Source organism: Parus major, chromosome 2 (assembly GCF_001522545.3).
Source record: "Parus major isolate Abel chromosome 2, Parus_major1.1, whole genome shotgun sequence".
Classification (NCBI taxonomy): Eukaryota; Metazoa; Chordata; class Aves; order Passeriformes; family Paridae; genus Parus; species Parus major.
The window spans coordinates 133,570,334-133,633,449 of record NC_031769.1 but is presented as its reverse complement, the minus strand read 5'-3'; the positions used below and the strand labels follow the sequence as shown (position 1 = coordinate 133,633,449).

General features: G+C 40.7%; 1 protein-coding gene and 1 long non-coding RNA gene across 3 annotated transcripts in view; both read left to right on the top strand.

Annotated features, from left to right (window-relative positions):
* Positions 1-26,547: 26,547 nt before the first annotated feature.
* On the top strand, positions 26,548-33,012 carry TMEM74 (transmembrane protein 74). 2 transcript variants are annotated; one of them, XM_015619335.2, is made up of 2 exons: positions 26,548-26,882; positions 27,641-33,012. In XM_015619335.2, exon 2 carries the CDS (start codon positions 27,784-27,786, stop codon positions 28,747-28,749), a length of 966 nt encoding a protein of 321 aa, XP_015474821.1. In that variant the 5' UTR covers positions 26,548-26,882; positions 27,641-27,783; the 3' UTR covers positions 28,750-33,012. The 2 variants fall into 2 exon arrangements, with proteins under 2 accessions (XP_015474821.1, XP_015474819.1); XM_015619333.2 differs by having other exon boundaries at positions 26,548-27,024.
* Positions 33,013-39,219: 6,207 nt separating this feature from the next.
* Positions 39,220-63,116, top strand: part of LOC117243976 — a 37,215-nt gene continuing 13,318 nt past the window's right edge. Inside the window, exon 1 of the long non-coding RNA XR_004496220.1 lies at positions 39,220-39,283. This is a non-coding gene — a long non-coding RNA (uncharacterized LOC117243976). The remainder of the gene's footprint in view (positions 39,284-63,116) is intronic.

The window sequence follows — 63,116 nt, the reverse complement described above, 5'->3', positions numbered from 1 at the left end:
ATAAATATAAATATAAATATAAAATATAAATGGGCTCAGAGTGTGAGCACTACACTCCTCTGCAGAAAAGGCGTTTATAGGAAGAAGAGATAAAAGATTATTTTAATTTTTTTTTAACATATCAACATATCAATAGATGAGTAAAAATCTGTGAGCAAATAAATTTTCAAAATCATATTGCAAGGTAACTGGGGGAAAAAAATCCAGAAATGGAGATTTTTGGGGAAAAAAATTATGATTCAGCACCAAGAGAAAAGAGCTTAGTGGCTTCCCACTAAAAAGATTATAAACTCCACATTAAAGTGATTTATTTTTTTTACATTTAACTGGTGAAAACATTTTTGTTTCTACTTTGGTAGCCATACTAATTCATAGGAAGTTATTCTTATATAGGAGGTTTTAGTGTTTAAGAAAGAATATTGGGTGCCTCAGTATTTATGTCTAGAAAACAGTAGGTTTACAGAAAAGACTGCACACAACCCCCTCTCATCCATCAGCTCCCTCCACCCCTGAACCCTCCACCACTCCCCCTTCCCTCCCCTTTTCCCCCCATGCCTTATTTCCAGCTGTGGCAGCTGTTGTCAAACCTGCATTGGCAGTCTGACCCCTGGTGGTAGCTCAGTTATTTTCTGTGAGGTTTTTGATTTAATAAGCTTTATTTTGTTTTTGAGGCATGCTTGGAACCAACATTGATATAAGGAACAGTATTTTTAGAATTAGAAGTTCGAAAGTAGGAAGCCTTAACAGTTTAGGGAGATTAAGTACACAGCTGAATGTCACTCTGGGAAAAAAATTCCAGGTAACTGCTCCCATGCTTACAGATGCTGACAAAATATCTTTAAATGCACTGCAAAATACTTTAATCTTAACAAATTTAAAAATACCACGTATGAAGTTTTAATATTTCCTAAATCCACAGCTTTTGACCATAAAATCTACGGTCTGTGAGCAGGAGTCTGTATGTTCAGACTCCTGTTCTTCCTGTGTTGAGAGCATGGTATTCTAATCCTGTAGACCTCTTGACTGGAAACACCATGTTGTATTTTGGGAATTTTCACACCTTTTCCTATCCTTGTCTGCAGCACCTGCCTGCAGCAGTTGTGATTACCAAACACTTGGGGCAGACCTGCCCAGTGCCAGCCACACAGCACAGTGTGCTTGCCCACTGGGTTCCCATATGGTCCAGTATCGAAACCACACATCATGCTTATTCATATCAGACCTGGCATTTCTTTATCTATGGATATATGTTACTCTGCATGGATACCATGCCATTCTGCCTGCTAACACCCAAATTTAATCTGCTGCTCTGCTTAAAATTTGTTTTTAAATACTGTAGAGAATTAGGACTTTATATTTCTTGCTTTTAAAAATGCAAAGAGGACATAAGTAATTATTGGTCTCAGTACAGCATAAGCATATTTTTTCACAATTCCTTTAATTTCTAAGAGATTTTCAGTTTTCATTATTATTCATTGTCTCACCAGTTTTGTCTTTATTAGGCATTCATAAAAAAATACCTCATTATCATCTGTAAAACACAGTTCATTAGCATGGCTGCTCTGTGAAGACAATTGTTTCTTCATTAGCACCAGATCCTCAGAAATTCAGGCTTTTGATGCTTATTTGAATTACTTGTGTCTTTTCATTTCCTCAGTTGTTTCTGAAAGATTTAATTCTTTTTCTAGAGTTATTTACATTTATGAATATCCTTGTAAGCCCTACACTTCTAATTTGTGATGTATTTTGCTTGCAACTACATTAGTTGTTCAGACAAATGCATTGGCATAGAGTTTATTCATAGGCTTCATCCTGCATTTATGAGTGCTAATCTATGAACTCTCTCTATTCCTTTAGGAAGGAATGAAAACATTTGTCCCTGAACATTCTTCAGAGAAGCAGGCATACTTTTGAAAGCCCCACACATTCACTACCTTTCTCTTGGGTGCTTGGCAAAACCTATATCAACAACTACATGTATATAGGTGTTGCAAGACATAGATATTGTATTTTATAAATATAACAAAATTAATCAAATTAAAAGACTGCAGAATGATTAAAAGCTTATTTTTCTTTGCTTGAGAGTTGCCCTTCACATTGCTAGATGGTGACCCCACACACTTTCCTCCCAGGCCACTGTCCTTCCTGCTGGGTTCTGGTGTCCAGGGGCTCCTCCTTCCGCACAGTCAGTGGGAGCTGATGACCTCTGTGCCAAAGAGGATCCCCAGCATGATCTGCTGCACCACCAAACTGCCTTGGCCCCAGCTCTGACTGGCCTCAGCCCTGGTCTCCAACTTGCCAGCCACCTTTCTATCTTAATAAACCATTCGGTTGTGAATAGAACAAATATTTTTCTGGTTGGAAATCCTTGAGCCGACACTGACTGGAAACAGGTTCCTTTCAAGAGCTGCCAAACTCAGGAAAATAGCCTAAGAAATGTTTCTGAGTGTATTTTTTGTTTGCAAGTGTATTTTTCTTTTTATTCCACCACTCTTTTGGTATTTTTAAAGATTTGTTTCTGAAATGGAGAACATTTCTTATGGGACAGATGGTTCAAAAATTTTAGAATTACATAAACCAGGGAGAACAGATTTGTTGAGCCTTCTCTCTATATGCATCTCATTTTTTATGAGGAACCTAGGCATAGTTACAACTCCCCACACACACTCTTGAGTGTGAGATTGCTCCTCTTCTCTCTACTACAGTGGTATGCAAAATACATGCTTGAAGCCAAGGACAGACAAGGCTGAAAGATGCTGCCTTTGTCCTTGGCTTATTACAAATATTTAATACAAGATAATATGCCCACATTCGTTACAATGCAGCCAACCTCCACACAAACAGTTAAAAAGGAATACAAACCTTCTACTTTCACCACAAACTCAGGCCAAGGTAAAAAACCCAAAGCCAGCTGGCCAGATTTCAAGAAGAGCTCACTTGCTGGATGGAAAGAGAGAAACCTTGTTGACATGGAAACCTATAATTTCAATATATATCTATAATTAAGAGATAAAATAGCAAGATGAGAGAGAGCTCAAAAAGCCATGACCAAATACTGTTGTGAGTGAATTTTCAAAACTCAAATATTAGAGGTGAAAATATTACAACAGCAACAAGGAAGGTGTTAAAATAAATTGTTGTTCCAAGCAATTGTTAGAGAGCTCAATGGGAATGTGAGAAATAAAACAACAGTAATCACATGCTGGAGTGCATTTCTGTATTTGTGTTCTATTGCTGCTATAATAAAAGGACCTTTCTGTGGATTTCATCTATGCACATTCAAATGAGAGCTGCTGTCCCAAAAATTTCAATCAGAATAGATGGCAGAGAAGGAAACAGGGTGAAACATTCAGAGAGGTGCAGAGAGGCAAAAGATGTAGCCTTGGTACAAACACAGAGGGTGCACATTAACAGTCATATCTGATGACCCACAAAATTCCAAATTGGGAACTATCCTTGGGACAACATAATGGTAACAACTCTTTAGTCATCAGACAAATGCGTACCAGAGATGACCTGGTCTAGGTGGAGAAAATGAAACTTTCTGGACATTACTCTTCATGGTAGGAAGATTTCTCCCACTCAGTATTTATATTTCTCTTTTTGGGGCATTTTGAGGCTACCAAATTCCAAATAGTTGTACAGGATGGTTAGACACATTGTGTGTCTTATTAGCTCAGGTTTTGATATCAGGTTAGCAGTAGATCTTATTTCCTTGCAGAGAAACCTCTGAGTAAGTATGTGGCCCACGCATCAGTCCAAGAAAGAAGGGCACAAGTCACTAGAGCAAGTTAACATTTTCACACTCAGAAGTGACAGGCTCAGTCCCTCTAAAAACAAAGTATTTGTTACACTATTATCTTTGCTTAATATTTGCTCTTAAAAGAATTTCTGTTCTTGATTTCAGGTGTTACATTAAAATGTCTGGGCATGCATCACCCTTCACAGATAGACAAGGACTGTTACAGGGAAGGTGGAAGAGATCTAATTAACTTTTTCGTGTCCCTTCTGAAATAAGGAGTTCACAGCAGGCTTCAGTTATGGTGGCAATATCTGTAGTGCAACATCATTTGTATTTTTCCACTTGCCAAATCTGAGAAGAGATGGTGACAAAAAAATAACACAGAAGAAAAGACACCATTAATTTGTATGCAAATAAAGCAAGCATAACAAAGACTAGCTGAACTTACCACCTGCTGCACAGCTTCTTCACAAAGAAGAAACAGTAGACAAATGGGGGTAATGCAACTCATCTCTTGGTGTTTGATGGTTATTAGTCTCCTCATTTTTGCAAAAGTCATTGAAAATTGGAGGCACATTAAAAGTTGCAGGAATCATTTATTTTTTTTCTCTCCATTATGTGGATACTAGCAGAGCCAAGGGAGAAGAAAAGATACATGTTCAAGATCACACTAAGTATAATAAACCCCAGGAGTTAAATGACAAGCTCTATCTTATTTTGCATCTTTTCATTTTTAACTGTGCCTTTTTAATATTCTTGCTCTTCTATTTTATAAAATACAAAGGGCCAGAGGCTTCCTCATTGGAAAAAGAACTAAGTCCATTGTAACTGGATTGCTGACCTCTTAACCATTATTTTTATGGGCCTTGGGAAATGGCAAGGAAATAAAACTGTGGGGAAAAAAACCAACCAAACCTGCCTTCTTTGCTCTGTGCAAGTGCTGATCATCAGGAAAGAAAGGCATGATTTGCTGCATATCTTCTCCTATTCCCCAGCTCATTACAGACCCCCAAGCTGAATCCCTGGGCCAAAATGCTGGCAACTGCCAGGTTTCTAAATGTGGAGGGTGTTTTTAATACAAGTCTTACATCAAGAGAAGTAAAACCTTGGGGCATAAATACATCTTTCTCTTTCATATCATTTAAGCTAGCTGAATGCTTCTTAGTGCTCAGTAAATATAAATGTATTTTGCCTCAGAGCCAGAACATGCTGCAAAGAAGCATTGTTCTGCTCAGGATGAAAACCTAGCATGGATTTCAAAGTCTTCCTTAGACAGATAGTCTGTGCAATTGGCAGAATTTATGAGAAGCCTGGGCACCATGCAAGTTTTGTCATGTGCACATTTTCTAATTGTCCAGCTTCGGAGGCTGTTGTCACTTCAACCACAAGTTCCACATACTACATAAAGACTGTACTCCTTGAGCTGAGTTGTGGAGGTGGTGATGGGATCAGAAGGAGCAGAGCACTGGCCTCATGGTCCATGCTGGGTTTATTAACCTCTCGTTGTGGGCCTTCATCTCCCTGCTTAGGCATGCCAACCAGCCTGAGCATCAAAAATGGCTCATCCGAGCTGAAGAGGTCAGAATCTGATGGGGCACATCCCAGGCTAAAACCTGAGACAGTAACAGCTTCTTCTAGTCATTAGCTACATCTTCAGCTAATGAACCTTCGCTAATCATTGTGCCTCAGGAAGAGCAGGTGTTTCAAAGTGAATGTGGCAGCCATGGGCGAGCACAAACAGGATTGCATGACTTCTGCAAAAAACAAACTGTATTCACACATCACAAGCACAAAGGTGATCAAATGCTCTATTCTGTGTCAACTTCATCTCTTTTTTAGCTAACACGACAGTAATTGGTTTGTTGTGCCATTGGGACTCCAACAACTGGAACAGGCATGGACAGTGAGTAATGTCAGGGCCTGAACCACAGTGCATGGCTCAGACCATCTCTCTTAGAGAAAAATGAAGTGAAATACCATGTCTCTTTTCTTTTTTCATGTAGACAAATGAATCCTAATGAAAATATTGAACTTCACTGGTGCATCTGAAGCCACCCTGCTGCTGATTATATTGGTCTGAAAGGGTATTTTTGGAAGTCTGGTGAATTTAGTCAGATGGTGAAAGATGCTGAAATGATTTTTAGAAAATCCTCCATTTCTTCAGGGCTAGTTTTTCTCTGTGCATATTTCAGTATAATAAATATCTCAGAAAAACATACTTTATATTTTCCCCTCTTATCAGAATAATTCCCTCTGGCCCTCACAGAAAATGTATTTGGAGCCTGATCACATTTTCTACCCAGTTTATACTGTTTTAATTAGCAAAAGTGGGATTGTAGATGCCTTAGGAGTTGGATTCTCCTTATTCTCAGTAATTTCTGAACCATATTACAGTATCATCTATTGATCCTGGGGACACCCCATACCATGTGCTGCACAGCCCTTACCACTGTCCCTGGGTGGGGTGGCAACCCTTTCCTCTTGGAAGCTACTCATTGCAGCAAGCCACAGATCATCCCCATGAGAAGCAAGACAAACTGAGGATATAAAACAGGACTATATCACCCGAGCATGGCTTTTGCTTGGGCAGAAATACACTAACTTCTTTCCCTGAACCATCCACTGCCATCCTTTCTGTCACAAGGTTTTTCACACACATTTTCAACTGGGTGCACATTGACAGGTCCTGATGCCAATCTTTTCTTTAGAATCAGAGAGAAAGTAGTTTGCCTTGAAGGGGTTATCTGAAGAGCCTTTTTACTTAAATGTCCATCTTAGGAACTGCTTCAGAATGGGTTTTCAGATACAGATTTGGAGTTTGATGAAATAATCTCTGAACTAGTTGGCAGATAGACATTTCTCCTTGCCATTTGAATTATATTCCCATCTCCTTATTTTTTCAGGATTTTTTCATGAAGCATTTCGAGACAATCAGTTTTATTTCATTTGTCCTTATGCTAGTCTATTCAGAATTCTCTAAGTTCTGTTTTTTTGTTGGTGAAATATTGATCAGGTGAAGATGTGGTCCATCTGTAAAATGGTCATTTATAGTGGGTAGATGGAGAGGAAGAAAGGAAAAATAGTACTTTTTGCCTTCTTTCTGGGACGATAGGAGAGAGAGAATAAAGAAGGAAGTTTCTGCTGTAGCTGGGACTGGAAGTCATGGATTTGGGCATGAGTCATCCTAAACATGTGACAGTCATGTTTTGGCATTTTCTGATTTTGACAAAAAATGTCAAAACTTTGCTATTCTAAGTGATCCTGCAGATTGACAAAGAAAGACTCTATTGAAAACTGCATTGAAAATTCAGTTATTTCTAGTTGTCACACAGAGTGGCTGTGCAGAGGGCTGAGCTCCCAAATAACTGTGTGCATTCAGAGAACTGCTGCTTTCCCGTGAAAACCCCAAACCAGAAATGTGCAGCAAAGGCAGATAAGGATATAAGTATTTGCTAATGTTATGAGGCCAAATGTTCCTGCTGTGGCCCTTTTCAGGAACCCCATAGACAAAATTTGCAGCTCATTGCTCCTAACAGGATTTTATATGCATGTTTTGCACATTTATCCCAGAACATATATTGAAGTGGGCTTGGTGCTTTGCTCATCTGCAACTGCTGCATCAGTTTATGATGTGAAGAATCACAATGGCACTCTAGCAGATGGGTCTACACATGTCCATGCCAGAAAATCAGCATGTGAAATAAGTTTGAATAAGACAAGTAGATAATTTGAAGGCCCATACAATCCTCTTGGTGTCCCCTGCTCAATTAGCTTTGAAAGTAGAAGCTGCTGCTGAGATGTGCTCTGTGTAAGGTCCCTCATGCAATTCAATCAATTCCAGCATTTCCAAGTTTTTCTGTAGCACAGAATGATCTTTTCAATAAACTCGTCAGCTAAACTATGTTTTTAACTTCAGTAGTGTTCAGTAAATTCAGTCATGCAACATCTGTGTAACTTAAGCAATTTAGTAAACTTTTAGCAATTGCTGGATGTTGTTTTGGTTTTTTACGTGGCTTTTTAGGTCTATCTCTGGTTGCCAGAATGTATGAACCTTGATGAAAAAAAGCGTTAAAAATTTACCTTAAGAGAGAGTTTAACTATCATGTGGGTTCTCTGAAGAATCTAAAACCATCTGAAGGCTGCCACTTTGAAATGAATAAACAACTTACCCAGCTACAGAAAATAACCTTTAGCTGTGACAATTTTGTCTTCCATTTTTTTTTACAAAAAGACAAGTGTTATTTCACAATTTCCTATGATAAAAATGTTTCTTATACTAAAAAACCTTTAACTAAGCTGTAGATTATGCCTGAAGAAACATTTGCATATATATGTATAATTTCAGCTGATTATACTAAGATCTTGATTTCATTGCAGGGGGGTTGAAATTAGATGACCTTTAAAAGTCTCTTCCAAATAAAACTATTCTATGATTCTGTATAGTCTTCTTCTTTTCTTTTAATAAAAAAAACCCAAAAACCAAAGATTTTTGTCTTGAAATATCAAAAAGGATGGTCCTACCATCGATTCCCTTTTGCAATGACTCTAAAGTTTGCATTTGGACACCATGTCACAAATCTGAAGGTTTTCAGGAGCAAGGAAAAGAATATTCTTTTGGCATCGGTGCAAATACATATAAATCATGTCTCATATCTGATTTTAATAAAAGAATTTCATTACCAATTTATTATTTTACAGCACCATTCATTTTTTTTTTCAGTGAATTACCTATTATTCACTTGAAGTCATTACATTTTTCAGGGAAAATCTACTTATAAGCCCTCATGAAGCAAACTAATTGAAAATATAATTAAAAAGAGGCCAGAATCTTAAATAAATCACAGATATTTTCTTCACAGATTAAACATATGAAGCAGGCAATGCTTCTTAGATAACTTTTCCAAATAGTCCTGTGTTATCATTTTACCCTGGGCACTGACTACTGAAGCCATGCCATCCTCTGAGAAAAAGCAATATTTTAGTTCTGCTTGGAGGTGAGAGGCGAGCCCATCTCTGCTGCAGCTGGTGCTGGTCCCTGGCCACTGTGGAGGTCTCTGCAGCCCTGGCCAGTCCCAGGCAGTGCCAGTGGGGACACCGGCCTGCTACTGCCTCACACAGGTCACCACACAACCTCAGCATGCCACCCTTGGTTGTCATCTGCTCCAAGTAATTTCAAATGGCAGAGCTCCTTGAGATGGACTGGGGATAAGGAACTCCTGCAGCCCTGGGAGTGGGCTCACCATGGTGGCACAGGCGGCACGCTGGGGTTGGCAGGGCCACAGGAGGAGCAGTGATTTAAGGAGATGACGGCTGGGAGTGGCTGATTTCAGTTTACAAAGGCTGGGAAGGTCCTTCCCTGCAGATACAGTCCTGGGATGGTACTGTGCAAGATCCTGCTCTCCTCACAGAGGCTTCCTGGACTGTGCAGCCCCACCTCCCCACTGCCACTCCAAGCTGGTCAGCCACAGCTCTGCCCAGGTCTGCCTGCCCACTGCTTTGGCAGTGTTACGGCTGCTAGTTAGTATTTTCTAGAATAAACACTAAAAATATATAGCATTTAGCAATAAATATAAAATTGTAACTAATTATCATGCTGATTATTATTTTAATTGATATATTAACTAATAAATGTAGTATTTTCAGCATTTATCTTTATTTGCTGCATTTCCCAATATTTTCATTGCCTGTACATATTGCCTGAACACTCAAGTAAGTAACAAAAGCTATTTCAAACAGGGTTAGCTTTTTTCAAACCAGATAGTACCGAAGCCCATCATCAGCCTCCTCAAGCTGCTGCTTTTCTGGGGTGCTGAGCCATGACAGCACCCATTAACTGCAGGCCTAAAAGTGGTGGCACTGTCCAACATGTTGTACATACCTCTCAAATGTCTGTTGGGAGAAACCTTTCCATAAATGACACGGTGATGCTGCCTCACCAGCTGCTTACTCCAGAGCTGGGCACTGAGTCCCTGGACACCGCATCTGCTGCTGCTGCAGTGGCACCAGCCCCCATTTGTGTGAAGATTACATGGGGCACCGTGAAGGAGCTGAAGAGTGACACGGTCATAACATCACCTCACTCCAGCAAAAGTACATTCCTAAACAGTGTCCCTCCTGAGGATTGCATGAGTATACTCAAAAAAGCAGAAATAATTGTAGCATGTGCTCAAAATGGCACTGTCATCTGGAATGCCCTATATCTCCAGCTGTTCTATTATTTTGTGCTCCTTATAAACTTAGGCTAAACAATTCTCTTCCTCTCCAGTTAATCTAACATGAGCTGTCTCAGGCCAGTGTTGAATATTGTGGCTTTTCTTTGTACTTCAGATTGTCCCTGCTCAGCTCCTCTGTACAGCTGCATGTGCTGCAGCCCTTCCCCAGCACAGAGCACGGGGTGCTCCTGGGGGAAGCTAAGGCACACAGCACAATCAGAGTGGTGTCCACCAGGCACAACAGGGACAGTGGAGACCAGATGAAGCCACCTGAAACCCTAACAAAACACCAACACTTACTGATTGACTCTAAAAATTAGGGGTACTTGCAGGAAGGGGGAAAAAAGGCTTAGAGACAGAACCTGTGCCTGTGTGAGCTCAGGATCCTCAAACCATTAGAAGAAAGTCTGTCTATGATGTCATTGTACAGAGGTCTTAGGAACAGAGCACACTTTCAAAACCTGTATGGAAAAAAAAAGCTGCAAGCTTTTAAGCAGTCTATTAATTCTCAAATGTGTTTGAGAAATTGAAAAAATGAGCAGGTAGACCAAATAATCTCTTTACTTTGCCAAAGCAACCTCTTATTTTCCTGTGATGCCTTGGGATTGCTTCAGAGCACAGACAACATCCTTAAAAAACTTCAAATGCAAGTCACTCTGTGACAGAGAGGAAGATCATGCTCTGCACTTTGCATCAGCAAGCTTATCAGTGGAGCAATGTTCAGGCAGTGGGGTGGATTTGGGGATTAGAAGCGTAGAAGTACCACTATTTCAACATTTCCACTGCTCAGAATGGAAGTCAACAATGCATGTTCATCTTTTCATTCTGAGCTCATTCAGAGCACCCAGTAACTGAAAAATAAAATCTTCCACTGTGAAAAACATAAACTTATCAATGCTGAATTAGAAACTGGCAATAACAACATTAGCAGATGTTTGGTTTTGGGTTTTTTAAATTCCATTCTATCTTCTGTCTGATTAATTTGCTACCTGAAAAAATGTCGACATGAAATTTTTTGGACTGGAAAAATTCCACCCATTGCAATCCTAAATGGTAGTAATGACATGTCTTCTTCAGTGGAATAACATTCTCTTGCATGTTATAAGCATAAATGGCAATATAAATGTTGAATGAGGATGAGGACAAGCACATGAAAATCAAGATATGGTTGAATTATTGGTTATTTAACAAACAGTAAATATATAGATTTAGGCATATGAGTCAATGGCTACAGTGAAATTGAATTTATATTAATACAGACGTTAGAATTGGAATCTAAATATTCTGTTAGTCATTTGTTTGGGATTTTCTATCTTGATTTGCCTTCATTATACTAAGTAAGTTACAACTAGAAATCCACACATTAATAGCATCACATAAAAATTACAAAAGCCAATGTACTGCATCTGAATTGTTAGTGGCATTGGAACGACCAAATAAGATTAAAATACACATTCACATTTAATTCTTCCTTTTTAGAGGAATAGAAAAGAAAAGCAGGATGATGTGAAACGTGCTACTGATATCAGACACAGGCCTAAAGTCAAATGCAGACAGAAATGAGGAACACATGAGGGTCTCAGGAAGGGTGGAAAGACCATTCCTGTCTACATCATCTACATCCCTTCAGCAATCACATTAATTTCTTCCTTCTCCCTGCTGGAGTCTCAGACACAGAGTGTGTGCCCTTGTTTCTGATACTTAACTCTAAGATCCAGAAAAACACTGAATTTCATATAACATGAAATTCATAAGCATGTTTTCATGGTGATACATGAAAACAAATGTTAAAGTTAGAAAGAAAAGCTAAAAGTGTGAGTGTAGATTAGAGAGTTTTCTTAAGTCACTGGGTGAAAAAGTTAGTTTAGAGTTTAAAATAGTTTACAAAGCAAAAGACAACATGGAGGATTTAGGATGTTGTCTCTTTTCCTTCTTCCTTCTTCTTCATGTTCTTCTTCTAGAGGTTTTTGGGTAATAGTAGGTGATTGGACAGAAAAATCCGCAGTGCAGCACACAGGTGAGGGGTCATTGGGTCGTTAAGAAAGATAACATACGTGTCTATTGTTAATTGGATAAGAAGGAGTATAAAGATAAAAGAACTGCATGGTTCAGGGGCATTTTGTGCTTTCAGAGCCAAAGTGAGCCACAAAGTGAGCCACAAGGCCATTCTGTACCATCAGAGGAAAATAAACCAGACTGCAGTGAACTGAACTTGTGCAGATAGTCTGGAGAGACCTGCCATGTTTTGTGATAACATCATAATAAAGACAAGAAACAAGATCCTAACAGGCTTTGGAGTTTTTGTCCTGACCCAGAGGACTGTGATAAGCGGGATTCCCTGTGAGGGAATATCCCCAGGGAGCTCAGCTCAGAGGAGACTGAGAAATCCAGGAGGAAAGAAAAGTACAAAAGAAGTGCAGCAGAATCAGAGAGAGAAACAAGATTTTTTTTAGAAAAAGTTACACTCCCCTTTTTCCTATTCTCCCCTTCTCTCATCATCTCATATCTGCCCAGATAAGGTGTCTCCTGTCAAAAAAAATCTAACTTTGCCATGGGTGAACTTCTGTGCCATCAGTTAAGCCCCAGTGAGTTTTTCAAAGCCACAGATTTTGGATCACCACTGCCAAAGATCCACTGGCTTCTCTCTTTTCCTGGAAGCACACAGGGCTTCTCTTAGCCATGCAGATCCAGGGAAGCACATTTCTCTCCACCAAGTAAAGGTGCTCTTGGCTGTCTAGAAGATGTAAAGTATCTTCTCCAACAGGAATTTTTTTTTCCCAGTCCTTTGCAACACTGATAATGTAAGGAGACCTTCACATCTGGCTTCTGGATGACCTTAACATCATGTGCTGTCCTAGAGGGGTGTACCTAGTTTTGGATAAAAATGTGTTGTTTTTTCACTTGGGATTTATCATCTATTAGAATATGGTAACCATTAAGATAGATATTCTGCAGGAATTTTTGTGCCTTAGCATAAGAGGCCAGCATGACATTTTGTGAGATGACTTCCATTGCTTTTTCACATTTATTGAAAAATCACCTTGCTCCATCAAATAAGGTAGTGTTTACTTATTCCCATTGAAAAATTCCATGCTGTAGTTTCTTAAGTCACTGGGTATGCTGTAGTATCCCCAGTGAGTGCTCTAAATGCCATTGACAAGAATTTAAAAGCACAATTTAAGAAATTCATCCAAAAAAACCAGCAGCAGAACTTTTCATGTTTGTTCAAACCTTCAGCTAGATTCATTCCTCTCTCTTAGGCATGTTTGATCTTTCATTACATCAATCCACCAAGCTACCCAATAATTTTTGAGCATGCTTTGCTTTTTCCCTGTCTTATAAGATAATAATTTAGAATTCTTCAAGGAAAAAGAGATCTTTGCTCTGTGAGTAGAATATGAGCCTGTTTAGGCACACAGTCACAACGAAAAGGGATGCTATTAAGGCCCCAGGCATGTCTTGCATCACTGGTTGAATTCATCTTTTGGTTTTGCAGCCTCCAAACTTCCTCCAGATCTTCAGATAATGATAATCATTTTGACACATGCTTTCAAGAACTTGTTTTTACCTTGACCAAAAGAGATCTCCAGGTTAAATGTAACTTTTTATCTACTTAAGTCTGTTTTCTGAACTGGCATTGGAATTGTTTATCAAATCAAGGTAGGCTCTCTGGGTGGGATTCAGTTGCTAGATGGATGTCTAATGCCACTTTAAATGCTTTAGGGTGTCACACCTAGCTGTTCCAGATACTGTGGGTTTTGCTGTCATGACTGCTATTTGGTAGCTAAACCAACACCAGAAGTCTGTATTTAGATACCTGAATGATTCATTCTGTCCTTTAACATCATCTTCAGAGATACTTGAACATCATTCTGAAGCTATTTTAACCCTGTATTTCTGTATGGCTGTTCTCTTTCTTCACTGTTCAGTATTGATCCACGTTTTTTTACACATGCCTCTCTGAAGGGTAAAAACCTGGCTAGAGTTCTCAGTGGAACTCTAACTCGAGAATGGTTATGATTTCCTCCCTTGTAAAATATGTTCTTCTTAACAATAACAAAACACTGAAGGCCCTTCATTAAATAAATTATTAATTATTAAACGTCATAAAATTTATTTAAAATAACTTTTTATCTAAGAGGTTTGAATGAATCCTGGCTTACTATCTACCTAAATATATGATGAATATTTCTGTGTCTACAAAGTTATTTTCTGAAACCTCAATTATTCCTGAAAATTACATATCCTGCTTCTAGAGAAGCATCTCCTAAAATGAAGAAATCAAAGATAGTGGCTCAATTTTATATTGCAGTTTTTTTTCTAGGTTGCATTTTTAGAAAAAAAATCCTACGATTTATAAAGATTGAGAACAACAGCAACATCACCAAACAATATTCAGATAACCTCATGGCCTCAAGATCAGCTTTATTTAACAGCATTTTTCCACAACAGCAGATGAATTTATTCTTACATGAAGAATGGATAGGCATTACACAGAGTAGAGTGGCAGATGAGAACAATGTAACTACTTGTATATCTCTGCTTTCCAGTTAGGAAGAATTATTTGCAAAATTAAATTCAATGTCTGAAAGTAAGGCTATTTTCTTCAGTAACTGGTGTTAGAATGGATACTGCAGACAGAAGTCAAAGCAAGCTGCTGTTTTGCTGCAGCCAAAGATACAAACAGAATGTATTGGAATAAGCAGACATTTGGCATTACCTCCAGACTTGAAGAAATTGGAGTGTTTGCATTTCCAGAAATGCATAAATCATCCTTGCAACACCTGTACAAAAGTGAATGCATGTTTAAATGTACACCAGTATTTATAATGTAACATGATCTATAACAAACTACTTTCCTAATTCATAGTTTCCAAGAATAATTTTAAACATTTTCTTACATATTCATGCCCAATATAATCTGCAAGATGCCTGCACATTGTCAATATATCTAGATTAAATCACCATTTGTCTATTCATATAGAAAATTTCGGATCAAGCTTCAGTATGGCCTGGGTAGTAAGTAAGTTTTATGTGGTGCTGGCCCATCAATATATATTCATAAGTCAAAGTGGTAATTTTATATTTTTGTTATGGGAAAAAAAAACAAAACCTAAAGTTGTAAGCAGAAAAAATATTGTTAAACAGAAATGCAATTTAGTATAAGAATATACGTTTACTTTGAAATGTAATTTCTAGGCTCATATCCAAAAGGCACTATAAACACATAAGTAGAGTGAGACTATACATATGCTGGCAACTCTACTTATGTTTTAACACCTTGTCTAATTGGCAACCTCCATTGTTTAATGCTCACATCTTCAAAATCTCTTCACCTGCATACCACATCCATTCACTCATTTTTGTTGCAATAGCAAATAATGCAAATGTATAGTCACATGTGACTTTGTGAGAGTATTGATCACATCTTTATTAGCTGCATCTATGCTTGGCAGAATAAGGATCAAATATGAATGATGAATAAATATATAGAGAGAAAGAGCAAAGTAGTCCTGTAATTTCTCTCTTTCACCCACCCACCCACCCACATCTTTTAGAGGGGGATGTGAATGATGAGGTGACGATGAACCCAAACCCTACACTTGCCCTGAGGAATTTACAAACTCAACCATGGAACAACAGTAGGACACAAGTCTTTGGTCAATAAAATATTCACTACTGCAAAACAGTGAAACTGCTATTTCTTAGGCTTAATTCTAGATTCTAGAGGAACTGCCACATATCCATTTCACCATTGAATCATAGGGTCATAGAATGAATCATAGAATGTTCAAGGGTTGGAAAGGGCCTTGAAGATCATCTAGCCCCAACACTCCCTGCCATAGACAGGGATACCTCCCACTAGTCCAGGCTGCTCAACACCTTATCCAGCCTGGCTTTGAACAGTGACAGGACTGGGGCACCCACAACATCTCCAGACAACCTGATCCCAGGGGGTATCTGACCATCCTCAAAGTAAAACATTTCTTTCTAACACCTAACCTCTATTTCCCCTTTTTCAATTTGTACCCAATACTCCTTGTCCTATAACTACAGTTCCAAACAAAGAGTTCCTCTCCAGCAAAGCCCTAAGGGCCTCCTTCAGGTACTGAAAGGTGCTGTGAGGTCCACACACAACCTTTTCTTCTCCAGGCTGAACAGACCCAACTTTCTCAGCCTGTCTAAATAGGGGAGCTGCACCAGTGTTCTAATCAGCTTCATGGCCCTCCTCTGGGCTTGCTCCAAGAGTTCCATGTTTTTCTTATGCTGGGGACACCAGAACTGTATGCAGTAGTCCAAGTGGGGTTTCACAAGAAGACTCAGTCTCTTACTCAAAGCAATGCTTCATACATTGGCTCAAAATAGATCAAGTTCAGCAAAACATCTGTCATGTAGTGGTGGCTGATAGAGGTGAAAACATTCCCTTTTTTCTGTTGTAAAGTCATGTTCAACCTATGAGGGAAGCATTGAAGAAGCAGAAAGGAGAGCAATAGGGAAAGCCTGGTGAGCCATGAGGAAGAGAAGACAATGAGAGAAACTGAAGCCACCTCACTCCGGATCAGGCATGGGGTCTGGGCAGCCTTACTGACAATAAGGCAGGCAGCATTTTTAAAATGAGATTTTTACCATAATCCCGTGAAAATTAATTATAACTACCCAATTATGATGGGATTGGACTAAACACATCTGTCTAGAGTGAGAATGACAGTGTGTGACAGAGCAACACAAGCAGCAATCACAGTCAGTTAGCTGCACTATTCATCCAATTCTGAAGTGCCTACACTTGGTCAGATGAATCTCATCTTTAACTCTGTTGACAGTTTTGACCTTCCCAGTTACAGCTGTTGAAGAGACAGCTGGTTCAAAGTAGAAGTCTGTGTCCCTGCCCCACATTTAGTCAGATGAATGCCAAACCTGACTCCACTGGATCCACATCATTTTTGAGGTTGAGTAGTAGAGCAAGTCAGGGAAAAATCCACAGTTAAAAACACAGTCAGAAAATTTCAGCAGGAAACAGAAGACAGTCTTAGCTGTCTGCACAGAATGAAAATGCCTAAGGACGTAGGAACTTTTGGAGGCCACAGAACATCTTGCACTAATCCATAGAGTACATTTCATGGGTTTTAACACACTAAATAAACACAATGTCATTTTCAAACTTGCATAATATTGGAAATAATTTTAGACTTTTCTCCTGAACAGTTATTGTCTTGGTGTTTTAAGTACATTTCCTAAATTTAGACTTTACCATAGTTGCTTGTGTTTATTAAGTAATTTAAAGAATTATGTTAGTGCAGAGTAAAGAAGTATCTTCATGATTATCAGAGTCATAATCTTTTCTCCTTCTGCTCCAGCTTCTGGTCAATTTGCAAAGAGATTCACTTTAAGTCGAGATGTTGCCTCATGCTGAAATCTTACCATCCTTTACTCACATTGAATCAGTTAACTCCTGCTCCCAACAGGAGACATATGTTCCCTCCGCCTTTGGGTTCACACTTGCAGAATTACTCGGTTGCTTGTTTCTCCTCTAACATAAAAAAAAAAGCATCATTTCAGCTTAACTGTGAGTTGCAATGTTATTCCAAGGTCTCAAAATCATTTAAAAATTAATAAAATTGTTACAGAAAATTGTGAGGAAGGAAAAGGACAAGACGGGTTTGTAGCAAGGCACAAACCCACTGAATTTTAATCCAGGATATAAAAACACCCTCTTATATTGGAACTCATTAAACAAGTTTCAGCAGACAAGAAGAATATGTGGATATATATGGACATAGAAGGATATATCTGTTCTGAGACAAATTGAATAAAATCCTTCATGGTCACAAGTACCCTTTGATTTCTCCTATCATCCAAAAATAGGGATTTAAATGCTAGTGGTTTAAAAATATCACCAGAAAATCAGATGAAGAAGCAGATCAGTTGTTAAAAAGTGACAATATTTCTCAAAGATTGAAAAGCAATGCAATTTAAATAGTCTTCATACACTTTGTATTTCAAAACTACAGAAGAGAGGCAGAAAACTCAGTCTCCAGTTTTACCATGTTTTATTGCTGTCTGATGCTCAGGTAGCAAAAAGGGTGATTGCAATGTAAATGGACAGATAGGTAAACTCCTATTATGTGCCCCAAAACAGAGTAATACTCCTCTCCCTCTTTCCTCCTCTAATGTTTTCATTATTATTTTATTAGAGGGAAAGAATCCCTGATTCAGAATACACACAATTGTATCTTCATCTACTTGTCATTATCCTTTCTTGCTATCTTTTCTTAAAGAGAATAGAGTTGTTCTAAATTAATAAAATGAATCAATTAATAAAAGTAATCACAAATGTTTAAAATATTTTTTTCTTAGTCTGATTTCATTTTTATATACCCATGTTAGAAGCTCTTTATTAATCCTTTGGAAGTATAACCATGGGTATTTTTTTTTCCCTGCAGGATTATGTCTTTGAACATGAAGAAACTGTTAGTCCCTCTGTTAATTTTTCATTTTCTACATTAATTAAAAACTTGTCCAGATGGCACAGCACAAATATCTTCCATGCAGATTTCTGGCTTTGAAATGCAGCTACCCACCTCAAAAAACATCATTTCCGTCTTCTTGGGAAAATAGCTCTCCATGGTTCATTTTATGTATAATATTGTGCGGGGGAGAGTGTGTCACTTGGAGTAAAAGGAGTGGAAATTCATTTCCAAACCTCCCACTTGCCATGAAAAACTCCACATAGCTATTTGTGAGTATCTATGTGTGTATACATGCATGGATGCCTCAGATGTAAGATTAACCAAAGAACTCCTATTACCTCAATATAATGGGTACATATAATCTTCAGCCAGGTTGTTAATAAGAACAGAAACCAGTAGCATCAATGTATTTGACACCTCTTTAGGCAAATGATTAAACCAAACTTAATCCCCACCCAAGAAGTGCCGGAAAACTACATGCCCTCGTTAGGTCTGACCCACTCATGAGAACTCAGAAGATGCACAAACAAATAAATCTTTTTTGAAGGCAAGACAAAAGAGTAATACTTTTAGCACGCAGTAAGAACAAACCCTCCTCTCTTTCTCATCCACCGGCAGATGCCCCTTGTCCAGGAGAAGGTATCTGTCCGCAGGGATCTCCCTGCACCCAGAAGCTGCCTGCTCAGCCTGATCAGGCACTGCCCTGATCAACCTTAGCGACACCCCCAAGGCTTCCTGGATCACTACAGTCCTTTTCTAGGCTCCTCCACACCAACACTCCCGTTCTGATTCCAGTCAAGGAGGTTTCAACCAAGGCATTTCTCACCAGACACTCAGCTACGTGTCCCTGTCTCACACTGAACTAAATCCCATTGCAATGGAGAGAGAATTCAGGGCTCTGTAATAGAGACCTGTTTGCTCAGGATCCAAGCCTTTGCCACAAATCAAAAATGATCTTTTTCTTTTCAAGAGACAACCTTCCTGCTAAACCCAAGCTGTCTGTGCTGGCTCCCCAAGCACTGCCAGAGGAAGACTTGGTAAATAGCCAATGTGAACTATGGTCTTGCTTTCTGCCTTTCACCAACAGTGGGATAGGGGTATCTTTGTTTTCCTGAATGGATAGATAGATGTGTATATGTATTTATTACAAAAAATATTGATTTCCCATAAATAATGTATTAGGAACTCTTCAACTGCTCAGTAAGTGACTGCCTTTTTTCATACTGTGCCCGCAGTCCTGCCTGCATGTCGCAGATTTTACTATCACTGCAGTTCTGTTGCATGCATAACATAGTAACCGGATAAAAATGACTCTGATGTGTCAAGAACAGAAAAGTGTAAAACATTTTCTTTAGCAGCATGTGCCTCTGTAAGACTTCTGTTTGTGAGGGAGCCAACACAGTGTGCTGTCACCATTTGAATATACGGCTTCAAAACACACTGCAATTAAAAGCTTTCAAAGAGCTGCTTTAATATAGAGCATGACATCATATTTCCTTCCATGCCTCCTAACTAAAAAAAAAAAAACCTAAAACCATCAAGTCAGGTTTTATTTTCCACTATTGATTCCAGATACCTCTGTTAAGCGCAGCCTTAAGAAGAGATGTTCCTCCTTCTTCCAAGGCTGTCTAAGGAGGACAGCAAGTAGAACCTCCTCAGGAATATGAACAGTGGCTGTGTGACAAGAAAAAGAATGTTATAAGCCTTAATCATATCTGATTAATTAAATGTTTATTGCTCTGTGGGTGTTTGGTCTGCAATGCCTGCCACTGACATCAATAGAGGTCTTGTTAAAAAACCTCTAGTTGCAGTCTCAAAATTCAGGGGACAGGCTGGACTTTAAAGGTTTGACTGTTTAAAAAGATCAAATATTTTTCCTTCCAGTTTCAGTCGGATCACACTCCCTTGGAAAGTAAACAGGATCAAATCACTGGATGTCAGAGAGGAAAATGCATAGATAGATGGTCTAGCTCATTCATGTGGTCCTGTAGAAGGATTGCTTCTTGCAGTTTACTTCATAGCACTTTGTTCACTGTTTTCCAGTATTGTAGAAGAAATGTTGCCCTCTGGAAGAGTCTGGAAGATCTGTCAGGGCTTGTATTACTGTCATTAGTCTTACCTTTCCCATTTTGTTTATCTACCTCAGGTTTTAATGTGCTGTATTCCACTAGGATTTTTTATAACTCCTTGCAGATACTGTTCTAGAAGGAACCTCATTTTTAGGAGATGAGGAAGGACAGTAATTAATCCTGGCCTGTTTAAAGCTGATTGCAAAAATGCTACAGTGATTGTGATGGGGCCAGGACTGGACACATAGGCAAGGCTTTCCTCCATACATAAATTCAGCATGATAGTCAGCTTAAGGGACTGTGGAAGAGAGGAAGAGAAGAGGCAGGAGAGCTCTGCCTTGAACTCTTTCAAATATGGGCTACAATGGCTGCTAAGTTAGATACAAATGCCACCACCAGCAATCTGCATGTACCCTAGCTCTGCTTCAAAACCCCACTGATACACCTTCCTGGCATATCACTGATGTTATCATTTATGAGCTTAAAATACTTCTACGTCTCTCTTCCCTCATGCCACTGGTTCTCCCCTTAAGTATGAAGAAAAGAACTGAGTTTCCTCGTAAGTCACTGCTTGCCCTTTGCTGCTGGCAAAAACAGCTGAAATGGGGAACAAGGCTCAAGGCACAATTTTTTCATCTTAATTTTGGTGCCTTGATTTTGGGTCTGTGTTGCCTGGATTGTAACAAATTACATAAGTTTCCCATGTTTCAGCTTCTTTGCTTTAAAATGGGAATAGTTATTTCAGCTTTCAATGTACCTTATAGTATGTGGACATAAAGCACTACCAAGAGAAGAAGGTTTTACTATTTTTTATGTTAATTTTTTTAATACATGTAAATTCCATAAATTGTCATCATTACCTCTCTAATGTGAACAGATCTTTGATATTTCTGTTGAAGAAACTCTTTCACACATGCTGATAACATAGAATCCCTGTGTACTATTCCTGATAATTTCTATAAAACCTCATTCTGTCACCAGCAATATATATATTACTGAAGACTGTGTGTCCTTGCCTTGTCAGAAACTGCAGCCTTCACTTTCTTCTTTCACCCATAGTTTTATGTGTACTGCAACAGCTAAAAGTAATTTTTGTTTCCAGATTCAGTATAACATCCCCCCCCCCACTTTATGGGTCAAGCTATTATTTCCTCATATTATGCTGCAGTCCCCTTTTATTTCTGTACTGTTCTCTGTCCTTTAAATCCCTTGCTTCAAATCTCCTTGGTGATTTCTTTATTTCTCTCCTAAGCAGCCTCTGATTTTCATCTGGGGTTCCCTCCAGGGTAGTCTATTATCTCGCTTTCCCTTTAAATTCCTTCATTCTATAATTAGTACTTTTAGGTCTGTCTGTGCTGAATAACTGGTGGACTACATCTCCTAGATCTAATGTGTGATTACTGGAGGTGATTCTGTCTTTCCTTGCAAGTGTGCAGGAAAGTGAAGACAATGACTATCCGGGAAAACACCTGAAAAAGGCAACGGCAGGAGTCAGTCTCGTGCACAATGCCTGGCACTCAGCAGCTACAGAGGGTTCAGGGCTGTAGGCTTCAATTCGTGGGGTGACCCAGGGAGAAACACATCCTTTATACCTCAGGTATGACCACGGTGGAAAATAAATGGCAACTTTGGCTCTCACAGCATGGTGACAGCAGAGTGCTGGTAGTTTGCCATCAGTGGGCAGACACCTGTGGGGACATGTGGCAATCCCAGGCAAGGAGGAGCTATTTGGGCTCTGTCAAGGCTCCTTCAGATCAGCCAGCTCAGTGCTCTGCACACAGGGAGGCAGAAGGAGTCTCCTCCACCCCAGTGTCCAAAGCTCTGGCAGTGGTGTCCAGGTACCTGGCACTCAGCAGTCTGCTCTAGGCACAGCAGGGCCGGCTCAGCCATGTCCCACTGTGCAACCTGAGCCCAGATTGCTGAGAAAGAGCTGTGAGAGTCAGCAGGACACTCCAACAATCAAGGTACAGTCAAGGATAGGCCTGTTGACACTGGGTGCCCAGTTGCTCGGGGATTCAGAAGGGAAAATGGCTGAGTATGAGCTCCTGAAGGGGGAAAGCAGGGAGGCTGGTCAGGATCAAGAGTAAGACCTGTAGTAGTGGGGCTGGTCAGGTCACCAGCTTGAGTCACTGGTGTGGGCATAGCAGGGGGAAAAAGCAGCGCTGGGACATCCAGAGCTGGCCCTTTCCCTCCTGGTGAGCAAAGGGCAGTAAAGGCTCTGCAGGTGCTGCACCAGGGAGCAGACCTGAGCCTGACAGCTCATTAATTCCTACCTGTGCTTCACTAGCTCCTGAGTCAGGCTACAATTACTGTGTCTTCCAAGTGGTCAGCAGGCCCTCTGCTCCTTCAGATGATCCTCTGCTCTAAGACCAAGACTGACTATTTTGTTCATCCTCAGGAGCTCTATTTACCCAAACCATGTTTTCACATGTTCAGACATGAGAAGCAGAGAGCTTTATCAAGGATTTAATCTACCTGTGGCAATTCTGGTACATCGTATCACACATCTATGGTTTCTTGGATCTGTAAAATTATTTACTTATTGTGTCTTTTATTAATGAACAATGGATGTGCATTAGTGAATCATCCAAAGCAGAATTAAACTGCTTTCCTGTCTACTTTTGCTTTATAAATCAATAGATCTGTGACAGTAATGTGTTTTAAACACACAGAAAAGCTGGATTTTGATTTTTATAGTGAGTTGTTCAACTATTTGCTTGCTAGCCTCAGAACACTTATATTCTCTAAGCCAAAAAAGAACTGTATCACTTTTTTCTTTTGCACTTTATATACAAGCTTAGCTTTGCCTCTTCATTCCCCTCTATTACCTTTGTTATTTTTCACAGACCAGTACACAGGTCCATGTATTTCTCTGATAGGTTTTAATTTTTTCTGCAGTCCCATGTTATTGGCTCCCGAGCCAATTTACTTTACTCAACAGCATGATCTATTCAAGTGGAAATGGGAAGTTTATGCAATATTCTCTCTAGACTTCTCTGAATGTATTATTCTCTGAGCCACACTGGCTGGAGTGTACCTTTATTTTAGAAGGTCTGCAGTCTTGCAGCACTTGCACAAGAGCCACTGAAAACCTGAAGTCCTGTGACTGCGAGGCAAGAATTGTGAAGATTCTGTGAAAGGAGAACTCTTAACCAAGATTCTGTGAAAACAAGATTGCTGAAGAGCTCTGTATACATGTTATAAGGCAGAGAGGGAAAAAAAAATAATAAAGATGTTTAGGGGAATGCTTCAGTGAGGATCCCATATAACACTGGAACATTCCCTGAATTATTGATGGCAAATAGAATATCTCAAAACCCATCCCCTACCAGACCATGATGGGATGCATCATTCGGAAAACTTCTTCCAGTTTTTCCTGGTTCCTCTGAACCTTTAGGTTGGGTCAGGCCCTCAGTGAAGCTTCAAACAGAAAGTGTGAAACAACTTTTAGCTCCTCACAAGCCTCCTTCCACATTTATGGTGACCATAGGTTACTGAAAACAGAAAAAAACCCATATACATCTAGATCACATACTGATTTATAGTTGGACCAAATTAAAGAGAGCTTACAAGATGTTCCAGAGCATGGTTTAAATTTAATTGCACGTATCTCAAATGAGACACCTTTATCAGCCTACTGTCAGATTCCATATTGTCACTGTGTTGCTACCATAGCCCTGCTCAGTGTCTGAAAGGGCTGCATGATGTCGTAGGCTGCAGCAGAGAGAAGTCTACTGACAGTCTACTCCAGTCTTTTATTACTGTCCCACTCTGTGTCCATCACTCTGGCTTTTAGCTCTACATAGCCACTTTTTTTCCTGTGACAAACATTCTTACTCCCGCCCTTACTTGATGAATCTTTTCACCAGCTGTACTTGTGTTTGCAGAGTATGCGTTGCTATGCATTCATTCCACCACCTCCACACCTCAGAGCATTGGCAACAATCACATTCCTTACAAGAAAATGCTGTTAACTCGTTGCATCCAAAGTTAAGGAAATGAAATGTCAGTAATATGAATTGTGACTAGACGGTGATTTTGCTCTAAGAGTGAGTGATCTGTGTTAGGCAAAGGCGACACAGTACCACATGGGAAGGCACATAAGAATAGACAACACTTGGCTTGACAGAGTTGTTCCCTCTGCTTGCTCCATAGTTTGTGGGACTGCAATTACCAGCAACAAATTAATATACTTGCCCAACACATGCTGGCACAAAAGGGGGAGGAGAGTGGGTGGCAGAGCAGCAAGATGTTTGTGTGGTTAAATAGCAAGTAACTAAGGCTCTAGTAAGTGCTCAAGAGCACATGCTGTAACTCCTGGGTTTTGAAGGAATGACAACATGGGCATTTGTTGTGTGCACAAAATTTCCTGCATTTGTATCAGCTGTCAGAAGGATAATGCCCACCCAAGGACTGGGTACGCTGTGCCATGGCCCAGGAAAGGTGTTTGCATTCTTCCAGGCTGCATTGCCAGGGTTGAGCACCATATTTTTTCCTATCAGTCATTTAATTAAGATTAATCTATCAGATGCAGCAGGTGCAGCCTGCAGTATCAGTGCACAACCTCTGTATGCTCCTATCCTGCTAATTCCCAAATGGAAATGTAAAATAGACTTAAAGAGAGTTCATTTCTGTCTTTACTTTTACGTGAAACTATTTGAACAATTTGCAGATAGGCTTTTTTGTTTCTTTGAATAGGTTTTATTTGCTCCTTTATATTTATCTCAAAGACAGCACTATTATTAAAAAGCTCCAAGGTCAGCCTACACCATTTTCCCCAACTCCATAATTTTCTCCTTACAATTTTTCTTCAAAGAATGAACAGTACACTATCCAATGCATTGAAACTGCACTTTTCTAATGGAAACACTACCTGGAGCTGCTTTGAAATGATATCCAAGGCAGCCCAGAGCACTGAGCAATCTGTGTGTGATGGGCACTGTGAGTGCCCTACTGTTGCCATGTCCTGGTATGACATTCATGGGAGTTATTCCCACAAAGATTTGAATCTTCTGTGCTGGGTGTTTTGGGTCTTAGCAATGGGATATATCTTCAAAACTGATTTGATTTCCTAATTCATTGCTTCAGAACTGGCATAGAGTTCTTACAGAGAACCACCTTGTTCTCTGATGTTAGGACAACTTCAGACAGTCTGTGCTTGTCTCTTCTGGTTCCTTCCCAGTTCACTTTCCATCTTGAGCCTCTGCTTCCTGCCCAACAGCCACGCAGGCAGGTGCTGCTCACTACTAATTCCTGCGTGCATCCTAATTTCAGCTCCATGACGAAGGTCCCTCTGCCCATGCTTGCTTTCTATCTCCCCAGAGCCTGGTCTTTCCACTGCAGCACAGTATTCAGCTCTGATAAACCTTTAGTTCAGACTACTCCATACTTTATTTGCATATTCTAGTTTATCACTAACACTGGCAAAGGAAAAGCACTGGCAAGAGAACTCAGTGAAGGTTCATACTGAAAATGAAATGGTCATTCATTTATTATGTATTTTTTGGCAACAGTCTTTTTTTTTAATAGTCATTTATGCCGGCCAGAGGAAGTGTGCGGACAATCTGCCAACATGGGTGAGCTCCTGAGATTTTTCAGTAAGTCTTGCACAGAGAGTACGTCTCTTGACGTCTCATCTCCAGCAGTTCTGGGACTATTTGAGAATCTGATTTTATCTTTCCCCGGAGTAAATCGTGAGCTCCCATGACTACGGAAAGCAACTCCGGGAGATGTCTGAGCCAGACCCACGCCTAAGGCTGCAGGGCAGCTCCTCTCCGGAGCCGTGTCAGGCCGCGGTGCCCGGCGGGGCTGTCCGGAGTCCTGGCAGCGCTCCCCGGGGCCGGCGGGGCGGGCGCGGCTCCGGGCGCTGCCGCAGCAGCGCAGCCGCCGCCGCCCGCGGACTACAGCTCCCGGCGTGCCGAGCGGAGCCCGCCCGCCCCGGCACTGCCCGGCTGGGCTGGGCTGGGCCGGGCCGGGCCGGGCCGGGCTGGGCTGTCCGGAGTGGCTGCGAGCAGCGCGGCCGGGGGCGCGGCCGGTGGCGGAGGCGGGCGGGCGGTAGGTGAGCGCGTCCGTGTGTCCGTGTCCGTGTGTCCGTGTGTCCGTGTGTGCGGGCGGGGCCGGCGCCGTGGCGGGCAGGTGAGAGCCCCGCGGGCAGGAGGAGGAGCAGCGGGAGGAGCAGCAGCGGCAGGAGGAGGCGGCGTGCTCCTGCCTGCCGGGGATGCGTGTGTGCCTGTGCGTGTCTGCGCGCCGCTCACCTCGGCATCGCTCGGGTCACTCCTGGCGGGTGCGTCCAGCCACTCCCGGCGCCGGCGGGAATCGCTTTTCCCAGCGCGGCCGCTTCTCGCTGAGGTCCCGGGAAGAGCGTGAGTGAGCAGCGGCTGGGAGCGATCACGTATGTGCTGTAGACGCACATGTGTTTCCTACGCATGCAACACATTTGTCGGGCTGCAGGCTTCGCCCCGTGACACCGGGCGGCCTCGAGGGGGAAGGGGCCCAGGCGAAAGGGGTAATAACGAAATAATTGCAGATGAGAGGTAATATCCGTCTTTGAGTCATCGGTCTTTGAGGCATAATTTCATTCCAAAAGCTCTTAGATGGATGGTAGATCTTACATAGGAAAGCACTGCTTTTCCCATAGGATTATCAGATTTCCACCGGAGAATACAGATCCTGGATTATTGAGCTACATGGGATTTGCGTGTTTCTTTCTAATTAGTCTGTGAATCTGAGTGTAAAATTCTTTATTTGGAAGGGGGGGATGGGAGTTACATGCTTCTAAAAGAACAGACATATCTTTTCTCTGACATTTTACACAGTTTTTTTGGTTATCCCGTGCTCTGTGTATACTTACTGCCTTAATTGGATAGTGGTGTCAAAGGTTGATTAGATTCCCTAATAGATTTTGGATCTGCAAGAAGATTGCAGTTTTAAATGTGTGGTTAAAGCAATCGTGTTTGCCGTCTCCCCTCAAACAGTTCAGAGGAGGGCTGATGTATTACATTTGCGTTATCTTCCCTTTGGTTTATTAATGTATCATTGTGAGGTTGTCGGGTTCGGTTTTGTTGTTGTTGTTTTTTCCCCCCTCTGCTATTTCATTTGCAGACTGAAAAGAAATGAATGTCAGAGAGGATTTGTTTAATCATTTAACAGCTGACACAAGCCATGTCCCTAACAAAGCGTTGGTGAAAAAGTAGAAGATTTCTGGGATACAGCAGCACCAGTACTGTGAAGCCGCTTCTGCAGGTCAGGAGCAGCATTTGCTGGAGGATGCCGTAGCCCAGGAGGTGAGGCTCATGGGGACGAGGTCGATGGCTTGCATGGAGCTTCTCTACCTGGCCGAGGAGAGCAGACAGGTGCCCCTGGGCACCGCTACTGGCTGGAGCCTGCCCTCCCATCCTTACGAGCAGCAGCAGTGTGAGGGGGGTGAGCTGGACCCCAGAGCAGCCGCTGCCGTGGCAGCCCTGCACTGTGAACAGCACTGCAAGCCCTTGCAGAGGGGCCCTGTGGCTGAGCCCCCCCTGGCACCCCAGCCCCCCTCCCTGGGCACCTCACCCCAGGAGCACCCTGCACCCTCCAGCACCTCCCAGCCCTGCCACCCAGCCGAGCGCTTGCCCAGGGAAGAGGATGGAGGGAAGAAGAAAGCCTGCTGCTGTGCCCAGGAACTTGAGACGTCTTTCACCTGTGTGGATGAAAATGTAAATCTGGAGCATGCAAGAAGTCCCCCCACTCCTACAGGTGGCCAGGATGCCCCTCTGCAGCAGCATTCCTGCAGGGAGCTGCCACCTGAATGGGTGCACGATTCACCTTCCTTGGTCTCCGAGGAGGACGATGCTGCCTCAGAGGCAGCAGCTGGGAAATCCGTTGACTATGGATTCATTAGTGCCATTTTGTTCCTGGTTAGTGGCATTTTGCTGGTGATAATTTCCTACGTGGTACCCAGAGATGTGACTGTGGATCCCAACACGGTGGCTGCCCGGGAGATGGAGAGGCTGGAGAATGAGAGCGCAAGGATCGGTGCTCACTTGGACCGCTGTGTTATCGCTGGGCTGTGTCTCTTAACCCTGGGGGGCGTGGTGCTCTCCAGCCTGCTGATGATGTCCATGTGGAAAGGGGAGCTGTACCGGAGGAGCAGGTTTGCATCCTCCAAGGAGTCTGCAAAGCTGTATGGATCTTTCAATTTTAGAATGAAGTCTGGTGCAAATGATAATATGCTCGAGCTGTCGTTAGTTGAGGAAGATGTGCTTGCCATAGATAATTAGTGTGGTCATGATTTTTAAGACAGCATTTCTACAGGAAAATATGTTTCATTAAAGAAAGCAGATGCAGCTAAAGATAGCTGGTGATGCAGTTTATTTGTCTGACAAGAATGGTGTTATCTTAAGCTCTATAATCAAATGTTTTCAATATATGAGTACTTGTTGTAAAGGGGAACTGTGCCAGATGAAATGCAAATGATATAAAATAATGAAAACCACTGAATAAAAAGAGATTTGTGATAAGTAGGTTCCTCAGATACTCGTTTATCCTAATATAAAACATTCCGCTGGTGTCTTGCCTATATAATTTTCTTATTACTCCCATATAGAACAAGAATGACCTTGACACTTTGGAAGCTGTTTATTTTTGAAGCCTGCAGAATTATTAACAGGCCACTTGACAGAATGTTAAGAAGCAGGACCAATAATCAAACAGTAGGGCTAATATTTCATTAAGAGATACTTTTTTATTCTTTAATTTTAAGCAGATCCCTTCTCTTCAATTAAGTGAGAGCTATGGGAAGAAAGAACACCACTTGGTCATGACTGGCCACAAACCTCCCATATTTTTAAACAATTGTACAATTAGTGATAATTATTTAAAATATAAAATAAGAGGCGAAGGGCAGGAAACCATATGGCTCATGGTACTGGTAGGAGACAAAAGACTCTTTCAGCTTGAGGTCAGTGGCTCCATTTCAGTTCAGATTAGCAATGATTGATAGTCATTAACTTCTGATAGCTATAGTGACCCATATAAAAGAAGTTTAGTTCCTGGTGGACAGATGTCTTTGTATGAAAACTGCCATAACAAGAATTAACAGACCTCTTGTTTGGAGTCTCAAAAGACCTAAAGACTGAAAAAGCATGGGGATGCTGAGACTGGACACTTGTCCTTCATTACACACTCCAGAAGAAATTCAAGCTCAGCTGCAGGGCTTTGCTTATACTGGGGCTGTCTGCATCTTATTAGTCCTTTTGGAAACTTCAGTTTTATTTCAGTAGTCTGTCAACCTTCTCATAACCAGCAAGGAAAGGTCAGGAAGGAGCTCTCTAAACTCGTTCAATAAAACCCAATTTATTTGTAAAGAATAAATCATCAGGAAATACAGAGGTTAAGTACCAGGCAGTTTACTGGCTGACATGAGACTCACTTAACATAGGGAATGATCAAGGGTACATGTTACTATTAATCTCAGTTCTGTGGCACTGTAGCCAAAAACCTGTACCACTGATGCTATTTGGTTTATTACCAGCCAATTTCTGGGGAATATTGATGTGTTCTTGCAGTGCTGGGAAAACTGACAAAAATTGTTCAGTGTACCACTGTCAGTTCTTACTGAGCAATGGTTAATACATACATACATATATATATATATATATATATACATACATATATATATATATATATGTCTTGTTAATATGTATATGTATGTTATATACGTATGTGTCCCTGGCAAAGCCAAACATGGGTGAAGTGCTCTGTCTGCACAGTTTCTGCAGTCTTGGAAATGTGCTTCACTGTGACAGCCTTCTCAGTTGTGAGTTAAGTCTAAAATATTATTTTTAAAATTTAATATTTAAAAATAAACTTTTTTTCCCACTGTGACACACAAGAGAAGAGTTCTCTTGGGAAGGGGTGAGGACATTTCGTTTATACTCCCTTTAACCAATAATATTTGGCAGTACAAAGTTCAGAATAACAAGTGGATGGTGGAAACGTGGGTTCCTCACAGAGAGACTGAATGATATTTTGTCACTTGGTTCTTCATTCCCATTCTCTGGCTATTTTTGTCAGGAGACAAGAGCAGCACCCAAGTCTGAGTCAACTAGTTCAGTCTCTTGTGCTTGCTGGCTGCAGGTGCTGGCACGGGCGCCTGTGACCAAGGGCCCAAGGAGCTGCCCAGCTCCAGATTCACACCTTCAGTCAGTAAATTCTGTAGTGTGGTACCCGGGCTTTAACACTGGCCTCGCAGAACAGATGCTGCTTCACGTGTTCTCTGCTCCAACCACAGCTTTAGGTCAGTGTTCTGCAGAATTAAGTGAGCTGCGTTATTAGAGGGTGCTGCTGCCCAGTAAATGATTCTCCCAGTTTAAGTTATGATACACAGCGTGTTCACAGGCAGTAACTCAGCAGTGACCAGCATCTCCACAGTTGTCTTTGAGGAGCTTACATCCTTCTGGCTGTGTCATCAGGGACTCCTGATTGAATCTCTAGGATAAATACATGAAATGTGTTCTTAGATCTGGAAGCTGCCTCGGCCTGTTGTGATCAGGACAAATGAGGAAAGAGCTAGCCTGAGAATCTGGATGCAGAGCAGGAAGGTCCCTCTTTTGCTGGCCTTGGCCAGCTGCTGGAGTATGGGGACACTGCCTGCAGAGCTTTGCTCGAGGTGGGGGAGGTGGGAGCAGCCCTTCCTCTCATCCTGCCTTGAGGATGGGAAGAGGCTGGCCATGGCCTCCACAGGTTCAGGGAAAGCCATGCCGACCAAGAGGGCAAATGTTTCTGAGCTTGGGTCAGCAAGATGGTGTGGGGGGGGGCACAGATAACTCAGGGGATGGAAACCCTTTCACCTGCCTGAGCCCTGTGTTCTCACCTACATGACAGAAGCTCTGAGGCTGGTGGTTTTGAGAGCTATTATTTTTATTTTTTAATTATACATATGCATGAAATTGGAGTACATTCCATTACTGCAGAAAGATGACAGCTTAAGCTGTATGGATCACAGATTTCTTGTAGGAACCATGACATGCCTTAATGCTGATTATTAGCACTAGAAAAAGGAACGCTTCCCTGACTGTCAGTATGTTATTGTCAAGCCAGAAGTTTTCTGACACTTTGTAAAATGCCTGTCACAGATCATGAACCTGCAATATTTTAATGAACCCTCAAATTTTCCCTAAGCATTTTAAGGAAACATTAGTCAGCCTAATAAACTAAATGTACACTGCAGAAGAGTGAGGAGTAATAAAATTCAAACAACAGGACTAACAGAGTTTCTTTATTTTGGTGTGTGTGGTGTGAAAGAGGTGAAGGAAGGCCTTGAGAGCACAGGAATTTAGGAGATAAAAATGCTCAGGACATTTCTCTGATCACCTTTAGAAATTGCAGCATGATGTGAGTTGGTGGCACAATATAAAACCTCTGGACTCTCAGGTTCTCATGCTGTGAAACCAAACAAAGACAGAAACCAAAGCACTTGCTGTCTGGTGGCTGATGGTGGAAATGAATGTCTGAGTCCACTGGCCAGTGGACAGGCCTTCACACCATTCACCTCACGTAAGGTGGTACCAAAGGGAGCGAGGCCAAGAGATGTTTATTGCTCTCTCATGCCCCTTCGCAATTTGACTTCCCCTGCTTGAAATTTAAATGCTTTAAAGGTACAAATGGGAGAAGAGTTGGTGGTGTTTTTTTCATTGCCTGGGCTAAAGTTGTCACTTGATTCATCGGAGAGCTTTCTCCTTTTTTGTGGGAACTAAATTTTGGCATATACTGAGTGGGTTTTAGGTGCCCTCTAAACATATCTCAATTCTGAGTGTGGATTTCCGAGAACCCTGGAAACAGAACAGGATTTTTACCCTTAGTCAGTCAATTTCTGACCAGTCCCAGTTGCCAAATATGACACTTCCCCAGTTTCTACCTCATGACACATTTGCCAGCTGGGCCCAGCCCTGGTCTCTCCCTTCCCACTGCAGGTGTCCATGCTTCCCTGAACTGTGGGAAGGGAGGCTTCCCTGCAGCGAGGCGACAGCTGCCAGTGTCCAGCTCCCTGCTGCTCCAACAGCTCCCTGCTGACCCATGTTCTCAGTTCCTTTTTCTCAGTCAGACGCTGTGGCTGAGGCTGGACATTGGGAGCTGCATGGCATCTGCTGGGGATCTCATCAGAACAGAGGCTGTCACTGCACGGTCGCAGCCCCCACGCTGCGGGTGCCCAGCGTGTGTGCCACCAGCCTCGCCTGCTCCTGACAGCCTGAAGCCAGCCAGGCAGAAATGCCCAAGACTCTCCTAGGGAGCTACGCTGGGTTGTTGCTGGGTTTTTATGTGTTTACAATTTTTTAATCTTTGTAATTCTTTTAAAAATCTGTTTGCAGTGACTCTAGAGTTTACTGACTAAGAAAGCAACTGGTTTAATCTTGTAAAACTCTGACCCACAACGGAGTGAAACATCACAGTACATCATGAGCTGTTCAATAGTGCGTTTGATGCCTTATTACAATCGCAGCCGCGTTCTGTACAGAGTTGAAAATAAAAGTCTATGAAGCTGAGCACTGTCATTGTCCTCTTTGCTCTTTGCTGATTCCAGTGGCTGGCTCTTCTCTCCGTGCCATGGGTGCAGTCCTCAGTGTTCAGCAGCATGGAGCCCATGTAGGCAGCAGGGCCACCTGGCAGAGGCGGTGCTGGATTGAGCTGTGCTGGCACACCAAGCTCATCCCCAGCTCACCCCTCCATCGTGTCCCTGCTGCTGGCCCTTCCCAGACAGAAGTGTCAAGCAATACAGTTTCAACTCCATGCAACCAGAGCAAAAAAGAGAAAAAGTGTGTGGGAGCAGCAATGGCTGTGTGAGCAGGCAGCTGAGGAGGTGCTGTGTCAGATGGTGGGTGTTGAGCCCCTGCTCACCATCACCTCATGCATGACCACTTCAGTATCACATCCTCCCCTCAGCCCGGCTTGGCTGTGGCCAGGGCAGGAGCGCTGGGCCCAGCAGCAGCCATGGGCATGGTGGGTGGGCACACAGCTCCCAGAAAGCACGGGAGGTGATGGGCGATGCAGGGAGATGCAGGAGCTATGTTCCTGGAGGTCTATGGGCTAGGCATGGCCACCTCAGTGTCAGCTTCACCTCTCCTCCCCGAAGAGCTGTGTCAGAGTGGGCAGCAATGGGAGGGTGCTGGTGCAGTGCCAGCAGTGACTGGCACCAGCAGCTAAGCAGAACCTCCAGGGAGCCACAGTTCTCAACTGGCTTGGTTTGGTTTGGTTTGGTTTTTGTTTCTCTCAGATCTCCAGTGTGTGTCAGTTAAGCACCGTAAACACTTTTGACAACCTGTACTCCCTCCCAAACGCAATTTGAAGGTATGCCACACAGGTTATTCCCTGTAAGGTCACTTTTCATTCCAGTATGACAGAATCAGACCTTTCCCTGCCACTCTTGTGTGAATCACCATGTGGGTGGGAGCGCTGTGGTGGGTGTGGATCCAGGCTGGAGCAGGGACTGTCTACTCATATTACCTATTACCAGAGAACAGAGTACAACAGGGGCCCAATTCACAATTCAGGCTGTTACTGCTACAGGAGTAATAGAGGTGTCCCACAAGTGGACAAATTGGCTGCAGTGACTGCACTGATGCCACATGCAGACTATGGTGTGCAACTCATGGTTAGGAAGAGGTTAAGAGAGTAGATGTATTTATAGATATGACATCCATCAGCTTAAAGAACTGGGAGTCTTTCTAACTGAAAGCAAACACACACAAATTCATTTTTACTCAATTTACAGATTTCTTCTTAATCTTACTATTTTAAATTTTGAAGGATTCAGTGTCATGTACTGTGTTCGCAGGGGCTTTTTTTCCCTGTGTTTATGAGTCCTGGCAAGGTCAAGAGTCCTATAGACTGCAAGGAGGTGAGATTTCTCTGACTTTCTTTTCAGTTTAAATTAAATTCTGGATATTATAAATCTGCATGAAACCAAACAAGACAAGAACCTCTTATTTGAAATGAACCAACTTAATATTTGTTTGTGTAAATGTAAATGCAGTGCCCATGGTAGAAACTGAGATGAATAATGCATATTTTAATTAGATTTTCAATAAAAATTCATTGTTAAAACATTTCTTCAGACTTGCTGTATTAAAAACCTGTAAAGAGTTCTATGCTTATTTATGTGTAGATTGGCCCACTGTTACATATGGTAAAAGATACTGATCAATTGCCATTAACTGAGCTGCACCTCATGGGCATTTGGCCATTGTTTTGAACAAGGGCATTACAACCTAACAAGTGTGGTTTTTGTTCACCTGCACCCAGTGTATAACCCACAGACCACTGAAAGTTCTTCCATCTGCGCTGAGAAATGAGATGCTGAGTAGCACAAAGCATAATGTTCTCAAAAAGTCTTCTGTGCACAGATACCTCCTGGAGAGCTGGAGAACCAAGGCTTAAGTCCCAGTCCAGCACTGCAGAAAAAGCTAAATTAGTACAGAACCACTACAATAAATTAATCTGAAAAAGACTACATTTTTTTTTTCTGACAGATGATGTTTACATTTAGTTTAAAGTACAAAATAATCTTTTTTAAAATCTTGAAAAGTCAACCCAAACTAAATTTGCTAATATTTGGAGGTATTTGCATACGCTTTTGCACATTTGGTTTTTTTTAAGGCATAAAAAAATCAATACACTTCTGTTGAAAGAATAAAATATATCTTTATATCAGCAAAAAAAGCTTTTCTTTTCCAATGACTGTTTCTGTTTTGACAGATGTGTATGCAGGGAAATTTAGCTATTGTTGAATAAAACATTTCCAGAAGCAAAATTGATTAAGTCCCTTTTGCAGAGGAAAAAAATCAATTCTTTCCATTAGAAGGATCTAAAAGATGTTGATCAGCTAGAAATGTAAATAAAGTTCTTTAATCACTATTCTCTAACTGCAGTGTATCCATCTACATGGGATTGTCTCGTCTCTTTATAGCTTAAAATAAATTTGGTTGAACTCTTAACATGAAGCAGCCTCTGACAAACTAGCCAGAGTAACTGTGCTTGAATGTAAATAATATCAAGTAGCTATCCTGACATCTTGGTATTGCTTTTCTCAAGGATTAGCTGTTCATGAGATGAATGTATATGTGATAACAATATATCCAGGCTGGGAACAAAAATATAGTCACTGAAAGGCAGAACAGTAGGAAGTGTGTGACTGTTTTCAGTTTCTATGTATTCTGATTTCATGCAATAAGGACAGCACTTTAAAGATCTCTTCATTAGTAATTGTTGAGGGCTATTAAAGGTCACGGAGGGCTATTAACAGAAGGATGCCAAGTCTAGCTCTGTAAGTCCCTAAGCTTCTGATTGCTAAGAGCTGAGAGAATGTGCTGGTGTATGCTTGCCCTTCCCTTGGTTTTAGATAAAGCTGTAACTGCTGCAGGCTACTATCTGAGCCTATTTTGTGACAGATGGACCTTTGATTTGATCCAGACTGACCCTGTGTTCTCAAAACTTTGTGCTCTGCCTATAGGGGCAATGCTAAGTCACTGTTTGCCGCTGTGTCTTCGTAAAGAAGGAATCAATAGATCACAGCCTTACCTTTGTTTTTACCTCCTTACAGGAATGGTAATCATGGCTGGAAGAGCTCTTGAGAGGTCATTTTTCCAGTCTTCTGGAACTTTCACCCTCCATCAGTCCTCAAAGATGATTACTCATGGCCATGAAATTGCTGCTCAAATCTCTTAGCCCTCTGGGGTGAATTTCATAAGGCTCACATGATTTGCAGATATATTATGTATCTATGCAGCCTCTTCTGCTCTCTACCAGCCGAAGTTCTTAAGTTCTGAAGTCTATGGATAGTCTGAATACTTTCAGATTTTTTTATTGAGGTAAAGAAAGGTTGAAGCACTTCAGCCTTCTCAATGTCATTTTCAATTGTGTCCTGTCTCACTCCCCACCAAGCAGAAAACCTGTTCTTTCTTTGTCTTTTTTCTTCTTTCTAGTATAAATATAGAGCACTTCCTCATGACCTTTCTTTCTCTTCTATCAGGATCTCACTTGCTTACCCTCACAAAAGAAATGAAAATTATTATTTATATGTTCTAATTTCCCCAGTGGGGAAATTTCTAAAATTTTAGACTACTGTTATGGTTAGCCAAATCCATGTTTACAATTGTTATTTTTCTTTCACATTTTCACATTTCACATATGGTATTTTGTTTTCTTAATTTTGGTGAAGAATTTGCTAAATTTTCCTGAATTCCTTTTTCCTTTAAATTTCTGCTATGTGGGAGCATATTAATTAGTGCTTTGAATTTGCTCAAGTTTTTTGTTCCTTGGGACGACTTCCCTGGAGGCAGAAATACTCTGTTGCAATAGCCCTGTATTGTGGTTTGTTTTTTTTATTCAGCTGAGCTGGTGATTGTGATCCCTACTCCTGCCCACCTCCATTCATTCTCCACTCAGACTTTCTTCAGTGTGGGCAGCAGTGGTCCAAGTTGGAGATTTTGTGTTGGCCTTGCTCTTTGAGACAATCCATGTTGCTAAGGAAAATGCTGTGGGCTTGTCTATGGGATCAAATTACAATGCATGGCTATTGAGATGGGAAATGTCTTCACTTAAACTTCACAGGATATTGAAACCAGTCTTAGCAAAGAGGCGAGTTAGAAGCAAAAATCAATATTAGACAATGCTGAAATGCCTCTGTTCAGCTGCTGTTTTAAGTGGCTTGTACAGACCTTTCAAATCATGTTGCCAACAAATGGAGGAAATACAGCTTTTAAAAAGTCAGAGAATTATTAATAGTGTGCTTGACCTCCAGCTCTGCACAGTGTACAAAAAAGCATCATTTTTCATATGCTGCTGCCTTATGTCTAATTCTGCAAGCTCTGTTAGGAAGCAGTTGCGCATAGGAGAAGTGCATTCAGAGAGTGAGGGTCAAAGCTTTAGATCCATGATGGACTGTGGGAGGGAAGGAGAGCGGGAACAGCTCATGGTCAACCCCTGAACAAAAAGGGAGGGGTTCAGGAACCCTACACCTCATACATCATTCACATGCTAATGGTATTTCTTGTCCTAATGTGTGAGAGAAGAAAACTAACTGTGCTGAGGTTACGCTTGCAGCTTTCCAGCAGGGATAGAGAAGTATGAAAAGAAGCAAATGTCAGATGGCTTCATAAGAAAATGAATGCTCTAGCTACTACCCTGGTGTCTGAGGAGTGACTGGGGAACCAGCACCTCCAATTGTGCTCCCCAGCAGGCTAATCTGTTGCACAGCATTTATAGCACAAAGAAGCAGTCTGAACCTTTATTAACTTTAACCACTGCCTGAGTAACCTAAAGTGACAATCCATCTCTCTTATTGCTGTTATTAAGTCAGTTTTGATAGGACAATGATAAGGACAATGCCTTATCATCTGCAGAAAAAATGGACAGGAGATATAATGCAGACAGCAAGTTTCTAGGTAAAATTAATCTGTCTGAGAAGGGGAGAAAAAAGCTGCACACTGTGCTGAACAAATCTTTGCATTGATTTCTGGAAACAGAGTCTTTCTAGGAGCACCACAAATGCTTATCTTTATTTAGTGCTTGGATTCAAAGAGCTGTCAATCTTCCTCTATCCAGATAACTCCCATTTGTGTTCAGGTCTGGGGTGTTTTAGGGTCATGCATTATTTCTGCTTGTGCTGTTCCTGCTTTTCACTTTGCTGCCAGCTCTGCAGTTCTTCATCAGCCTCACACAGCCACGTGTGCAAACAGAACCACTCCAGCCCCACTGCTTGGTGGCAGTGGGCAGTGTCCAGGTGACACGTGGCACTGCTGCAGCTCCAAGAGTGCACATGCAAACCTTGGAAATGCAGTACTTGTTCTCACAGAGAGCCTTAAACAATCATTTAAATATGCATGGAAATCTCATTTATGCATTGTCATCTGAGAGCCCAAATCTCATCTGTCTATGGTCATGCTGTGTGTGGACTCTGTGGCCCAACAAAGAACCAATTCCTCCTCTCTGACGGTCGTACCTACTATCTGGTTCTGTGTCCAGTGCATAGGAATAAAAAGGCAATTCTTTTATACCTCCCCTTCAATTCAGATGGAATTAAGCCTGCCTTTCAGCTGGATAGCTGAGGTAGCCTAAGATAAAATTTCAGGCCAGTAAAAAGTTACTACTCCTGCACAGAGAAAGATGAAAGGAAAGTAGTTGTGAATTGGAGAGATAAACAGCTCCTGGGGAAGCTCCACTACACAGCAGTAATAGCTCAAGTCTGTGGTTTAAAATCACCGTCTTAACTACAGTAAACAGTGCCAGTTATGGCTTTTTTTTCCCAAGGTGAAGGCTAGAATGCAGGCCATGGAGGACAGACATGGAAAATTTGTACACTATTTAAGAATCCCTCACTGAACCTACCCCACATCCCATTAGAAGTTCCAGGATCTATAACAATAAGCTTACATACATAACTACAGCCACTACAGGAAGAACCAATGCATGGCAAGTAAGGAGGTCTGTATCCAAACACCACAGGAGGTGGATTTGTCACATAAATACCATCTTTCTTTACCTTGAGCTCTTGTGGGAACCCTAAGTTAATTTCTCTGTTCACACAGGATCACTTGGTGTTTACTGTCATTTATATAGGACAATATTTGGTTTAGTTCCTCTTTGAAATAAGATATTTTACCTTACAGTTACCCATGCATCTTACTATTTTGCCTCCGCAAACAGAAGGGGGAAAAAATAAGGAAAGTGGTTTTAATTTTATTTTTTTTTTGTCAGGGAAAGTATGTGGAACTAAAAAGAAGAAAATGGAAGGGAGGTGAAGGTCTTGTCAGCAAGCAGGTAGGAATATGGATTTCATAATGTTAATAGCTACAGTCAATAATTATTGTGGAAATAGATTTCACAATTCATATTGAATTGATTGTAGCCAGCTTGATTGATGCTGTTGTAATACAGGAGGCTAATCAAGACTGGGAATAAAAAAAAAGAACCAAAATCCAAAGGCAAGCCCTTACAGATTAGTCATTCTTTTTACCAGTAAGCCAATTTATCAGCAGTAATAAAAGGTCCTGATTTTGAAAGCAATGACTCATTTTCATAAAATATGTCCTCTAGATACATCCAGAATTTTCGACGGTGCCTATCTCTTGTCTATTTTAATGGAAGAGGTACTCAGATGCCAGGAGTTTTTTACACTACCCTGTATAAGATCAATTAGGTTTAGTGCCTTTTTAAAATTTAGTTGCTTTGGACAGACCTTAAATTCTCTCTCACATCATTCTGTTGTTTTTCAGAATAAAAGTTGATTTTGCATTTAATTTGGGAACACTCTATATTCTTCAGGTTTCCCTAAGGGCACAAATCACCTGAAAACCTTAGGTAATGTCTTCATGAACCACTAAACAAATCCAGCCATCTTGTGATGTACAAAACAGGGATCTTGTTTTTCTACATTTTTATACTTTCACTCCCCCCCACCTCTCCCAGCCTTGCAGTCCCTCTCTGCCTTGTGCTCCAGCCCCCTTATAAACCAATGGCAGGCCCAGCAGAAGACTATTTGATGATTGTTAGCATAATTTTTATCACTTATTTCCATTTTATATGACCCATTTACTTTACAGTGTATTTCCTTTTCTCATCTTGTTTCAGAACTAGTTTCAGAGCTAGTTAGAGACTCATGAGCATCTTGGGGAGAAACAGGTGCTCCTGGGAGCTCGGGGCACACCTGTGTTCCTGGGGACAGACAGACCCTGGCTTGAGCTGTGCAGGCTTTTGAGGTGACTGGACGCAGCCAGCTCTGCTCCCAGGCAGCACAGAGCTGCTGTAGGGCACAGTGCCTGAGCACTGTGCTGTGCCTCTCAGCATATTACACAGCTCTGTGGTTTGTGGAGTGGAAGTGTCTCCTGCGTGCTTCATCCAGGTCTGGACAAAGGTAGCTTGAGTGGAGTGCAATTGCCTCTGTGTCCTCATGTCCTTAATCATCACGGCAGCTGTCCTCACTGCTCCGCCAGCTCTGCTTGTATCCTCACTCCTCTCCTTGTTGAGCATCTCCTCTCCTGTCAAATTTATCTCTCTTGTATTACTCACTGTCTCTTTCCTGTCATGAGCTGCATGCAAATGCCTGGCTTATTGTTTGAGATAATGCATTTCTGCTATCGCAATGAAATAAGTGTATTCCATTTGTTTATTAGCTAATTAAACTAATCTCTAGAAAACCATCAGAATGTCTTCTGTTCTTCTGCAATGAAGCTAATTTATCTTTATAGTCCTGGCAGTAGGAAAATTCTATATGCCCTGCAGAAAAGTTTGAGATTCATATGTTTTTAACCCAAGTGTTTCAAATTAATAATCTAAAAGTCAGATTTGGATATTCAGAAAACTTTGGTGCCAAATGATCTGCAGCAAAAGAAACATATGGGAAGTATAGGCATAGTCTGATCTTATTTCTCAAGCTGGCAGATAAATTATGTGACAAAACAGACATTGCCTAGAAGTTAATTTTTTTTTGTTGTTGTTCAGAAACGTGTCTCAAAGATTATTTGTTCCCTTTGAGCTGATCACTAGATGGCACTCAGTGTGTTAGGCTGTTTTCAGAATTTCATAAAAAGTGCTGGTAGAGAAGAAGCCGTCACAGAATTGTGGTAGAGGCTGGTGGACATCTCTGAGCTCATCTGATCCAGCCCCTGCTCAAGCAAAGTCAGGGAGAGAAGATTGCCCATAGCTCATCCAGTTGACTTTTGAATATCTCCATTAAAGGAGACTCCACAGCCTCTCTGGGAAGCATTTTACAGTGTTTGACCACCTGCACGATAAAAAAAAGACTTTATGATAATTATCAGAATTTTCTGTACTCCAGAATTTATTGCCTTTTGCCCTGTCAGTGCACAACACCAAGAAGTCTCTGGCTTTGTCTTTTTTCCCCCAGCCCCAGCTCAGGTTTTTATACACTTTGGTAAGATCTCCCTGAGCCTTCTGTTCTCCAGGCTGAGCAGTTGGCTGCAATAAAACCAGAGCACCGAACATTAGAGCCACCACATATGGAGGAGCTCAGACCTTCTGCAATTACAACTTGTAGCACCTTCTGGCTGGGTTCAGAGATCTCTGCCTCTAGACAGATGAAAAGGAAAACACTGTTTCAAGACAGATGTCTCCAGAAGAAGAAAGGTATTTATCCTTGACCCAATCCACACTACAAGATGCTTTATTTTAGTAGGAGTTTCAGGTTTTTGCCTCCTCCCAACAAAACCAGAATATTTATCCTAGCTTATGTCAGTTTGAAATTAAAACATATTAAATGAGAAGCTGGAGCCTTTTGTGTGAAAATGAAATCTTACTATTTTGAGGATTTCTCCCTGTCTGTAGTTCATATAAAACTACTGAACTGCAATCTTTGACAATTTTACTTCTCATCACGACACTGTTAAGCATCCCCATCTCAGTTCTCCATCTATCTGGTGCATTCTGATCGCCTCATTTTTGTGTGGGTTTGATTCATGAGCACCAGAAATAAAATGTGGACGCTGGGCATTTTAACATTTTTTTCAGCTGAAGATAGTGACTTTTAAATTAACAGAGTCAGATATCTGAGGTCTCAGTTCTTCCTATCAGCAAAGGCATTTCATTATTTTGCCACTTGTTTAGGTCATAAATGATGTCATCCACTTTGTTATTTACTTTTTACAGTGCAGGAGGTGCCTACATGTTAAAATCTCCCTCTCCTCTGCAATTTTTTTTTCTTTCTTCCTCTTTGCCAGAGGAGATGTTCAGACACTTCCATATTAATATGTTTTCTTGACTTACAATTTTTAAAAAATCAGTAAATAATAATAAAAAATATCCTTCAACTGGATCATTCCCATGAGTTAAAAATGCAAACAGCTTGTAAGAACTACAACATGTGATGAGGTTTCTTGTCTGGCCGTGAATCAATGAGAGCTTTGCCAACAGCTGTGGCCCACAGTCTGCAAAATTCACCAAAAGGAAAAAGTATTTTTTTCATAGCTGTAAAAACAGATATAGCACTAATGAAATTTGAACTTACAAGTGCAATTGATCTTACTGATATAGAGACCAAACTTGTAGGAGAGCATCTCCACTGCAGTGGGAACACTTTGTGTTTCCTGCCCCTCCAGCAAAGCCCCGAGAGATGCGCTGTGCTAAGCAACCCCCTGAGCACCAGGATGGAGCAAGTGCTGCTTCCAGCAGATTTATGTCCCATTGTTAATCCAAAGATGTGGTTGCTGATTCTGCTTCTTTGTATTGTCTGGTGTCTAATAAGGTGTGAGCTGTCACTGTGCTGTTCTCTCAGCTGGAGAACTTAGAGGTGTCTGCCTCCCATTCAATTGCTAATATTCACTGAATGTAGCATTTATCTGCCCCCTACCCTCCACCCCAGAAAAATTAGATTGGCTAGATTGGTTAATAGGATCAAAATGTATGGAAGGAAAGATGCTAACAGAAATGTACATTTGAACATATACATATAGAGCAAGTGAAGAAGCCTCATTTCCCTGTGTGGAAGGGGTCTTCTGCAAAGTCACTGTTTATCACTAGAACAAGCATTTTTTAAATTTTTTTATTTTTTTTTAAAGATTCTGTGCTTTGGTCATATTCACTTATCTAACAATTCTGGGCTTCCAAATTATTTTAGTAACAATTCTTGGTTGTGAATGTAATTGTAATATATAAGAACTTATTTTTTTATGTGCATTTCCCATTCTGATGGAATATTTGATTTATTAATAAAACTTGTACAGAGAGAAAGTCTACTTTCCTATAGTAATTACCCATGAAAATTATATCAGTGCAGCCAGGAAGAAAGTAGAGATTAAAACTAAATCTGAAACAAAGGCACTTAGAAGACCAGATTTCTTATTGTAGTCCCTCCTGGGAAATTTATAGGTACATTAATTAATGCCTTTTGCCTCTAAGTTCTTTTCCAGTGTAACTGTATACACCCATGGACAAAGATGCAGAGAGAATCTCTGTGTTATCCTGTACAGAACTAGGAAAGCAAGGTATATTGTTAACTGCAATTCAACAGAAAATGATACACTGGCCTTTACCAAGCAAAGGACAAAAGGAGGGTAGTGACCTGGCATTTTCAAGCAGCACCAGTAAAGCAGAACCTTATCAGCAGAGCTCTATCAATTCAAGCCCTTTGTCATGACAGAGTGAAGACCTTTCCTCTGCAAGTTTAACCACAGGTAGACATACACAAACATACAAGATGTTCTTGCCCAGGTCTATCAATACTTACTGCAGAACAGAAATTGATAGTAGAGGGTTACCACATTTCACAGATAAATTTACACCCTGACTGGCACTGGTAATTAAGCAAGCTGGAGTAAGTACCAAGTGAATACCAAGCCTTTTGCAGACCTGGAAGTCTTGAAATGAAGATGGATGTTTTTTCTGAAATAATAGCATTAACAACTATAATAATTATTATAATCATAATAGATGGCCTGTATGCTGTATAATACAGGAGATCAGTGAGCTAATTACAGTCTCTTGTGACCTTAGATAAAGTAATTGATTGTAATTACTCTTCTTTGAAGCCTTAGCATGCCTTATTGGCCTGTATCAGAGCCATGGGGTCATCTCATGCTGGTCATGTACCACAAACACTTTGTTTCAATTCTCAACACTACTGTTTTCCATCCCTTTATAACCCTGCCTCACAGAGCAAGGCTGTGGAAGGAGCAGCCTGTGCATCTTAGCTCCTGTGCATCAGCCAAATGAGTTACCGCGCACAAGGAGTGGAGTAAGATCTTCCCTCAGCAGGGAGAAGTACAACATGCATCCCCTTGTTCTCGAGGAAAAGGGGCAGAGAGGATATTTCCCAAGAAGCTGTCTCTGGATAACAGTGTCCCTAGGTTAACTTGGAGCCAGGACTCTGATGTATCACACTTTCTTGGACTGGTGGCTAATGAGGCAAATCAGCCCTACATGAATAAAATGTCTGTCAGGCGAAACAGAGACGTGTACATTCCCTCTGAAACGCCCGTCTGTGCCAAGAAAGGCAATCTGCTGGCACTGAGCACGCACAGAGGGGCTGTACAAAAGGCCAATTCTTTGCATGAGCAGGGCAAGAGAGATGCCATGTCCCATAAAACAAATTGCTTCTGTTCAAACCCCTGAGAACAGGCAGAAGCAGAGGCTGCTATTGAGTGCTCCAACTATCTTGCACTCTTTTAGGTTAAATGATTGTTACAGAAAGGGCTGCCTCAGTATTTCTGTAAAGCAGCACCATGGAACAGGTAGTAGGAACAGGTAGTCTACTTATTTACTTATATGAGAACCTTATTTACTTATATCAGAAAGATTCTGCGTTGTTAGATTTTGTTTACTTCAAATGGGTGATCCAATTTTTACAAGGTCAAGTGGCTTTGACTCCTAGGATTCAGTCTATTAGGAATAGACAGGAGGGAATTAGCCTAATGTCAGCTCAGGAAAAAATGCTTTTAATACAGACATCTTTGTTGACAAAAACAGGACTTCTGTACTGCCTCTGCTGCAGTTTCATATTAGTTATTTCTCAACTTCTTGGGAAATGCAGAACTTGATCTGAAGATGCCTTTCATTTTGTTACACATAACTAATATATAACATCACTTACTTATTTTTTCTCAGTTCACTTCATTGATTAGCAGTTTCTGCACCTCTTGAAGCAATGCAATAGGAATGGGAGCCACAGGTAGCAGAGAACTTCCAACCTCCCTAATTCTTCTGCACAAGCATTAGCTTGCAAATGCCAAACATAAACTGCATGTTTTCTCCCTGCACCTAGTGTGAAATGCAGAAAGGATGAACAGAAGCTCCTTGGATTAACCTCTGACTTGACAAAGAGATGCTCCAGTCTCAAACCTAGAGTTCAAACTATGCTACATTCTTCCAAGCAAGTGCAGAGAGGCAGAGGCTTATGGTGAACATCTTTTATGGTCAACAACTTTTTATAAAGAGACTTGGCTTGCTTATGGCCCTTTCTCTCATGCTGCATCTACACCTAAGCTGACACCCACAGAACAGTCCAAGTACTGCTTCAAATAACAGTGATTTCTCAGCAAAGGATGGTGAAGAGACATCAAAAGTGGCCTCTGAGATGTCTTTCTCTGAGCAGTAGGCTGGTTCCTACCCTTGTGCATGAGGATATTTGATGAATTTCCTTGGAGAAAGGAAAAGTTGAAAGATACTGCTTAGAGTAGCCTGAGAGACAAATTAGGAGCTAGGGATGGAAATTAGTGTAAAGGAATTCTCAGTAGACTGCTAGTGAGTCACGGGTTGCAGATGTCTCTTAGATGAGGAACAGTCCTGCAAGGCAATTACCAGGAGGCTCAGCACTTAAGCCATATGATATTAGATAAAAGACTTAAGGGAACTGTTTTTCACAGGCAGGAGGGAGAAACATAATCAAATTCTTTTTTTTGCACTCAAGTGCATCTAATGCTATACAACATCTATTTGTCCAGGGAATTAGTTTTACTTATTTACAATGCCATGCTGGCCAATTTCATTGCAAAGCCTTTATAACCCTGCTATACTGTTTGTGACATTCAAGTATACAAAGAACCACAGAAAGCCATAAGATAAACACTGCTAAAAAAACCCAAAAATGCAAACTCTTACTAAAAGGAATTAATTACCTGTGCGATAGAAGGAGCTGATGATGGTGAGTAAGAAAATAGGTGTCAGAGCATCTCCTATTAATTTAAATCAATTTAATTACTCTAGCTCATACTGGATTGTTGGAGTTTAGGTTTTTGTGGGTTTTGTCCCTAGATAATTATCCAATCCCAGCACAATCACTGTATCAGAATTGAACAAAAAACCCCACGCCAATAAAGTGTTAATAGACATGAAAGATTAAATCTCATATCTACATTCATTACTCTTGCCTTTGTATAAAGTTAGAAAGAAGTCAGGGACATAATGAATTGCAGTCTTGCACTTTGAACATTAAGAATGCAGCAAAATAGTATCTCTGAACTGCTACAAAAGGAAATCTCCTAATTATGTATTAAGAAAACAGTGATCCTGGCAGTGTGAGGGAAAAAAAAAATAAAAGAAGAAGGAAAAAAAGGAAGGAAAAGTATGTAGTAGCATGCAAAAAAGCATATCCCATGTGAGCAGTGTAATTTTTCTAACTTTTTAGTTTTCCATACCGCTTATATTATGCCACAGAATGCAGTTCACAATTTACGTGATGCACATACGTGCTCAAACATTTCTGAAGGCTGATCTTCAGTTTTACAAATCACTTCTTGCTTTAATAATAAAGCTAACATCTTTGATTTTCCACTAATCTCCTCAAAAATGTAGGATGAATATTTTCAATAATTTTGCTGATGTTATGTCCAGTCCCTTTTCAGTGATATTCTCAGTTGTGTCACAAACCTTCTGTTAGAAGGGGTTTCCTGGTCTTTCCTATCATCCAAGCCAAAATAATTCATTTCATCAAATACTTTCATCAACACACACAGGCAGTATTCTGTGTTTGAATAATATGAAAAGCTATCACACAAGAATTTAGGGTCTTTATCTTGAGGTTTTACTTTGGATATATTCTCCTCTATGTTTCATGTCAGGAGCACAACGTCTTTCATTTGTCCCTTCACCAATGCTACTGTGAGAGAAAACAGCTCAGTATTTGAAGTAATCCTTTGCCATAATTCATGATTACATGGTCACTGTTTGAGCTGCTGTAGAATGTCTTATCCTGAAATGAATTCCCAATTTCTTCTAAGAAATCAATGAAAAGTATTTCAGAACCAAAGTTGTTTGATGTGCTGCTTCCTTCTTCTTGATCTTCTTTATCACTTCAATCTGATCTCTTTCCTCCTTACTATTACCTGTTATTGACAGATCAGGTAGAGGTATTCGCAGTGGATGCCTGTTATATAGGATATATGACATACTAATAAAGTGACAGAATTTGTGTTAGCAGGGACCTCTTGAAATTATTTTGGCTAAGATATTCCTGGAAGAATTTCTGACTTCAAAGTTAGATTTGGCTGCTCAGGATCATGTCCAGCTCAGTTCTGAAGATCGACATTCCCAGCTGCTTCCAGTGTTTGACCACTGGACCACATATGAAGAATGCTTTCCTTACATATGTAACCACAATACACTATGTTTCAAGTTGTGAGAACTTGAACCTCTGTCCCTGTGTCTGCATCCCCTCTGATCACCCCATTAGGTAGCTGCAGACACCTATTGGGACCCCTTCTTTACTACAGAGCAGTTCCCTGGATCTAAAGCCAAAGCATTTACAAAAGCAGCTGTGAGATGTACAGCCCACACCTCTTCTGAGCTTGGCAGGAGCTGCTGCATTTCACAGGGAAAAAGAAGGGTCAGAAAAGCAATCAGTATCATCTTGCCCTCTCTAATGGGCACCATGACCCACTTCTACAGCAAGGCTTAACTTCTATTTTGGAACAGATAAATAGTGTCAATATAACATTTAGAAATAATTTCTGATGTTGAATGTAGGAGTCTAGATGTTCAGTGGTGGGACTCAAAACATACCAAAAGCATTAATATGGCTGTCAGCACAGACCTGATTTCCTTTTGTCTCAAATCCTACTAAAACAGAAGAGCAACAATCTTACCTCAATAAAAGTGATTTATTGTAGTATTCAGAACTGTCCTATACCACCACCTCTAATCTCATTTCTTGAGTGTTTAATACTGACTGAAGCTTGTGAGCTTTCTCTTCTCCCTACTGTGAGCATTAGTTCTGGAACATCACAATTTCCATACCACCCAGCTGTTCTTTTAAAAAAAAAAAAATCTCTGCAGCTCTATTCCTGTACTTTCTTTGCATTATTTTACATTCTGATGCATTTTAGTTGCCACAAATGAAACAGGAAGCAGCTCAGCGTGAGTGGCATTGATGTCATATTAAAAGCAATCATCATCACCCAAACATATATTTCTCCCTGAAGATTTTTTGAGTAATTTTATTTAACAATGAGGTTTTAACATTTTACTTGATGTTGTACTTTTCAAAATGGATTATATCTGCAATTAATCTTCTGTAAAAATATTCATTAAATTACAAGTGGAAAAAAAATAAGAAAAAGCAGACAATCCCTTCTTGACTATATTCTGAGTCAATCAGTAATCACTTTATTGTTTACCAATAAAAAGATGCTGCTGCACATTAAGAAGGAAAATGCTCAAATGTTGCACTGAGGGGTGTTGCCTTAAAGAAAAAAAAACAAATAAAACCAGAGACATTAAATACCTAAGAAATTGCTTTCCAGATGTAGAAATCTTAACTATTCCACAGACATTTCTCCACCTAATGGAAAATTAGTGTTAAAGTAGCAGGTAGAACCTGCCTAATAAAATCTGTGGATATGGTTCATACCAATTTCTGGAGAATTTTTGGTCTCATGTGGAAAAGAAGCTACCAGGAGTTACACAAGGAATGAGAAGATGAATACTATAGCAGGGGAAAAGAGCTTAGACAGCTCAGGACTGACTGGGCAATGGTTAAGAGAACAGAAATGATGGAAGTGGCATGAACAAGAGAGAACGACAAACAGCACCCGTGAGTGATGGCAGCCCAGTGAAGAGGGCAGAGAATGCCCACAGAAGGGGGTGCTGAGGGGAAAAGCTAAGTTTCAGAGAGAATCTTTCAGAAAGATTTAGGTGAAAGAGAGAAAGGAGTGCCACATGCTCAGTCACAGTGTTTTGTCATTTCAGGGTACAGTAGCACAATGATGCACCTACTTCTCTTTATTTTTTTGTCCTAGGCTTTTCTTTGGGCTTCAGGAAAGAACATTAACTGAGTAGACTTGTTTTTGCTTGTTCCTCTAAATCTGTTTTTGCTGGGAAACCTCTTAATGCATCATTGGATCTCACCTCTGATTCATCCTTTCCAAACTGACCTCAGAGGAACCAGGGACTGAGACCCAGCTCAGGAACAGTAACCCTGGCCTGAAACTAACAATTATAATTTGCTTCCCACAAAACTGGAAAAACAGAACCTCAGCTTTCTTCCATATTGCCTTGGCTGCCTTCCCTTCAATGGGGTACATCTTCTCCAGGTTTTGTTGTGGGAACTGACAAGGCAAAGCTCGCAGTTGGGAATATATTGGCTTCCATGCTGATATTACAGCACTTAAGAAAAGGGTTAAGGAATGAAACTGGTACTTTAATTCACAGAGAAAGTGTGTTCCAAAGTCCTCTGAAATCAGTGGACTGAATCCCACCAACGTCACCAAGTACTGGCTTAAGGCCTTAGTAAATACAGTATTTATAAAGGAATCATTGTACGTTGATGGTGCAAAATAAAAGATGTCTCAATAATTCAGAAACCACAACTGAGGAAGGAGTAGAGGCAGAGACTGAGGCAATGATTTCTAGAGGTGAAGGCTGAAAACATATGGATCTTATACCAAAGTAGGTGTGGAAAGGAAGTTGAAAGATATAAAAGTTAGATTGAAGTTGGTCTGGGATCACCTTCTGCTCAAGTGTGGTATTGTACTCTGATGTGCTTCTTACTCCTTGAAACACAATAGTTTCAAGGAATACACAATAGTTTCAAATTTGCCTTTGCAAATTTCTTTATCCTTAGCTGATACTGACTACTTATTTTCTTGACTGCAGCTGCACTGTGCACCCTGCTAAATTAACACTTCAGTTCACAGAATCTGCTCAAGAAGAATTCTCCCAGTCTTTTCAGTCCTTCAGTTTGTATGCATGAACACATCCAAACACACTGACACCACAGACCTTGTGCAGAGAAGCAACAATGAGATGAGATGAGAGTACTATGAGCGATGGGATGTAATATCTCCCAGACCTGAGAGCTCTTAGATTCAGAGTAATAAAGATGTCTTTGTAGGCTCTGAAAGTGTCTTAGTACACCGGACCTTCCCAATAGGAACTAGACACTGCTGCTCCCATCACCTTATTTGAAGTTTAGTCAAGAGGGTTGGGAGACATATTCATAATTTGGCCTAATCCAGTACAGCATATGGATATATTTTCTATTAAATTAATCTGCATAAAATGGGTTTCCATGACAGCTTGTCAAGCTAGCTCTTGCAAATCAAATCTGTTACCTTCCTATGGCCTGGTCTACTCTCGGTGAAATCTACCACATGGCATCCACAGACATGGATGGGCGTGCTTTGAATAGTTTGGGGACCAGGATGATAACTTCTGTCATGGTCCATCAGTGACAGAAGAAACACTTCCTCTTGGCCTGCTTCTCTGCACTTAAGTGCTTGATACAAGATAGGCAGTGCAGAGTTCCTCCGTTCACGAGGTGAAGTGGCTCCCTATGGATCAAGTCAGCAGGAACAGATCTGCCTTTAGAGCTGTGCAGGCATTTTGGATTTCACCAGAGGTACAAGAGCAGCTGCCAGGTGGTGTCTGCATGGCTTCTCTCATACCTATCCATGGTAGACATGGTGCCCCAGTGCTTGTGGCTCTGACTCCAGCTGCAGAAGAGCAGCGCAGCAAGGACCGTAAAAGATCCATAAGCACTGCACTAACATTAATCCTTGGAGAGCTTTCCCTCAGAAGGACTGGTTTTTAATAGCTATTTGCATTTTCCACCAGCTTCTTTTCATAAGGAAAATGTCATCAGACTGCAACGTACCGCGAGTTTCCAGCAGGGAGCAGCATTTGTTCATTTGTGAAGGAGAAGCTCCAGCCTCAAAAAGACCAGCCACCCGAAGCTGAAATACAGACTCAGAAACACTTGCTTAAGAAGCAATGTTTGCAGATGGATGGACAACTAGCAGTGTGAGGGGTGAAGCAGCAAGGGCAGGTTAAACACTTGGCACAAGGCCTCGCTCATCCTCTTCATCTGTCTGATGCCTCTGCAAGCATGGCTTGGTATTTAGGACTAGGGTAGTTGGAGGCTCAGAGGCAGTGCCAGCAGATGAGCTGGATCAAAATATTCCCATTTAAGGAAAAATTTTCATCAAAAATTTCAGTGTTATCCCTGGCTCGGAATTATTACTTAAGGTACTGGAAACTCAGATTAAGGTCTCACTAATAATGCTTGCATAATATTATCACAATCCTAAGAATATAGCATATTGTTTTATATATAGCATATAGGCTACTGTCTGTTTTGAAAGCTTTCAGTTTTAAAATTTCTCTTCTAAAGATGTTTCTTATCATGATATGTTAACAATTTCAAATCCACAGTCTCAGAATGTCACAACTTTGAAATCAGCCTCCACAGAGATAGTCAAGCTGTGAACAAGTACAAAAGAGAATATTTTAGTACTTAAAAACTAGTCAAAAATCCTGTTCACTGCTTAAGCGAATTTCTGTTAAAAATAACTTTATAAAAACCATATACCTCACCGACAGCATTTGTGTTATTTCTGGAATTTTTCCTGCCTATCCTTAAGTACCAGCTCTGCACAGCAGCCTCCTGCTGCTGTCCCCTGAGATCAGCTGTGTCTCAGTGGTGCAGTCTCAGAGTGGGTGAATCAGAGTTAGGTAACTACTGCAGTCTGTAGCCAATACTCAAATTGGCTTTAAACCTCAGGCTAGATTACAAGAGAGCTAGAACACCATGTGCTTGTGTGATCCTCTTCAGGATCCTGGGACTCTCAGGGTGTGCCACTGGCACCTCAGGCTTTCAGTCCCTGAGTTAAGATGACAGCAAGTTTCATCCTACCTCTAGCTAAAATGTTATATAGCTTTCTAGTACCTTGGTCTTCTCTGCAGTCAGAATTCACATAGTCACAAATTAAATTAAATTTTATAGATATACTCACTTTTCTTTAATCACATTTTTTTCTCTTCATATTGGGGCTAAAGATTTGTTTTAGTAAGATTATTAGGAACATTCAGTTGTTTTAAGTATGTATTTGCTTGTCTTTATTTGCCTAGATTAATCTGCAAAGTATAAGATTACTTTGTCTAAATTTAACTTTACATGTCCTAGATTCATGTTTGGTTCTAAGATAATGGCAACATTCCTGTAACATTTTTTTACTCCTCAAAGTACTTTATCCTTTTAGCAGTAACTCCAGATTAATGTAGCTTTCTTCACTGGCATTTTAGAATAGTTAAACTGCATATGTAACTGCTTCTTTGTATGAGAAGCCCAAAGCCAGTACCAACAGTGTATTTTGATTAGTTTGAAAACTGGTAGACTTAGTATTAAATTCCTTTTATAGTTCAACTTTGAGAAGTAGATCTGTTGCTACAGAAGATTCTCCAAAAAGAATCAGCCAATACTTCTTAAATGGCAGAAACTTTGCAACACTGGTATTAGGAAGTGACCAATGTACCTTGGCAAATCTCTCTCTTAATCTGTAATGTGGAAAACACATATAAATACCTGAATTAACTGAGAGGCCTGTGAACAGTAGGCTAACATGTGGCTTGAAAATGGTTGGGAGCAAGTGGGACATTTGTGACAAGCAGGGGAATAAACATTCTGGGTGAATGCCAAGTCCAGCCCAGTGCCTTGTCTCCATCAGACAGAGACAGAGATTTTGGAGATTGCTGAGGAAGAGCATAGGAGAAGCACAAGGATCAAGTTGTACATGCTCAAACATTCTCACAGTCTTCAGCATCTGATAGCTGGGAACCTTTCTGAGGAAGAGTCATTGTCTCTGTATCTTCAAATTTATTTTCTTAAAGAATAGATCCAGCTTCTCCGTGAATTCATGGGAACTACATTCTTAGTCTCTGGTGGCAAGGAGTTCCCCAGTTCCCTCACACCCTGAGCAATGAGCTGGCACCCTTTGTCCTGGCCTCATCACATGCTAGCTTCATTTGATATCTCCTATTACTGCACCAGGAGAGGAGTCAAAATGTGTCCACCTACTGCTCTTGGAGAGCCCTATAGCTCTCCACTGCTCCGTGGTCTCCTTAGGAAGCTGCAGACACCTAGTTGATCCTTCACAGGCTGTGGCCAGACACTAAGAAAAGAACAGCCAAGGACACTGACTTTCCTCAGGGCTCCCAAAGCTGTCGGGCTATGACCATGACCAGCCCCTATGGATCTGCCGTGTGGGAGTCAAGCCAACAGCCTTGAGGAGCCCCAGGAGCCCCACTGCCCAAGCTGCACAAAACTTCTCTTCGCTTGCAGCATATGCTGCCGTGTGGTGTGGTAATGGCTGAACTCGATTTAAATAAACCACAGCCTAGCCACAGCAGCACAGTGCTCAGCAGAGGGTAATTTACTCTGCCTCTTAGCAGGGATCCTTAAAGAGTCATGACAGGTCCAAGTAATCCGTCAAAGAGCAGCCTGAGCAGCCAGCAGTCTCTGGATGCTAATCCCTTATGAACAATAGACTCATTATATGCAAATTAACAGGAGAAGTGGTGATTGGCCACTGTATCTGCCCAGACAACTGCTCCATGCTCCATTTCAAAGGAACTCTAAGTACCCTGAAATCTATAAGCTGAAAAAATTGAATGACCACATTCTGCATATTTTTTTTTAAAATAACCTGATTTCTTCAGCCAGCCTGTGCAGGGATCCAGTGAATGCTGATGACACGGACATTGTGCTCAGTGACTGAAATCCATGGGGAAAACAATAATAGCAAATCAGTGCGGACACTGAATTTCTTGAACAGCTCTGTTTTTTATTAATTTTAATTCCCTATTCCATTACAGATTTACTTGTTTTATATCAGAAAATCCATCTGAATCCAGGGCGTGAGTTGAATATTTGTGGAAAAGATACATGGGTGGTTTTCTACATTACTGTTTTTCTTACTGAGGAGTCAAAGCTGAACCTGAGGAGCAGGACAGCAGCTAGACACTGTTTGACAAACCAGAGCAGGTTCCCACCTTGGTTTGAAGTTAAACAGCTCTGTGGTCAACTGCTTACTGCTTTCTCCAGCTGATACTTGATTGTGGGAAGGTTACGCATTTTCTGATGCCAGCAAAGCTGATCTTAATTAAAATATTCCATTGGAAATGTTTCATAAGATAGGAATACAAGACTGACGCCAGTCTGTCACAATTCACTAGACTGCTTGAAATCTGGAATCAGCCTGGCAGGTAGCTGCACTGAAGCCAAACAGAGTCCTACACAGAAAGCTTGGCTTCTAGATGGGTGGTTTTCTCTATTTTTTTTTTTTTTTTTAAAGTACGCCATGTCAAATGTGTTTATGGTGCTTTAATGTAGATAAGAAATGAGTTTGGTTTTTATGACCCTGTTTAGCTCATGATAACAATATTTAGGCTAAGTAAATACAAACCTAAGTAAATACAAAAAAGATGGAGAAATTGATACTGCATTTTTTAAAATCAGGCTTATAGGGATCATAGGATCATAGAGCTCTTCATGTTGAAAAATACCCATAAGATCATTGGGTCCAACTGCTAACCCCTGATGTTCAATGCTAAAGTGTGCCACATCCAAATCTTTTTAACACTTCTAGGGGTGGTGATTCCACCACTCCTCCGGGCAACCTATTCAAATGCCTGCCATTCCTTTCAGTGAAGAAATATTTAGTTACCCAAATACACACATCTATTGATGAAATGTTCAGCAAGAGTTCAACAGAATCTGACTCCCCAACTCACCTCTCCCCTTAATAGCTCCAAGTCCCATTCCCATTTTCAGCTTTACTTTGAGGAGACAATCACTGACACTGGAGCCCACTAAAGCACAGCTCATTTCCTATGCCAGTCCATGGATAATGCCCAAAGAGATGGAGCTCAAGTGATGCTGTGGCTGTTGCAATTATAGTATGCTTCAGGAGTTACAGGGAGAAGTTATCTGGCTGCTCCTTTAGGGCCTGTGGCCTACATCAGATACTTTCTTAATTGGTACCCTTTGAATAAATCATTGATTTAAACAAACAAACAAACGAACAAACAAACATATTTCACATTTCTCTTCCCTGTGAAGAAAGTCTACATAATTGCAAGGTCCAAGGCTACTGTAGCAGATGTACACAATTTATAAATAAAGTTGTCACCTGTGTTCCAGTTCTGTGTTCATTTTTGAGGATTTTTTCCTATGAAAGCACTCAGCACATGGGACCTCAAGCACCCAGTGCTGTTACATCGGTGATGATCATATGATACAGCACATAGAACATTTTGCAGACTTTTCGTAATTTAGACTGATATTAAACAACTATTTCAGCTGTACACATAAAATAGAGGAATGTGACTCAGTCTATATAAAAAGTGTACTTTGTACTTACATTATGCTCTCCTTCCAAGGATTTTAGTGTGCTTTCCAAAAGAATTCATTTAGCTTTACAATATCACTGGGTGTTTACTGAAGGAACAATTTCATCGCATTCCCAATAGAAATATTGGTAAAGAGGTCACAGGCCAAATTTTCAGATGTTTTTGGTGCAGAAATGTGCATGCACAATGCAAGCATATTTCTGAAAACAATTCTTAATTTCCCTAACTACAAGTGGAGATGACCAAACACATGAATGGTCACTTTAATCCACACCCAGCTGTTATTTGGCCAAAATATGCATAAAAAAGTATGTATAGTTGTAATCCCTAAACTCATGAACTGCATGCAATCTATAAGATCATGAAGGAAATCTGTAGGTTCATTTGATACAGCCTTGCAGAGATCTTCAATGACTCTGCCTGTTTTACTACCAAAATATTACTTATTTTTCACCAAATCCTTATGTGTTCGGTGAACTACTGAAGCAAGCCTTTGACACAGATCTTTGGTGACACTGCTACTGTCAAGTGCAGTGAGGATCTTTGGGACAAGCAGGAAGCACATTCATTTAGATCTGCCACACTCTGGCAGAGACACCTGAAATTCAGGAAAGAATGAGCTAAAAAGACAGATACCTCTTTATTTTGTGAAGTCTCACGGTGGAAAATATTTTTCCATAATGCAAAAAAGTTGCCATTTTTTTCTTTTTGCTTTGCTCATTTTTATGGTCTTCTGAATAATTTCCCATTTAAAATTCCTTTTCTTCCCTCCACAGGCCACCATCCCCAAACGTATCATATTCATCCTTCTTCTGACTGGATTTTTGAATGATTATTTTGGAGTCTGGCTTTATCTCCCTGGAGTCTCATATCTAGGGATCAGCAAACTGGCTCATATAACTTACAAACTGGCCTGAACCATAATTCAGCACTATGGAAATGTTTTCAGGATAAAAAAAAATCAATGTGCTTTTCACATTCATACACCTCTCTACTTCCCCCTCCTAGAATCAGCTAGAATGCCAAATGATGCCAGGTTACTTGCTGCCTCAGGAGTTTGGATACAATTTTGAAAGCCCCAGCGTTAAAAAAAAAATCTGTTTTCTTGAGTCCCTGTTTCTTCAGCAAATTGGCAATTGTTGGTGACTGTCATTCACAGGTTTTTCTCCTTTTTTTTTTCTCTTTTTCTTTCATTCAGTTATGCACTAATACCTGTGTTTGAAATCATATGGGGGGCAATTGGAAGAGAACATCCATAAATGAATGGGAAACCCAAAGAAATTAATTAAAAAAGAACTCGATTTTGTTACGACTCCCAATTCCACCCCTCCTCGCCACAAAAACCCAGCAAAACAAATTCCCCTGTATTCTTGAAGTGTTCACTCTGTCCTTTATCTGTCATCTTGATTAGATGAGAAGTTTTTTTGCTCTGTCCTCCTGTTGCAAACATGTAAAAGTATGCAGTGCACAATGTTTTTATTGAGAGACTGCCTACAAGTAAATCTTGTCCACAGACTTTCTATATATGCCCTCTATTTTCACCTTCACATTAGGTAAATCTAAGTTGATGCAGTTCTTCACCTCTGGGAAGACAAAGATGCCTCACAGAATAAATGTCTGGGGTTTGTCACAATGCCATTTCCTTTGTTTGATCTAACATGTATCTAATCTACTTTGCTCAATCCTTTAGAGGAAGACTGTGTAAAAACAAAGGCTGCTTCTCTGAAGATGAATGGAAGTGTTGGAGAATCAGCAGAGTAGTTTTGTGGGGCATATGGGTTCAGAAAATGAGGTGGCCTTTCATTTGTATTGGTTATATTCCAGTTAGCAATGACAGTACTAAAATTTTCTCGTTATTCTATGTATACATCCTTTTCATGATCCAGTGTTGTTTCCATAACAAAGAATTTGTAGACACAGTTTCATGAAAACAAAAGGAAATGACTGTAACTTATTAGCTTTCAGTTAAAGGGACAAGAGTTTTGCCTTTGATTTTAAGGGTCATTGGTCCTCAGCTAACAGAGCACTTTTAATGTCTGCTAGCACAACTTTTTTTTTCCTTTTAACAGAAGTGTTTCTGTTTTCTTCTCAGATCATGTACACCAAGTTGACAAGGCTTATTTAGAATGCATAGCTGGGTGGATGTGGTGTTAAAATAACAGATGTCCCAGTAGTTGAACTAGGCATCCAAAAGGATAAAATCAAAACCCACTTGTCAACTGGAACTCATTTCAAACATGGTAGCTGGATAAAATGCAACCCTGCTGCCTGTCTTCCTCTGGTCCTGGCTTTACAATCTTATTAAAGCCTGAGGAAAAAATAAATTGATGCCCAGTGTCCACCAATGATTAAGACATCCCCCCTGCTCTAACTGTTCATCTGACTTAACATTCTGCTGTCATGCTCTGTGCCAGTGCTTTCCTTTCTGTCTCATCTGCCCCTTGAGCACCTGCTCAGAAAAGGCACTTGGCAACATTCAACATTTATGGAAATTGGTCAAAACTATTGGGCATGACCTTGCCAGCAGAGAAGAACAAGACTGCACCTAAATGGCTGCACTAATATTGGCAACCTTTTTCCAAGGGTGCAGGTTCAAGATTGGGACCTACTGAATATTCATTTGATGTGACAATTTTGGAATTATATCTTCACCATATATAAGTGAAGCATCTTTTTCATATAATTAAATGCACTGTTTCGTTTTGGCTTTGATGCTTGAGGATAAATAGAGAAATTCACATATTTAATATAACAACTGAAGTGCTTTTCAGGGGAACTCAGATCTTTCTACGTTTCAGCAGTGTTAGTTCAATTAGCCTGAAACTAACTTAAATAAAGCATTATTATCCACAATGGTGGAAGTTCTAGGATCTTCCTTTTAAAGCATTTTTATGTCCATGAAGACTTAATGTGAGAAGCTAACTTAAATATTCCTCCACCAATTTACAGACCCTAATCTAATTCCCACTGAAGTTAACAGAGCCATTTCAATTACTCCTCCAGTGGGAACAATTTATTATGACAGTGTCTTAGTCTTCATTGACCCTTGTTTAATTTATCTTCAGCAACTACCACCCTACTTGCACTCTGTGGAACTACTGAACCGATTTCCCCACTCTTCACCTATTTTTACCTATTTCATGATTTCTTCTCCTTAAAACTGCTTCATATTGGCCTTTTCTGCATCCCAACAGTTGATTCCAGCTCAGTTTGCCAAGACATAATCCTAAAGTTGATTGGATTCTCAGTCCTCCCAGAGCTCCTTCACCCACAATTTGAAGTCTGCTACATTCCACAAGGCAAATATTAGGATTTTAAGTTGCTGGGAAATCAAGTAGAAATATGCATGCAGTCTGGGATTGCTGGAACACTGGGAGCTTTTTTTCTCTTGCATCTTTGCTTTATGGATGGCAGAAATAATGTAAAAGCCAAAGGTGTAATTCACATCTTGAAAAGCAGCTTCCTCTGCCAAACATCTTTATGGACAGTATCACTAGGAGAATTATTGGAGGTGCAGGATGTGAGGAAAGAAGTGGTACTGTATTTCTTGACTGACAAATGGTATTGTTCAATTTGAAATTAACTAAGGACTACCAAAGAAAATGTTTTGGCATTTGATGACTTAGCAATCACTTAAACACCCCAGTGAATTAGGTGTAACAAATGACACTCAGTCAGAAAATCATAACTCAGCTATGAACAGGAGGGAGTTATAGTGGCTAGAAGCCTATTATGAATAATTAACTAATAATTTTAGATCTTCGAAGTCCTCAGTAAACAACAGATAGTCTTGGAGTTGCCCATAAATCTATTTCAATAATTTCACAGATACCACTTTCAGTGCAGATCTGCTGTGCTTACTTTGAGAACACTGCAGGTTCACACTCAAAATTAAAGTGTTCCTGCTGAAGACTTTTACAGAGGCCACAGTGATAGGTATAACAGCACTGCCAGTCTCTGTGTGGTGGTTTAAGAACAGCTGTCAGGAGTCAAACAAAAGATCTGGTGGCCAAACTCTGTCAACAGCCAGTAAGAGAGACCAAGAGAAGAGTCCAAGGGCAGGTCAAGCATATAGTGATGATTCCCCAGCCTCCCCTTCCAGCCTACAGCAGTCTGCAGCTCAGAAACCTCCTTTCCAGAAGAGGGATCTATGTGTTAAATATTCCTTGTGGGATTTCTTTTCTTTTCCCACAAGTTTGGCTACTCAAGTTAGAAGCTACGTAAACCTTTTGGCATCCACCACTGACGCAGAACTGTGTGTTCCACAGCTTTCCTAGCATGGGATAAAAAACTCTCATCTTCTCCTTAATTGAAATTATCACTCAGTCATTTAATTTGATGTTTTCTACTTGTAATGTGGAGAGGCAGTGAGCAGCCATTTCCTGCTTACTTTAGTCATTGCTTTGCAGACATACAACCTATCTATGCTCATTGATCTCTTTTCCAAGCTGATGAGTCCTAGACCATTTGTTACTCATGTCAAAGTTTTTCCACACATTTGATCATGAATGCTGGCCTCCTGTGATTCTTAATTTTTAATACCACATCCTCTTGAGATGGGACATCTGAACTACATGAACTCCTCTGTAGATGTATTGCATATTAAACGGCACAAAATTTTTGTTTTTTCTTGTTCTTCATTTCCTTACATTTAATTTGTTTTGACAGCACTCAGGCTGTGGAACTCTTGCCTTTAATTGGAACCTTGCTATTTTTACAGTGACACTAAATAATGATGCATTTTTAATAATTTTATTTATTTTGACTAACTGGCATTAAAATAACAGTAAGAAGATTGTTTCATTTCCTATTGACTGCTTGACTTTGCCCTCTGACCTCATAGTTGTCCACAAGTCTCTGACCTAAACTGCCCTGTATTTATTCTCATTTTAACCTCAAGTAGCCGATGGATTGCCACTCCAAATAAAGAATGTGTGCTTTTTATGGTGTGTCTTCCACTGGCCTCAAACATTTTTGCTTTCTCATTTCGAAAGTTCACAATAGCAATAACTGGTCAAGGATCCTTTCAAAATACAACATTGTAAATCAACATTCAAAACAATACATTGGAGGCATGAAGATGTGAAAATAACAAGCAGTTGACACACCTAATTAGCCTCATTAGTCTGTGCTTCATGAGGTAAATTGTGTTGTACATCTCCAAGCTAGGAGGAACTTTTTTGTTCAGCAGGGTTTGGCTGACAGAGACTGCCTATAGACTGTATGAATCTATTCAGTCTTTGAATAAATTATTCAAACTATTTCAAGGCAGGATTAAATTATAGCAAAGTGAGCATTTCCCTGTATTCTTGTACATTTACACTCTGAGGGGCCTTTTGCTTCAACACCATACTTATTTCTCAGATCAAGAATAAGCATAATTCTATGGATCAAAGAGGATCAGTACAATGCCCTCTGATGTGTCACTAACTAAATGGAAACAGCTGTGGATTTTGAATGATGCTCAGGTGAGCCCCACTGGAGTTCAAACCTGGATATCATCTGTAGGTTAAAGACAACACAGCCTAATTGCCCTGCTGTATTTCTAACCACTGAGTGTGAGAGGGGACTGAGGGAACAAAGTGCTGATGCACAGCAGAACCTTTGAAGCTGGTGAAAAATTTTACAATATTAATTATTATAATATCAGGTCCTTGGGTGAGAAAAGTTCTCTCCCACTCTCAGAGAACTGCAAGCTTTAGTTTAAAAATTACTGATGACTGGTGAGGAGATGCTTAACCATTTGCTTTTCTTTGTTCCCTCTGAAAGGGGAATTTGAGTATTCAGACTGTGACATTTCTAAGTTCAGTTTCATTAGTGAGATGATGTATTTCCATTTTCAGCCAGTGGTGTGAAGCTTCTGAAGGATGCAGGAGAGCATCCTTCACCCACAAAGGACGTAGCCAGTGCTCTGAATTTGAAAGATGCTCACTTGTAAAGATGTAAATTGAAAATCTATACTTGCTTCTGCCAACAAATATTCAACACTTCTTTCAAATATTGAAGTGTTATAAATACCTTTGGTAAAGATACAAATAAAAATAGAAAAATCCTTCAAAATAGATGATTAAATTTAAATATTTGAATGTAAAGCCAGAGTCACACTACCACAACTTCCATTTCCTTGTCTGGTATCAGGCACTTCTGAGCAGCTCTCATACTGATGCAGCTATTTGGTCAACCAAATGGCCACTGATTTTTCAAGAAGTAGGAAGAATAAGTCAGTATCTTTCCAGCTGGGGAAAAGAACTTTCCTTCTGGGAAAGTTTCATCTTTCCCAGGACTGGATCTTTTCTTTCACAGACTTGGCATTGGTTTTCCATTCCTCTACGAGAATTACTAGAGTGAAATAGACTAGAAAACATCAGATCACCAAGGTCATGTGATGAATGAGGCTATTAGAGCAATTAGATGAGTTTTATCTGTTTTGCTTAGTAAAATAAAATTTTAAGTAGGCTCATCTATCTCACCACACCTGATTACTCCGGAGGTCAAACTTGCAGAAAACATTTAGAATGGTAACAGCAGAAAAATTGCACATATGGGCATCAGATTACTTATAAACACATTTTGCCTAGCCTGTGCAAGGGAAGACTGCAAAACCCTGTAGTAAGGGTAAGATTTACTTGACCTAAGAAAATCTATCAAATGTTTAGGAGTATAGTATATAAGCCAACTCTCTAGGCGTATTCTGTAACCAAGGAAAATAGCCAGACCCTTCCAATAAGAATAATTTCCTCATAAAACAAGGGTCTAAAATAGGTGAGAAGAATCAGTCTCTGCAGATTTCTCTCTCTCCTCATTGCCCATAGAACAAGCACAGATGTTGAGCTCGGATACAACACCTAACATTTGTTGGATGAAACTATCCCACTCCCAGTGACAGAGCAATGGCACTTAGCATTTCATGCTGATGGTGTCAAGTGATTCACACTGGAGGACACAACTGGAATTACATCAAGTGAGTTCTGCAATAACTGCACCCACCCTGAAAAGGACCCAGGCTTCACATCGCTCAGCTCTAGGAATGCACAGCAAGCCTCTTGCAGTCTGGAAAGCCAGGCTCAGATGGGGCTGCATTAGCAAAAGCACAGCCAGCAGGTTGAGGGAAGTGTTTATTCCCTTTGGTTTAAGAGGGGAAGCTCATCTCAAGTGTTGTGTCCTGCTCTGGACTCCTCTGTGCAAGCAACACCAACAAGCTGGAGGAAGTCCAACAGAGGGCTATGGAGGTGATTAAGGAGCGAAAGCAAGGAGGGACGTTCAAGAAGAGGCTGAGGGAACCGGGATTTTTCAGTCTTAGGAAGGCTAAGAGAAAATATCGTTGCTATTTACAACTACTTAATGAAAGGATATAGAGAAGTTGAGCCAGACTCTTCTCAGTGGTGCACAGTGGATGAATGAGACACAAGAGACATAAGTAACAGCAAGGGAAATATAAAATAGTTATAAGGAAAAAATCTTCATAATGACACTGGAAAGGTCTGTCTAGAGGGGCTGAAGATTATATATCCTTGGAGATATT

Bases quoted from the DNA above. Each gene is read 5' to 3' on its own strand.
- TMEM74 (XM_015619335.2), top strand. From the start codon at position 27,784: ATGGGGACGAGGTCGATGGCTTGCATGGAGCTTCTCTACCTGGCCGAG.